A 72089-nucleotide genomic window follows, 5' to 3' on the forward strand; every position below is an offset into this window, starting at 1 on the left:
AGTTTGGCAATAATTTCCAAATATTTATAATAATTAATGATTGTAAAATTTCAAACTCTTTTTGTTTCGGGAAAGGGATAGGAACTTTCCCCTGGAATAGTAACTACATTTTCAATTATTTATTTCGAATGGTTTAATTGAGATAACATTTTATTCGCAGTTTATATAAAATATTTGATTAACTTCAAAATGTAATAAAATATCGAATATCCTCACATTATAATCTAACCTGTTTTGGTTTCCTTCATTTTTTTTTTCGTCAGATCATCACAAATATTTTTCTGTCCAGAAGTCGAGTGCTTTTTTTATGTTTCATTTCCAAAATATTTATTTATTTTTTGCTATTTTAAATAGGTATATTCATCAAAATTAAAATACCTAATACAAGTTGAAAAAAAACGTATTGGAAAAAGGATTGATTACCTATTCCGCAAAACTAGGATTCATTAAAAAGCTACAATTATTAATGGACTACAAAGCCGCAGGTTGCCTACTACTGACTGTGTGTGGATACTAGTTTTCATAACGTTATTACGTAACAATTATTGTATCTTCAATATACAGGCCGATTGTTGAAACCCTCACTTTTCACCGAAGTGACATTTTGATGGCAATGGACTTATTGCATACTCTTACACGAACTGGCCGAGTACCATAAATCCCAAAAATTATTTTATATCAAAATAATTCAAAACTAATTTTTAAGCCTTTTGTAACTTGACAAAAAATGTTCCAGCCAAATGCTGTAATCCCTAAATGTAAGCCACTGGTGTGTCAATAAAGGAAAATTCTCAATTTGTAGGAAAATAATATTTCAAACAAAAGTGTCAATGTTCACGGTGCTCCGAGCCAAGTAGCTTAACCTTCATTTTGTTTATGAAAAACATTAATAGTTTTTATATCTACTCATCCTATCATTACGAAAATTTTAACAGACTTTTCAAGTCCGTTTTCAATCAAATATCATTGATAATTTTGATTAATATTAAAATAAATCCAGTGCCTATAGTTTTTTTCACTTCCTGAATGATTTCACATTTGATGGTTACGGCAATTGGCTTGGACAGTGACAGTGTAATCAATATTATCTTGACTGCGATTTCATAGGGCTTTATGTAGTGTCATTTACAATAACAGCATCTCCAAAAGCTAATGTCTCCGCATGCCGCTGTTGGGAGTATTATATTATAATATTATATCAGTGGCGAGAGGTGGAGGTAGGCGGTTAAGATCCAACATAAATAGTGTACAATAAACTCTGTGAGTCATACATATTATTTTGTTTTCATTCATTTCATTCTTCGCTACTGGTCAGTACTCACCTGAACATATATGATTTTCAACACATTATCAATATATGCACGGATAAAGGGTTTACAGAATATCTAAATAAAAACTATTGTTATAATATGTTACACTTATTTCTTTATTAAAGCTTTTTTTATATAGGTACATAACATAATTTAGAATATGATAGATATTAAATTTGTAATAATGTATAAATGTCATATAAACCTACAGTCCATTATAGTTCAATGAAGTATGGCGCGTTAGGTGCAATCATGTATTTGTACGTAACATACAAGAATGAGAGTATGCGCCACATCTCACTAAGACGGCTTCATTAAGCAAGACATGTGCAACTTGTACATTAAAATTGCCATGACGGAAGAGCCGACATCCAGCTATAATATTCCCGCAAAAGCCTGGTGTCTGCCGTTTGAAGAAGTCATGAACCGTTCTTTGTTGTATAATCAAGGATGACGATAAACGTGTTGACTAAAATTAGGTTGACTACGTGGTGAGGCCTTTCAATAATACGGCTAACTTTTGAGTCTTGTAATCCGAACGAAGCTGAACAAAGTTGAGAAGAATTGAACGATCCAACTCAGCCTGGAAACAGTAAAAAAATAAATTAGCAAAATTTTTAAATAATAAAATGAATTAATACTGTCGACTGAGGGTATGGAAATTGACATAAAGCTGTAATATACGCCACACGCCCCATGATGGCAAATCGCAAGAAGTCAGAGGTCTTGTGTTTATTGTAAGGACAGTTTATAGATGAGGTTATCATGAAAAGACGTGTGCAAGTGCGTCAGTCTAGCAGGGAAGGGACGCACAGGGAATGGAGGTGTACCCGACTACACAACCCAGCACTTGTGCATAGACGCAACCTTTTCCTCCGATTTATTGATCTTTTTTAGCAACCTGGGTTTCATCTTTCGGCATCTTCAGATTCTACGTATGTATATCGATGACATATATACAACTAAATATAAAATAAAATTATGGCACTAAATATAAGTAAATGAATGATCGTAAAAATGACCTTTGTAAGTAGTCCCATCATATTTCATTTGCTATTTTGTGACATAAAATGGAATAAAAACTACAAAAGATTTTTTTTTTTTTTTTAAATATATTATGACATGCTTGAAAGATATTGTCAAACTACTTAATTAAATGATGATGGGCTGATGTGTCGCTAAGGGAGCAGATAGATTACCAGTTAACCAAGGAAAAGTCAGTTGGATAAAGCCAAGAATAGTGTCCATACGGCTATGTACCAACAATTTTTTCTGAACCTTCTCCAACATATTAAGGCTATAGATAAATCAAACAATTGACTTACTCCCAAGTCAGCTTCGAACTAATGAATTATAAAGAAGTTTTAATAATTAATTGAGTTAGCATTTACTTGGTAGAATTCCATTTTAAAAGAAATGAAAATATAATTTATATTAAATTCTACAGGTTTTTTAAAAAAGGTTTGTCGATAGCTATTTCGGTTGTAACACCATTATCAAGACTATTCAGATATGTTATGACTTTGTATACTTATTATTAATTGTAATATTATCAATACTTTGAAGACCCTCAGTGGGTTTTTAATGGATATCAAAATTTACAAAATTTATCGAAAGTACAATGTTGTATTGTTTGAATGAATAAGAAAATGTATTCTGTCTCTATGTATGCGTATAGTATTTAAGCAAAGGCAAACGGCCTATCTGAATAGTCTTGATAATGGTGTTACAACCGAAATAGCTATCGACAAACCTTTTTTAAAAAACCTGTAGAATTTAATATTAATTACATTTTCATTTCTTTTAAGTATTAATAATGTCATATCTGAAAAAAAAACCCGGGAAGTATGCAAGACAAAGCCTAACATCAGCAGCGGTTTGTTTTAAATGGTAACTACATATATGGATATTATACATTAGTTTATTCTCAAATATAATTCCAAGATCCCCTACAGATGATATCGATTACGAGAGAAGAAATATGGCCTATTGAAAAATAATACTTCTTGAACCGAGATATCACCATATTTGGTGCACAATAAACAACAAACCAAAGTCTCTCCCTCGCAGACTTGCTGTAAGTTTTCAGGCTTGACGAGCAACAAATTACATAAGGCGTGGAGCATGTTGAATAGTTCTCCAATCAGAGGTGGGATGTTTGGTCCGGACATTAGTTTGCGGTATTCGTTCACATCACAGATGGCACACATAGCACCTGTAACAAAATAGAAACCAATCGTTTAATTAATATTATTAGTGTAGCAAGGCCTGAACAAAAACGAACCATAAGTGCGAGTGAGAAAGCATTCGGCACGCTTATATCACCGCAATATGCGTTAAAGTAAAATAGAATTTCTACGGCTGAATTAAATATTTTTTGTACATATCGCTGTTAAATATTGATTCGGATTAGTCATTTAAAAACTGCGAGCATGTGTTGCTGAAATTTATTGTCTTTGTGTTAAATATATAGTGGTAATAATTTTTAGTTAATTTAGTAGAAACTATGGTTAACTATGTTGTGTTTAAATTTGGTAGCTGTACTGAGAAGCAACATGATGGTAAAACTTTTCATAGTTAAGTTAATAATAATGAAACTGAGGTTCTACTGTGCATTATACGCAAGAAACACAGCTTCATTTTGCTGAACAATTACCCACTCTCTTTATATTATTACTCTGAGGTATGTAGTCGTCATTGTCTTGAGACTTTAAAAGTAATACCATTTTTCTCAACTGGAAGAATCTCATTGAAATTCCATTTCAGTGGGAATGCCTTACGTGAAAATAGGTGTTCCATGCTTTGCATTTTTCCACACTTGCAAGTCATCATACAACCCCTATTTCACCATGTTTTCTCGAGTGCACCCTACTTGCTTTTCCCTCCACCACCCGCCACGTCTCCACACCCGTTATGCAGGCGTATACCGTGGCGTAACGAACGATAGGCGCTGTTCAAATTTGTGCCGAAAGTGTCCCAGGAGCAACTTCCCATGACCTTGGTTGGCGTGCACTAGAGTGTGCGTGGTCCCTACTTCCATATAATGTATTACGGTCAATTCTCGATGAGAAAAGACCTTCTCGCTCGCCGTATAATGCTGCAAACTTTTTAAAAGCTGAGAAATTTTCCCTCGTAGATACCAAGTCGCAATGGCCAACCGGTCCAATTGAGGGTTGGACCGACTTGAGAAGCTCTTCCCTTTCAACCGACATATGGGGACACTCCCAGAGGATGTGATCGGCATCCTGCAATTACACCTACTCTGCCCCCATAAGCAAAAAGCACAGCTAATGGTAAAAAATGAAAAATTAAAGTAAGTATGAGGTGACATACTAGATAAAATTCTGAACATAATTGCATAACAAAATAAACTGCAAATCATTTATTTTAATATATAAATCATCATAATGTGTTCATTACTTTTGCAAAAATGTTAGGCTTTTCGAAGCAACAAAACAGTAAATAATGATTCATAAGCAAAAACACAGCACATCTATCGATTTGCTGTGTTTTTTGCTTAAAAACGCTGACTTACTGTTTTTTTGTTAATGATTCTAGAATTTTTACACAAACGTAATACAGCATGTAACTGGTAATAATGAGATAACCTCAAATTAATCATTCACTAACTTCATATCGCCCTACATTTTTAACGATATTTTAAGACTCAAAGGTGATTAAGTTCGAAATTGGACTAAGAATCGGAAAAAAAGATTCTCAACCTTGTTTTGGAGAGTATGCAATTGGATAAACTTGATCAAAATGCTGCAAAATCCAATGAAATTATAATGGCAAGTAAAATGTTAATGACCAGTTAATTACTAGATTTAAATATCATGTTAATTATATCTAATGGTCAACTACTGAAAACGCGCCAGCCCGTTGTTAGCACTAAATGAGTTATTAATTGTAATCTTAATCTATCATAAAACACATGTCTAACTATCTAGTCTTATTAAATTAATGATATTTGTACTTATGTCACTGAACATTTGATATTTAAAAATAATGCAAATGGAAATTCCTCAATATTCCTTTTTTCCAATGCGAGCCGCATGGCTGCTTCTAAGCTAGCTTCTAAACTGGCTTCGATATTTGTTTTTTATGAAGTGCATTACACTGAATAATCTTTCACAGTATACAGTAGTAGGAAAAATTTACAATATTAACTCATTTAGTGCTGACACTGCGACTGGCGCGTTTGGCGCGACTGGCCATTAGACATAATTAACATGATATTTAAATGTGGTAATTAAATTAACAGGCCAGCAGTTTATGGATCATTTTAGAGCGTGGAAAGAAATAATTTAAGACAAATCATGTGTATTCAACCAATTTCATAATTTTATAAATACATTTTTGAAATATTATTCTGTAAAGCGCTGGTATAGACCCTACATGAAGGACATGATGATTGTCAAAGCCGTCAGAGGCAATACATTTAAAATACAAAACTTAGTTTAATATCGCTTCTGCGGAGCACGATATGAAGTTTTTGACTAAAACTTCTCTCCTTAATATACCAAAACCTCAAGTGTGCATTGCACCATGTGGAGTAAGAAAGGAAAAGAAGAAATGCACAATTTAAAAATAAGGAAGAGTAATGCCTACAAATGGGATGACGTTTTGGGAGTCTTCCCACCAAAACTGACGAATTTTTGTATATTTGAAAATATATATTGTCATTCCAATATTATTTAATAAATAAAATACCATTCCATTAAAAAATAAATATTTAATTTTTCAAAAATATCCATTACAATTTAAATTATAAGCAAAAAAACATATTTACTGTTTTTTTCCTTATGAAACTGACATTATTCCATTCAAAATCATAAATAAAAAGACAATAGTGAAGTTTTATAATCAATATTTTTGTAATTTTGCCATTTTTATGTTATCAAAATATAAATTTTTAAATAATCTATTATAAACCGAAACATTTATTAAAATTGATCAACTTTTAATGAAGCAGCAATTAAAAACATGATAACCACTCTTTTCTCAAAATTGACTTTTTCCCGTTAGCTGTGTTTTTGCTTATGGGGGCAGTACTGTGGTTCTCAGTCTTTTGAGGGCTTTCCATGTTCTATGTAAGGAAATGCTACACTAGCTTTACCAATTCTTCGAAACCCTCAGAGACCAGATTCGCTTCTCATATGGACAGTTGATGCTTTTCAGGTGAGACAGTGTGCTTATTTTGCACATATGATACCCATGCATAACGTGTTGCAGATTTTTTTCTTGCGCAGTCTTCTTCAGTAGTTCCAAGTTGCATAGTGCAAGGGCTGAAACCCTAAATGCGTGTGGTTGAGCTCTTCACGTATTGCCGCTTAGCTCACTAACGCTATTTGTCTACATAACACTGGCTAAATGAAGAGTGTCAAGTCCGTCTTGCACAGCGATTTGAAGATTCTGTAGCAAATACACAATAATTATTCTGTTCTGGTCAAACAAAAAATATCATAACATTCTTGAATACCTGCAGAATTGAACTGGAATGTCATCAAATGCTCATATATGACTCTGTGCAGGCGGACACCAAGCTCCTGCATGACTGCTTTTATATTCTCGCCATCCAAGCAATCTCGAAGACGAGTCAGGGTCGTATTCAGATAGTTGACCACCGCTAAGCATGCCTTGAAGTAAAGAAAAACATATTGAAAGAAATTAGTTTTGAATGACTATGCGTTCTACTATTACTATCCCTCACAAATATCAACCAGAGATATGCATGCTTTCTATATGTTTCACTGTTAGCTGAATGTATATCAGCCTACTTCAACTACAATAAATAGTTGTCTGTTGACGCAAATTACACTTACTGAAGATGCAAGAGTATCGACATCTCCCTCCGGTTTGAAGTCAGTCTTCTTCTGTTCAGTTTGAAGGTAAAGTTTCACCCATCCAACGACTGCAATCAGCGATCTCTCCAGGCCAGTGTCCAGTTTCGATTCCAATTGCTCCAACACAACATTTTTCTTTTGCATACAATCGGTTAATTTGGATGTTGAACTGAAAATTGAAATCATAAACTCACAATAAAGTACAGATTACAATGCAATGTTACCAATATTCAACATAATAATTGAAATACAATGACACTCTCGATGAAATTATTGGAACTTGGAATGCAGAACAAAAAGCATTCATTTGATACAATAATTATGAAAGCATCAAATAATGATAACTTGTCAGATCAAAATGTAAAAACATTTTTCTACAGAGCCGTTTTAAGTACTCTGTGTATGTAGACAGTGACAACATCGCGGCATTGCCAATTGCTTCTACACATCCGTACCAATATGGCAGAAGCATATAAGTCGTGTTTTGGCGATTTTGAGATTTGAATGCCAATATGTCAAAAAATGCCTACTTTATGTTATGGCAAAAGCATATATCTCTAAAACCTATAGATTTCTCGTAAAACGACTTGGAAAAACAATACATGTCATAAAATATCAAGCTCTAATAAGCCAAAAGCATATATCTCTGACATATACGCTTTTGCATAATATAAAATTTCAAAATCTAACAAGGCAAAAGCACATATGTCTGACAGTTATGCTTTTGGTATATTATAAAATTACGCATGCGCAGACTTATCTATGGTATTCTGCATTTTTGGCAGCTGTCTTTATTGAATTTATAAAATTAGCAATACAGAGGGACTGGAATATAAAGTATGCAAAAAAATGTTTCAACATGTCTTTGGAATCACTGCAAACAAAGTAAAGATACTGGATTTATTGGTAATGATAATCGTGGAAAACACGATCCCATAAACAAGAATACAAACGAAAGGGAAGACGTTACTGCACACATAAAAAGCTTTCCTAAACATGAAAGTTATTATTCACGTAGTCGCACATCCAAAGAATACCTGTCTGGGCAGCAAAACATATCAAAAATGTTTGAAATGTATTGTGATATGCAAGCGGAAAAAAATATGATTCCTGTCATATAGTATGACGTATGCTTCAATTTTTAAAAACACCGGATATACATTTAAAGTACCTACCTAGCAAAAACACATGAAAAACTTTTGATTCATACAATATTTAATTAAAATGTGCTACAGATTTACAAATAAAACAAAAATTGGAAACCGACAAGTTTGCAAGTGGCAGATGAAGGCTATGAATTAAAAAAAACGATAATACCAAAGCTCACCAATCTGAAGGTAAATTTGCTTTTTTAGCATTCAATCTGCAGCAGTGTTTGCCAACGCCTTCTCTTAACTCAAATATAGTGTACTATAAAAGGCAATTGTATACATATAATTTGACCGTAAAAAATTGCACATCAAACCAAACCTCATGTTATATGTGGCACGAGGGAATAGCTGCAAGGGGAGTCAACGAAATAGCGTTTTGTGTGATAAGTCTTCTGAATACCTTAAGTCCAACTGTTGAAAGTGTTATTGCATCCTCTGATTCTTGTCCGGGACAAAATAAAAATAACATAATAACTGCAGCTCTATCTTACTTTGTAAGTACATCACCAACTATTCAGGTCATGGATCATAAATATTTGCTCCCAGGCCATACGCGACTTGAATGTGACACTGACCATTGACGTATTGAAAAAGCCAAGAAAACTTACAATATAGAAATTAATATTCCCCATGATTGGTATAAGTTTGTTATAACAGTAAGGGGCAAGAACTCTTTTATTGGTAAAGAGATGTCTCAGGTGAGATTTACAATTATTCAAGACTTCTTTCTAATTAACTGGTGAAGGGAAAATTAATACGGTTGGAGAAAATGTCGTTTGGAACAAAATTAGATGGTACAGGTATGAGAAGGAGTTTGGTTTAATAAAATTTAAATATTCATTACATGAAGATGACCCATTTCTTCAACTTGATTTGCGCCGTACGACAAGAGGAAGAAGGAACATTGTTAACATTAAGCAATGCTATAACAGTCCTCTGCCAATAAATCAATTTAAGAAAGATGACCTTCCGGTTTATCATCCATTTTTTATAAATTTAAATACCTGTTAATTTTTTTATATAAATACTATAAGTAATACTCATAAACAACTGTTTACCAATATTATTATTATCACTGTTAGTTTAATTTTAACATGTTTTCATTTAATTTCCATGCTCTAGTTTTAATTTCATAAGTTTTTCTATAATAAAACATCTATTATTGTAAATGATATGTCAAAATGTTGAACATATTTTTATGCCAAAACCGCATATGTCATTAAATGCTCAATAACTCATGTAATAACTTAATTTTCCTTTTTTAATAAACATATTTTGAAAATATATTAGTTTTTACTAACTATTATTAATACTGTTAGTTTCATTTTATCATGTGTTCATTTAATTTCCAAGATCTTGTTTTAATTTCATAAGTTTTCTATAATAAAACATCTATTATTGTAAATGATATGTCAAAATGTTGAACATATTTTTATGCCAAAACCGCATATGTCATTAAATGCTCAATAACTCATGTAATAACTTAATTTTCCTTTTTTAATAAACATATTTTGAAAATATATTAGTTTTTACTAACTATTATTAATACTGTTAGTTTCATTTTATCATGTGTTCATTTAATTTCCAAGATCTTGTTTTAATTTCATAAGTTTTCTATAATAAAACATCTATTATTGTAAATGATATGTCGAAATGTTGAAAATATTTTTATGCCAAAACCTCATATGTCATTAAATGCTCAATAACTCATTGAATTACTTGATTTTCTTTTTTTATCAAATATATTTTTAAAATATACTAGTTTTTTTATATCAATAACATTAAACAATCCAATTTCCATCATATCCTGATTTGTGACACTTCTTTAAACCTTAAAAACCTTCTCCTGTAAAATGCGAAAAAATGACTTATATGCTTCTGCCATATAGGTACGGACATATTCCTTACGTTCCTATACTTAAGTTGTACGTCGAGTTTCATACAAATATTGAAATCAGTCTTTCTTGTAATGTCATTATCAATTTCACTTGTATTTCACATATTTATATTTTCCTGTCACATTGCGTAAGTACATCTTAAATTTGCTACGTTTGCTTCATGTAAGTTAAATACTTGGGTGCCACGGTTACCGACAATCGTAGTGAGTGCACCTGGCATGTCTATGGGGATGGCAAGGTCTACATTCGATCAAAAATGTGTAGCCCACAGATGGTAGCGTGGCAACGGCTGAACAACACGACCGCTCAACCAAAATAAAATGTAAACTAACACTGCAAAAGACACTAAGCGTGGCTTATCGATACTGAATGCAGGTTGCCCATTTCATCGCTGTAGAGATTCTGTTGAACATCAGGCGCCTCTTTCTGAAATATTCACCGATCAAATTTGTCGTTGTCGGTTCTTAAATAGAAATGTAAAATATAAAATATACCGGAGATCTACTTTCCAAGATAATTAAAGGTAATGTTACACCCCCGTATGGTCCCCATTTGGGGACGTCTTTGTGTATCTGGAGAGGCCCGAATCGGTATCGAATCCAACAAATAGTAACGGCTGATTGCGAAAATAATTAAATAATGTTTAATATCAGTCTAATAAATATCTGACCGGCAACATTGTCAAAAAAAAATACGAATGGCAACGCCGCATTTTTGCACGGCTTGCAAGTGTGACCGTTTGTTTTGGCGGCAGAAGCTTCTTTGACAGCACGCAGAAAACACTGTTCGCTCGCGCTACGCATATTTCGTCATCCGAAAAATAAATTATATAAAATGTAGTAATCTAGTATATATTAACACCAAATAAACTCGTCGCTTCCGAAACAATTCCGGTGTGTTATTGTTCACCTCCACATCCCGAACCCAGACGAAAAAAAAACCATAACGAAGCAAAAGTGACAGCGTGGTATTCACATTCAAAATGGAGGGGAGTGATAAGTGGCCCCAGTCAACGTGGGACTACGCTTCTTGATTTTGATCGTCTGGAATCAAGAAGCAGGTGAAATTTCTTTCACCCGGACACACACCCTGAGATCCAAACACCGGAATAGGAAACGGCGAGGAAGAAACATCCGGAGGCTTGCCTCTGGTGGCGCTCAACAAAAGTATAATAATAAGCAGTAGAAAGAGGATGCTGCCAAAGCCAAGCCAGTGAAGAAAAGAGCAGAAACACCCGGATTGCGAAGTCAGGGGTCCCGATGTACTCCCGACCAACTGCATCCGCCAGCGAACTTGGCCCACGGACGAGTGTATCGGGCAAGACCCTGGCTCCAACGAGGGAAAACGGCATCAAATGCCCTGCATTACCAGCCGCTTGAGCCCTCTTCGTCAACAGCAGCGTGTCTGTGAGCCTTCCAATCAGCCCTGGCCCAGAAGCACCATGATGAAGAGAGCTACAAAGTGGCCTTCTTCAGCTGAGCAAAGCAGCCTCCATCCGCGGAAAGCAGCCAAGCAGCATCCTCAGCCATTAGCGTCATAGATTAGTTAGTTTTAAGTGTTTTTTGTTTGGAAGCGATGTATAATATAGTTATTTCAGTGCTCGAAATGGAAAATTTTACAACCCGGAGCGGTTGTATGAGGCAGAATGGCGTTCCGGTCCATTTCGGGCCTTGATATATTTTTAACATTATTTTTATAAACTCTACCGCCATTTTAAGTGTTAAATTAAGTTTTCTGCATATTATATTAATATAATATCAGTGCAGTGCGTGTAATTCGATAGTCACGGCAGGGCAAGCGAGCAAAAAGGGGTCGAGTAGTATGCCGGAATGCATTTTCGTGAGGGATCGACTGATTTTCGGACGGTCGCTGTTGGGAAGGCTGGGTGCGACGTCCTCTCTCAGCATCCACCCGTACGGTAGACACGGGGAACCGCGAACCACTACGCCCACGATGCGGCGTAGTGCTGCATCCGAGTCTCTCCGGTTGCCGACGGTCCGAGGGTGTTGAGAGGGCTGGGCGCGACGCCCTCCTCTCTCAGCAGCTTTACGGTAGGCCCAGGAACCGCGAACCACTATGCTACAGTGCTGACATCCGAGTCTCCCCAGCCGCCGACGTACCGGGAGGGCTTCGATCCTTCAACGTCCCCACATCCCGAACCCAGACGAAAAAAAAACCATAACGAAGCAAAAGTGACAGCGTGGTATTCACATTCAAAATGGAGGGGAGTGATAGTAAACATATCACGATCTCGCTATTAATCTGCAAAGTGTAGTGAGCGGTCCCCAGTCGTGTTCGTTAAGAATGCCACGTAAGCCCCTTGCAATTTCCACATCTTTGCCATACCGTCTTCTATCGGTTTTCTGCTGAGGACCGAGGAAAATGGCACGACCTTGTGCTTGTTCCGTGCCCCAATGTTGGAGTGTGTTAAAGGGGAAGTAAAATATACTATTAGAATAACTAACATACCTGACACAGGGTAGAACGAACTCTTGAAAGTGTTTATTGAACATGTGAACTATGGTGTTGCATTGTTTCACTACATCAAAAAAGTGGATCTGAAAATAGATGCAATAATAATTAATAAATGTATTTAATATTTATTATAGATATGTGTTGTTGGTGAAATTAACATTGTGTCTATGACTTTTCTAGAGTTGGCAACATTCCTTTGCAGGATGTGATACTCATTTGTTTCTTTTTTCAAAGCTTACCTTCTTTTGTTTCTTTTTTGTCACTGACAAATTCAAGTGTCAGAAATGTATTCTCATCTAATGAAAACATATTGATCAGTAAACATAAATACATATTATTATGTCTATCGTCATAATCAATTTAATACTGTCATATAATACATAAGTGATCTTTGGACTAGTTCTAAGCTGGACTCGCCCACGACAGAAAGTGAAAAAAAAAAAAAAAAAATTCTGACATTATCTCTTATACAATCATTGAATTTTGTAGATATACGTGTATTGGATTTTTATTACATATACAATTTACCTTTGGAGGAGTCTTATTTTCAGCAATCGGTACACTCTGTAATCCAAGATCAATGGCATAATCGCAGTGTTCGACCAATAAATGCTGCACCATAGCTTCCGTCAATTGAGTCGCATTTCCTGCCAATTCGTTTGGCTGAGACAGCTGGATGATTGTTTAGAGGAAAAAAAATCAAATAAACATCACTGTAAATCGATCAGCATGATCACAATAGAAATCGGTTCGATATAAGTAAGTAAATAAGATTTCAAGTTACGTGGGGTTGCTGCCAAAAGTTGGTAAGTCGATAATTCAGGTATTTAGAATTGTGTGCCTATATATAAATATGTATGCTAGCAGAAAAAATCAAAGTTATCTGATGTAGCATTATGGCTGATTTTAGAGGGCATGTCAAACCTTTAATTGCAATTACTCCATAAAATGATTTCGATTTGGCAGTAAACCCCATGATACACATTCTAGGTTATTAGAAAATCGATATTTTTAAAATGACAAAAGTAGGTACCTATTAAAATACACTACAACTATGAATTATTCAAAAATCTATACGATCTTCGAAACAACTTATCAAACTACATTTTAATGATAAAAATAACCAAAAAATACACTGCATCAGTAAAAATCGGATTGTCAATGGACGCACGTATTATATTGTCCTTTTTTTAAAATTGTACAGTTATCTTTGAAATAAAGAAATATTTATTTTTGTTTTTGAATATTACTCAAATAGAATAATACGTACAAAATTTATATTGATTAGATTTTAAATTCAAATTCCATCAAGTTCTCTTAGTTGATAATTTCAACTATTGTAGATATTTGAATGAAGCTGAAAGTAATTTATACGGATCAATATTTCATTACCACTTTGCATCGTACAAATGATGTCTTCGCATCCTGCAACATCTGAGTGGCTAATTCTTCCGATAAGAATGTTTCGCCACCGTAATTCTCAATCTGAGCGATGTTGATATTCGCTCTGGTTCCAATGACGGCTTGCAAGTCGCGCCTCAACTCCTGAAATCTGAAATTATCCAAAATCATTCACCAAAAATGGACTGTAGTAATTTAATGCCAGGTAAATAAAGATACACTTTATGGGAGTGAAAAGTTCACATGGCATATGAAAACGCAGAGACTGGTTGGATCGGCCATGTGCGTAAAATTCTGGAGGATATACCTGAGAAAGAGAAGACCTGAACGTCCGAAATTAAAATGGCTGGACTGCGCCACAGGAAATTTAAGAATGCTCAGTCAAAGCCACTGGAGAATGTCAGCGCTGGATAGTCCAGAATGGAGGAAGTTTTTGAAGTAGGCCAAAATCCGCCAAAGGTTGTAGTGCCATAAATGATGATGAAATAAAGGAACAAAGTGTTCAATTCACTACCTAGAACACGACAGCGACAGGTGAGATAATATATTATGTTATATAAAAGAATTTATCAACTGTCTATGTATCATGAAGAAAAAATTGCACTGGCCCACAGTGGCGCACCCAGGATTTAATATTGGGGGGGCCCAAGGAGGAGAATGTAAATTAGTCCCATAGGCTCCTTTTCTTCGTCACAGCCTAATTTCTCGTTTATCGGTCTTTTGTCTATTGCACTCGGTGTACCTACACCATGGTCCCCACATCCTGAAACGGGTTTTCAGGCTAGGATATTTGGCGGGGCCCCTACCTACCGCTAAGATCAAAGGCAGTGTGAAACACTACATTAACGTTTTTCAAATTGTGTTTTAGTTCAAATTAAGGTACTTATACAGTGAATTATTGGCGAATTTTAATACATCTTCTTTAATAATGGAGCTGTCGAGTATGGACACATAATAATCAAAAAATATATTGCACAATTATATAATTGAAAATGTTCATGGTCATGAAGTATAATAGTGCTGCATGCGACTTTTTTTACTATTAAAGCTAATTTATGATGTGTGTTTATCTCACTTATCTGGTCAACCCGACACGCCGGGCCCCCCACAGACCGGGCCCCCAGGCTAGAACCCTGTCAGCCTTCCCCAGCCATGGCCTACACCACTCCAGAATTCGGGTGGACACGGAGAATTTTTTGACAGTTCCATAAGGGATTGGGTTTCTAAAAAAACCTGATATTAGTGTTTTTTTTTTCACACAGAAGATAATATATTCCATTGTAAATACAAACATCAAAATTGTATCACAAAATCAATAACAGTTTGTATAATAGTTCATAGAGCAATAATAGTTCTAGGGATATGTAATATGTATTATTTTTCAGATCCATCGACACCTGCCTGTGTCAATTTTTGTGTTCTAAAATCTTAGAAATTTTTCTAAAAAGGGTGCTGGAGAATTACAAATCATTTTTTTGCCGTGTTATTTGTTTAGGCCCAAGGTATAGTTTATTGGCTTTCAATTTCAATGTTTAAAATCATTCTGATAATTTTCATGTTTGGGGGGTGCCAGGGCCCCTTGGCCCCCCCCTGGGTGCGCCACTGCTGGCCCATTATATCAGTGATACTCAGCCTTTTTTAGTTGGAGGAGCCCTTCAAATATTTTGCAAAATCTCAGGGAACCTTCACATGACTTGATACATAATATGGCTTGACAAGAGGAGAGTTTTGACTCTCACTAGAGAGAATCTTATAACTTGTTTAATGTTTTTGGAGTCGCTCAATTAATTGAAATTATTTTTCTGCAAAAACCCATTTTGACGTTTCAGTATGATATATGCGATTTTTTAAATTATTGTTCATTGAAATATTCTAAATAATGATTCGGTGTAACAAATGCAGTTGTACCAATGATGTTGAACAAACCTTCGAGATAGAGCCTGCCCTAAATGTTCGAAATTGAAGCAAAAAAAGGACCTCTGGTCCACTGATTGAGTTAGCTACAATTTGCATTGCAGGTTCATTTCTAGAGAACTTCACACTACTGCTATGTCATTTTGCCAATTTTCAGGATGTAAGAAAAGATAATCCATCACAATGAGTAAATTAGAAGCCAATAATACTACACTTTGACAAAATTATTTAATTGAAAAACCATATGAAATTTGTGAATAACTGTTTACTGCACTTGAGTTAGTAAGCACAATGAACATAAAAAATGGCAACTGACTATGCAATGTAAATATTAGTAGGGTATACCAACATAACCTCATGCTTCATGTGCTAAATAATTTCAAATGTCATAACCGAAATAACGTATAAATTGTAACGTGTAAACGTACAAATGTCATAACGTCCAATTTTTTTGAGTTACATATACCGACTTTTCAAAAATTTCTTCGGAAGAGACAGTTGCTGCTGTGGTTGAACGAGTAAGCAAACTTTCAAAGGAAACGTTGGATCTTATGAAGCTGCGTAGGAGTACAAAAAGCGAGCAACAAGTAGAAAATGATCTCGAGTACTCCACGCTGTGCAAAACTCTACGTAAAAACATACGAGAAGATCTTCGTAAGTTCAATATGAACCTTGTTGAATCAATTGTTGCGTCAGGAAGGAGCTTACATAAGAACAAGCAGCATCTGTCAATAGGGAGACGGCAGATCACGACACTAAAAGCGCAAGATGGAAGTATCGTGCGTAACTGGGATCATCTACTGGACACTGTTGTAGAGTTTTACAGCGCTCTATACAAAGATGACACTGACATCAATTCAGATCTTCCGGTGAACGGAGAATATGGAGATCCTCTTCCCGAGGTTACTACCACAGAGGTGGAATATGCTATAATGTGCATGAAGAGTGGGAAAGCCCCGGGAGAAGATGGGCTGACTATCGATGTTCTCAAACGGGCCGGGAGGACGGTGAGCGAAGTGCTCGCACGTCTGTTCACGTCTTGTCTGCACGAAGAGAACATCCCAGAGTCATGGAAAAATGCCTCCATTATTATTCTCCATAAGAAAGGAGACACTGAAGATCTGAAAAACTATCGACCAATTAGTCTACTGCCAATTCTGTATAAGGTTTTCACGAAAATACTCTCAAACCGTCTCGAAACAGTTCTAGACGAGAACCAACCAAGAGAGCAAGCCGGATTCAGAAGAGGCTACAGTACTATGGATCATATACAGGTTGTCAGGGAAATCATAGAGCGCTACCAGGAATACAAACTGCCATTATATCTTGGTTTTATAGACTATGAAAAGGCGTTTGATTCCATCAAAAAATTCTCAATTATAGACGCCCTTAGCAACCAAGGAATTTCCAGACGCTACATAAACATATTGAACAGTATATAAAGTGATGCCACAGCATGCGTGAAACTCCACAAACGGTCGTGTAAATTCCCCATTAACAAAGGTGTCCGGCAAGGTGATACCATTTCACCTAAACTATTCACCGCTACTCTTGAGGACTTATTTAGGAGACTTGATTGGGAGGAAAAAGGTGTTCCAATTAATGGAGAGCACCTCAGTCACCTGCGCTTTGCAGATGATATTGTTGTACTCTCACAAGACCCGAAAGACCTCCAAGGTAGAATGCAAGAACTCGCGGATGTCAGTCAAACGGTCGGTCTAAAGATAAATGTCTCAAAGACAAAAGTGATGAGTAACTGTTTTTCGGACCCTGCGATTATCTGTATTTCTGGCACCCAACTCGAGCAAGTCAGCAGCTACGTCTATCTCGGACAGCAGGTGTCCATAGACGGAAGCATGCACGATGAAATTGCTCGAAGAACAAAGCTGGGATGGAGTGCTTTCGGACGTCTGAATAGTGTCTTCAAGAGTGACCTACCATTATGTCTTAAGCGTAGGGTGTTCAACCAATGTGTGCTACCCGTGCTCACATACGGCTGCGAGACGTGGACCCTCAACACGAGAGATGTCCAAAGGCTAAGAGTCACACAGCGAGGCATGGAGAGGTGCATGTTGGGCATCACGCGAAAGGACCGCAAGAGAAACGAATGGGTTAGGAAGCAGACAAGAGTACGCGATGTAATAGACGTTGCCAAACAGCTGAAATGGAGATGGGCGGGGCACATTGCTCGCCGAAAGGACGGCCGCTGGACAAATGCCGTCATCCAATGGTACCCAAGGGGTACGAAACGGCCACAGGGTCGCCCTAAAAGCCGCTGGGTTGATGAACTGGTAAAGTTCGGCGGAAATACGTGGCAGCGAACGACACAGGACCGAGAGAGTTGGAGAAAGCTTGGGGAGGCCTTCATCCAGCAGTGGATTGACCCCGGCTGATGATGATGACATATACCTACACTTACAATATAATCTGAATGTCTTAGTAAAAATTAATAATTTGACAATATTTTGTTTTTGATGCAGGGTGTTTCAGGGCTTGCCTGGGTGCACATTATTAATGATGTGAAATTCTTGCAGCTTTTGACAGATGCGGGTGATAAAATGTTAAAGTTGCTATAAGTGAATCCACAATACAAAACAACATGCAGATAATTTTTAACATTAGTTCTAGTAATCCATTTTTCATCTTCACTTTCATTTATTCCAGCTTCATCTTCCAGAGGTTTGCTTCAAAAACAATGTGATCGGTTTAGTTTATACTGACCCTCCAGTCTGAATCTGCTTCCTGGTGTGTTGCCGTCCAGCGTAATACTTTTGCAACGCCACGGAGAAAGCAGATCGCAGCCGTTGCAACTCTGAGGGGAAGTAAGCTTCCAGAGGACGACCCATGGCTCCGCCCAGTGCACCCACATGATCCATCAGCCCACCGGATGCCACATCGCCCAGGGAAGTCAGCTGTTCACACACTTTCTGTGTGCTTAATACAGAAAACCATGTTACCGTTACAATAGCTTATTTTTGTGATATGACATTATGGATTGATTTTTAAAAACTAACAAACTCTATCTACACATTGCAGTCTTAGTTCAATGAAAACAAATATGTTATCGACTGACAAAGTTTAGTGTGCTGAGATACCCGGGGTTCCAGCGGCTAGCTCAGGTGTCCATCGAACCCCGGATTCACAAAAAAAAAGAGAATATAAACGGTTAGAGTGTAAATAAAACTCGGTCTTTCGTGTTCGTGACGTGGTCTTATATTTTCTTATGATTTTTAGTTTCACAAATTTATATCTGGGTTTTTACGATTATAGTCGCAAGTCCTATCCTATTGGAAAAGGGACGCTTACTAACCTTTTTTTTTTCTTTTTCAAACTTCGCGTACCCACGCCATTCTACAAAAAGGACTCTCGTGATTGGCCAAATTTTATCGCATGATTTTGATTTGACGAATCACGAGGACCACCTCGGCGCAGGCGCGCAGATATTTCGACGTAGCCGGCAAGTGCGGCAAAATTTATTATTTTTGAATCCTTATATTTAGTCTTAAAATTATCTCTTTCATCCATCATCATTTTTACTTTTTAAATTAAATTAAATTTATCTTAATTACACCTCCGCCCAATATGCGATTTTCACACACCGGACGTAGGCCTTTACCTATGAATAAAAAATACTTACGTGGTTGAGCAAGGAATCAGATTAGATGTTTTATGAAGCCGTTTCTAGAGGTCAGGGTTACGTTTCGACTTATAGCTACTAAATGATTATTTTACACCGGGAGAAGCCCGCCTGTAACAGGGGTGTATCAGTGCACTATTACGATGGAAGAAATGTATATACCTACCTCGTGTACATATCATAGAGATTTCTCAAGTATTTGTCTATGTCACTCTTGTCCGCTAGTTTCGTCTGAATGTATTTTTGCAGCTTCAGGTGGAAGATGTTCAAAATGAACTTGCTCATGACTTGGTCGGGGTTCGGAAAAACAGCTTTAATTATCGCATAGTTGCCTTCACACATCGGCAGAATACCAGCAAACACGTCTCGGCCGCTAAAAGAGTTCTGGAAAAAAAACAACAGAATGTACTTGGTACTTAAAACAGTAAACTGGGAAGTTGTATGTTGAAATTTCTCTTGCTTAATTTGCAAATCTATTTTTAAAAAATTGAGAGAGCATTGTAGGGTTTGCAGTGTCAGACAGAATTTTCAATCTTGGCATTAGTATTTTTCGATTCAACCATAATATGTCGAGAGTCAACACTGTAGTGGCTAAACACAGCAGCTGCGGGCACTCGAATAAAGAGTTTGATAATTTATATCTAGTTATAATATATAGATCCAGATCTTTTCCACAGAAAAATTATGAAATTTCACGGTATAAAAAGAATATAGTATCACCATTTGGCTGGTTTCAATATAGGCATCAATGCACTGGGAGTATCCTTTGAAGTGTGTGAGAGTCGTCGCAATCTCCTTCATCCGGACGGTGTTCTCCGCAGTCTGCGCTCTGACAAACTCTTCAATCAGACTCCTCTCGATCTCGTCATACTTTGCTTCAATCTTCTTCTTGGCCGATTCAAACTTTTCAGTGGGAAGCTCCTGAGCGATCATGTATAGCTTCTGTATCATGTCGGCTGCTTCGTCAATCTGTAACATCGCTAAGTTTTATATTGAATTTCATCAAGCGTTATCATTGAAATACTAAAGGCAGCTGTGGAGCTACATGGTGCAAGAGCCCACGACCCATTTTATAGTTCAAATACATTACGACAGACTAAAGGTCGAAATGGACTACTGCATCAGATATTATCTCAAAATGAAAATGGACTGGTTATAGATCTACCATCGTAAGTTGGCAGCCGGTCGAATTTGAAACTAAAATTGTCTATCGAGGATAAATTTGTCACAAATGCCATTTAATTTTACAACATGTTTCTCGAATTATGGATTGCGCTTGCGTTTATTTAGCTCTCATGGCAGTCAAAATATCAAAAACACATTATATTTAGTGTTGATAAATAAAATATACCGACCTATTAAAAAAAGAGATCAACAAGTAAAAAAGGCTTTTTCCTTTTAAATAAGGAATGTACCTAATACATAATTTTATATTTGCTATAGTATTTTATAATCGAATGAGTGTTTGTTGCTAATTTAGGTAGGGACGCTGTTTTTCTTGCTCGCAAGATTTTTATTGTTTGTACATTTGAAAATATAAAGAGCATTTTAGATTATTAATAAACGAATGTGACCTTTTAATATTTGACATTATTCGATAGCTACTTAGCACCAATTATTTGGTAAGTATTTAAAGTAAGCTATATTTTAATATAATCAACAACGAATTATGTCTCCACAGACGAAGCGCACGCCGAAAATAACTTCGCAGTAAGTAGTGTTTACTGATTGGGCGTTATGACAAATTTATTCCAGACTGAGTCAAATGTTTACATTTTGAAACGTCAGCGTGCAGAATTCGGGATATATATTGTGTTATTGAAAATACAGAAGAAATAAGTATAGTGCATAATGGCAAGTAGTTCTAAAACAGTTCGTGGGAATGCCAGAGACATCATTTTAAAAGTATGGCAATTCTGCGATGATGAAAAAGGACAAAAAGAATTGATTATTTATATCGATAATGGAATACAACGGCCAGTCGCCATGACAGTTGAAGATTTATTTTCAGTGTTACCAAGTTGCATTTATATTAAAACGCAAGTAATTTCTTGTTTTTTTTAGTTTTGTTCAAAGTTATGATATAAATAAAAATCTATGTCGGATAGCAATATAAATGAATACTTACTTATTATTTGTGTATGTAAACGGATTTCTAAAGAAATTTAGTATATTAATTAAACTGACATTTACAAGTTTGAATTCCATAATATGACCTCGACTGGTTTTATTTTTACCGTAAATGGTCCTGAGAGTGACACAGAATCGGATGATAGTCTATCTGGAATTGAAGCATTATAGTAGTTATATAATTTCTACATTGTTTGTGTAATTTATAGTTATCGTGTTTCATTTAAAATTCCATTTATGTTGATACTATTTAACTGTCTTTAGAGTTTAATTTATTTTCGTTTTTTTATTATATTTTTTTCCATGACTAAAATATACACAATACTACTTTATATTTTCCAATTTCTGATTTTTCCAACTATGCATTTCTTCCTCGTGGTTATAAAAAAGTAACACGTTTTTATTTTGATTGTGTTAATTTTTTATTTTAATAATATTTGTACAGAAATCTACTACCAATAAAAAATTATAAATTACCATTTTTTTGTTAGTTATGGCAACATTCTCAATGTCATACTAGCGCCCTCGCTGAAATGCCAATTTATGATGGTAGATCTCTAGCAGAAAGACATTAATAGAATTTTGCAATATACACCCGTATAAATCATTTATCAACCACATAATGTATTTGTATGTGGCATAAGCGGACACATGCCAGCAGAATGACAGCAGAGTTTTGTACCCTCAGTTAAAAGCGGCGTGCACCTCTGTCATTCGAAATAAATTTGATAGGCAGTGTTTTCTTTATTATTGTATTTTTTTGGTGTTACTAGGTATAGGCTTCATTCAGCTATACATGTTTTTACCCGTTGAACCTCACAGGCGCGGCGCGTTAAGGGTCGTTAGATGCGGTGTTTATATGTATGCCAGACATAATGTTTTTTTAGTAAGGTCGTAAATGACAACGAGTGAAATGAGTCTTAATTCATACTAAAACCGTCATTCCTTCCATGAGCAGGCATGTGTTTTGCAATTTTTGATGTTTTTCTTTTGTTATAATATTACAGTAATAATTATATTTGATAATACTTTTAATATTAGATTGAAATAATATATCAGGTAGTGGAAAAGTTAGAATATTATTTTAATTTTGCCATCAAAATTTCCTGATTTTTATCAAACAGTGCCGGTATCTTGCGTAAACACTGTGTAAATTTCGTGGTACATAAGTAAAGTTTTACAAATTTTGTTAATTCTTTTAACATCTGCTAACAATCATTTTTATGATGCCTTACCATAAACACTACCCTTAAAACGAGTTACAAGAAACAAGATTACAAGTTACGACACTAATCACACAATTATATGATTACTAGACCAATTTTATGTGTATTTACTTTCTTACTTTAGTAGGATCATTGAAGACTTCGCTGTGCACGGGACCAGGAGAGAGGAAGTCGGCGAGGAGTGTGAGCAGGGCTAGGGCAGCGGCAGCCCGTGCCCTTGGCCGCTGCGCCGCTCCCAATTGTTCACCAATTTGCAGAGCTCTTCCTCCGGCCCAGTTTATGCGCTCGTCTAATTCTGAGAATATACCTACAGAATGCTGCAACCATTTATGGAACTCATAAAACATACTTGTTTAAACATACAATTACAATAATTGGCTCATTCGATATCATGTAATAACAAGGTTATATGAGTTTAACTATAGCAATAGAAAGCGATGCATGCTAAAAATCTGTTGAAATTGCTATCAAGTGGTGTAAGTGATAAGCTGCCTCTATATTAGTCCCAACTGTTAGGTTATAATGTTACATCTTAGTTAGGGTTAAGATAGAATTGATATACAATAAATATACATAATAAAATATACAATAAATGTGAAAGGTAATTTAGGTTCCCCAGAGTTATAAATTGTGTATCGCTATTGCTTACTCTATTTTTCCATTTTCCTGTCTCTTTCGGGGTATATTAAAAATTAAACTGTGGCCTTCAAACAATAATTAATAGATAAATCATCGAATTATGTAATTAATTTTACCTTGTGTTTATCTTGTAATTCAGAAAGTTTTATAGAATGCGTTTCCTCTTCTTCTTTTACCGATTGCTCCAGCCTCAAACATTTGCGCTCCTGCCGTTCTTGAAGAACCTACATATAAAAAAAAACTTTGATAAAAAGGTCTCGGAAGTTTTGAATGAACGCATGGCAATCATCGAAATAAATTCCAGAAGAATGTATACAATTCAATTTACAAATGTGTCTGCAATGCCTACGACCAAGATTACACAGCAGATTGTTGTTTTGTTCTTTACACCCATTTAAATATTGTCTTGGCAAAGAAATACATTTCAAGAACAGGGGATCATTCTTGTAAAAGTGAAAGAATACGTTGACATAATACGCTCCAAACCAATTTGTACTATTTTCTTTCATGGTGTTAACTGTCAATTCACGGTCCAATTTTACTGTACTAATTCCACTTTTATTATATTGCTGGACTGGTTTTCTCCGCTTCAGAGGGACATTTTCAACTTGTATTATACTTCCCAATTTACATTTTCCCTTTATTGTTTGTATATTGGACGGTTTGGTGGCATATTACATTCCGACTTCTAAACTGTGGCTAACATGTCATAATGCTTTAAATATTGGTAGGTACAGTGGACGAATTTAGCTTTGAACATGCGCAGATGCAATTTCTTCTAGTGAGCATGAGATACACAGGGCGAATTTGATTATTGTTACGGTTTCAATTGCTGACTTAACTTACATCAAGCTTGTTGCTCCGACTATAACTTATTTTCTGTCAAAACTTAAGGCTAAAGTGACAACTATGGCACCTTTATAGCAGCTGAATCGAAGAACTGAATAAGTTTAAGATCAAGAAAATCGTGGAATGGCCTATGGGAGGCCTTTATCCGGCATTGCCTCGATCACAGCTGGTGATGATGCATTTATGCTGATGGTGATGATGGATTTAGTAAGTAGTATTACAAAACGCGGTGCTCAAGGCATGAACAAAAACGATGCATAAGTGCGAGTGAGAAAGTATTCGGCACCCTTATAATCTCTGCGACACGCGCTAGAGTAAGATAAAAGGTTTACAGATGTGTGAGATGATTTGCTGTGGTGTCGCCGCCAAATCTTAGTTTGTTGCTTAACTAAGCGTCGATAACCTGCGAGCGCGTGTTGCTAAAATTGATATTTTTTGTGTGAAACATAAAGTCAGTGGTAAATATTTTTAGTTAATTATTATCAATGTATATATGTTAATTATCAATGCATGGCGTGTAGATGTATCTATAGTCTAAGGCGGTGCTTGTGACTGGTCGACCGCCGTCTTCAGCTGTCAGTCGCCATTGTTGAATTCTGCTATCTTTTTGTCATCGAATTATAGTACGCGGTCCAACACATTACAGTATTTCGGCAAAAATTATAGGACGTGTTGAAAATGTAAGTTTTTTGTTTGTCACATAAACATAACGGACAATTCGAGAAATTCTGATGCCCTGCTTTACTTAAAGACCTCTTATGACCGAAAAATGCTAACCGGAGAATTCAATTAATTCCACTTTTCAAAATTTTAGTATTTTTGACGTACTATACTTTTATAATAGTACTAGTAGTAGTGAGAACCAGTCACAAGACCCGACTGATGTAGTAAGTAGTATTACAAAACGCAACCGATAAGGCCAGGGCCACACCTAATTACAGGTTTATACTCAATATCATATTGTATTCTAACCTTTAAATCTTGGATTGCCTGAGTGAATGTTTCATGTATAAGATCGGGATTAAACGGTTTTCCAGGACCACCTTCCTGAAGAGTTCTCCAAGCAAGTCTCTCGACAAATTCCTCAGAATCGAAAGGCTCCTAAAATAACAATTTTCAAAGTTGATCATACTCGTTTGTGCGGTAAATGTGCCGCAGAGGTGGACATGAGATTTTACAACATTCTTTTTAGACCAAACCTAATCTAACCTACCCCAACCTGATATTACCTCATATAATCTTAGTTTGTGATAATGGTGTATCAAAATGTATGAAAATTTCAAATTTTCAATTAACGATTATTGGATCGAAACGAAAAGCTCGTGTCCACCTCTGCGGCACAATTACAGTTTGTGCCTTTCATTTATATAAAACGTAATAAATTGAAATAAAAAATTACAAACCTGCTCTAATTCTTTCAAATATTGGTTCATCATCTTGGAAACCCTGTAGTATACTGGTAATTTAAACGAATCCCTGTATTTTTCAAGACTCTCAAATTGTTTACATGGCCCTCACCTTAAAGGGTAGTAATTACTATAAAAATTTGAGAGCATTCGACTGATAACAACTGAATAAATTACTAAATACTAAAACGTATTAATTAATTATTTTGATAGTGACAGTCTGACTCTGGTCTCTGACTCCTCTGACTCTGACAGATTGGCGATGGCACAGTGTTGCCATTCTTATTTACTAAATGTCACAAAGTACTCTATAAAAATAAAACCGTAGAACGGATCGAGACTAGTCCACTCTCGGTGGATTTGAGGCCCACATTCGATCTATGAGGCCCACTATGGTTTGATTAATAAACTAGGGTCACACAACCTTTGCAGAATAAATCCATTTATTTTTTAGTTTAAATTACGAAAATAAATCACCTGTAATATAGATACCTATAAACATATTATTTTTGTGTATTCACTGGTCTATATATGAAACTTAGGGCCATTGGTGTTTACGATTTTTATAAAAAAAATGCTGTTGTTCGCTCTCTCTTCTCTCTCTCTCTCGCTCTTCATGGAGGTCAACTCCAATTTGATAATGTAGCTAGAGGTCCATTTACCTGGATCACCCAATTGAATGTTAAAACTCCACCTTTTTTTGGGTACGTTCATTTGGCCATCGCTACTGCACGTTTGTGCACGCGTTTTTTTCGTTTGTGCACGCACATTGAGGGTTATTCGAATTTCAATTTGGGTGACCCAGCTAAATGCTGGATACTTGTGTCAGTAAACTTGGATTTTTAAAAAAAAAATTTTTAAACACTTGTGCGTCGGTAGTAAACGAGTGCATGATTCTTTATTGCCTTTTCATCTATATTGAGCACGCTATTTGATTTTTAATTTTGTATGCAAAACCTGACTGCGTGGGTTTAATTTTTTTTTTGTGAAATCTTTTGTCAAATAACTAGTGCGCGATTTTGCATACTTTTTTAAATTTTTTTTCTCATATAGTGCGTGAGATATTTGATATGACATATTTGATGAAAGTTAACTAGAACCACCCAATAAACTTTTTTAACTTTTTATAAGGCCACCAATTCGTCTATTATTCGAATTTGACTTTGAAGTCCTTGAGATAGGGTTTGCTCTTTCTTCTTCGCGTGAGGATATATTCTACTAATTTATTTTCCCTTTTCTTGTCGTTGGTCGTTCCTGTTTTTATTTACTGGTCATACCCGCGCGTAAATTTTTTATGTATGTAATTTGGGATTCTTTTGTCTTCATTATGGATTTGCCTTTTGACAGTTTCAGATGTAGCCTATGATTTGACGTTTCTAATTATCAAAAAAATTATCTTGGACGAACGTTAAGTGATAGTTAAGTGAACGTTAAGTGATCAGTGATTATGGCGCAACATCTGAATTACCGTGAGGAGGATATTCTAAAAGCAATGGACAACAGACGGCGAAGCAGAACTGCTACAGGAGGAAAAGTTCAACGTAGGTACGAGCGTCGATTAAGATGCTAATGTTTGAGGTATCCTCGTTACGTACCTTATTTCAGCAGGGGGACCAGCAAGGAGTGCCACAACGCCCAAAAAACAATTCTTGCCCCTATGGTCGTAGAGTTAGATCTAAATGACAAGTTGCGTCGGTGCGACCACTCGTCATCAGCTAACCATCTGACGAAGAGGACCATCGCGGCCCTCCAGAATGCGATGTTTTCCCATCGGGACAGCTTCTGAAAGCGTATGCAAGGGTTAGTGGATTGGGCAACCAATCCTCAAAAAATCATAACAGCGATGAGCCTGTACCAAAAAATCGAAGGGGGTTTTGGGGACAACACATAATAAAATTTGCGAGAACATGACTCAGATCCTTACCGGAAGGATACCTTCACTCGGGAGGCACTATCAAGGATTCCTCCGAGCTTAAAGCCCGGAAGGCCCTCGAACTCAAATTATGGCCGGGGTACTCCCAAGGGGCGACGTCCTGTGGGAAGGGAGTTCTCCATCGGAGGTACGGGCTCCACCAGGGATCCGTACTCTAAGCGAAGGTGACCGCATCTGGACGACCAATAACATTGGGGACCGCCTAAGAGACTTTCGTGGAGTCTGGATGGCGTAGTGTACCCCCCCCCCCCCCAACATTGGTAAAAAATAATAGCCGTAGCCCGCATACCTTTTGTGCGGATACCACTATTGGTAAGTCCTTCTTTACTTTTACGGAAAGATTTTAAAACGCAACAATCAGCAGAGGTCACTCTCGAGATCGAGGACTTAAAGAACTCAGGGGTTCTAGAAGAAGCGGGTCAAACCCCCAGTTTTTCTCTCAACCCTGTTTCTGATCAAGAAAAAAGACGGGGCTCTATGCCCTGTTTTCAACCGAAAGCGTTTGAATGCGTTCCTACAGCCAAAGCCATTCAAACTAATACACCATTACGAGGTTGCAGCCGTCTTACAGACAGAAGACTGGCTAGTAATAATAGATCTAAGCCAGGCGTCCCTCCAGGTACCAATGGCTTCTCAACATCGTCGATTTGTTCGACTAGCCTATCAAGGGGAGCTCCTACAATTCACGTGACTCCCGTTCGTGCTGCCAACCGCTCCGATTATGTTGGCATCCCTGACCAATTGGGTCGCCGAACGCCTACGAAAGAATGGCTGAGAATATTCACTAACCTAGACGACTTCTTAGTAGCCAACCAATACGAGAAACAGTCTCGGTTCAGGTGGAATACAGGATAACCTTCCTACAGTCTTTAGGGTGGTTAATAAATATTAAAAGATCCTGTCTGAACCCAAGCCAACAATTAAGGGGCCCTGGACATCACGTAGGACACACACACCAAGCGGAGGTTCCTGTCGCCAGAGAATTTTGTAGCACTCCGTCACCATCTGCTAATGCAGGTACAAAAAGGCAGTTGGTCCCTCAGACAGGCACATATCCAATCCCTTCTGGGGCGACTCAACTTCACATCCTACCTCCACGAGGAAGGTTGCATTGCCGACGGCTACAACGCTCCAGTCATCAATATGGCCGAGGTCCCATCCTCGCCAATTGATGACAATCCCACCACAGGCCCAACGGGACATCACGTGGTGGCTCTAGGCGATAGGATCCTCAGAGTTGACATAACGCAGGTACAAAAAGGCAGTTGGTCCCTCAGACAGGCACATATCCAATCCCTTCTGGGGCGACTCAACTTCACATCCTACCTCCACGAGGAAGGTTGTATTGCCGACGGCTACAATGCTCCAGTCATCAATATGGCCGAGGTCCCATCCTCGCTAATTGATGACAATCCCACCACAGGCCCAACAGGACATCATGTGGTGGCCCTAAGCGAAAGGATCCTCAGATTTGACACAACGCGGGTACAAAAAGGCAGTTGGTCCCTCAGGCAGACACATGTTCAATCCCTTCTGGGGCGACTTAACTTCGCATCCTACCTCCACGAGGAAGGTTGCATTACCGACGGCTACAAAGCTCCAGTCATTAATATTGTCGAGGTCCCATTCTCGCCAATAGACGACAATCCCACCACAGGCCTAACAGGACATCATGTGGTGGCTCCAGGTGATAGGCTCCTCAGAGTTGACACACATCAATCACTTCCTGATGACAGACGCAGCTGACACAGGCTAGGGAGCCCAACTGAATGAACACCACCTATCAGGTACGTGGGAACAAGACCAGTTACCATGGCATGGCATTCCAACAGGAAGGAAATGTTTGCAATTCAATCTCAGGTACAATCAATCATAGGATCAGATCTGCTTCTGCAGACAGACAACAAAACAGTGGTGCCATACATCAACAACGAGGGCGGCACAAAATCTGTCACCCTCCTAAACCTATGCCGACAGACACTAGTATTTACCAGTCTAGCCAACATCATGTTTACTACATTATACACAACTGCGTGGCAGATCATCTCTCCCGCAGACAACTCATTCCCGAATGGCACCTCATCAACACCGCAACCACCCCCCTGTTTCTGTTCCCGAGGTGGATTTATTCGCAAGCGAAACAGCACATGTCATTGCAACGTATGTGTCACGAGACGTTACAGACAGTGGCGCGCTGTTTCACGACGCCTTCAGCCGAGTGTATGACTTCAGATTGGCGTGAATATTTCCCCCACCAAACTTAATTTCACGAGTCCTAGCGCACCTGAACTCAGAAAAAGGGAAGTACTTACTAGTGGCACCGAGCTGGAAATAATGCTTTTGGGGAGTGGACTTACGAAAAAGGGCGATAGTACCTCCTTATACAATGCCGCACCTACATACGACACTAGTAGGTATGGAGACCAACCGTCCACCTGTCCACCAGGACCTGTTCCTTCAACTATGGCTAATTTCGGGTGGGGTGGAAATAACATCAAATTGAATGGTGGAAGAAAGGGCACTCCTTACTTTCAGATGGCGGCCTTCGACTCTAAAAACTTACAAACCAGCTTGGAACAAATGGAAGACAATGACATGAGTAACAAGAACCTAATGGATCATAATAGCCCTCAACGAATGGAATTGGCCAGATACCTAGGCAACATGCACAACAAAGAGGGTTTGTCGTACAACACCATCCTGGTGCATAAGTCAGCCATAACCACTTTTTGCAAACCGATTATCATTGTAGATATCAGCATCAACGTGGTAGTACAACACAATATGTTACAGGCAATTTCGGTACATAAAACGAAACCCGTCAAACCACCGGTTTGGGATCCAGGACGAGTGGTAGATCATCTTAGGAAAACAACACCGGTGGAGTACAACCTATTCGAAACCTCTCGCAGGACAGCTACCTACTCGGCTGCTTCTCGCATCGGGACGAAGGGTTCATGGCCTCACACTACTAATAGCAGACAATGGATTGGTGGAAAAACGTGACTACATAATTGTATGGCCAATGTTTGGCGCAAATACAAATACCGCCAAGCATCGTCAATCGGAATGGAAGCTAAGCGCTTCCACGTGTCAAAACATCGACCCAGTATTATTCTGGTTACGGAAACTCGTCTGCATGTCAAACCCTAGGAGAGGGGAAGGTAGGGATATTTCGGAATTATTTATATCTTCAAGAGGATCACCAAAACCAGCCACCAGGACAGTTATAGGGAATTGGATAAGGTCAGTACTGTTGGAAGCAGGGGTACAAGAACCACCAGGCAGTGTCCGCTCAGTGGTGACTTCCTTAAGCTGTACATATACCCAATGATAATCTTAAAGAGAGGTATCTGGCGTAGTGAGTCAACATTTCACGACAACTACCAGAGAACGATGGATACACCACCATCAGAAGGGGAAAAGAACCCATTAACTTCTCTATTCAACCATATACATGGAAAGTCACGATGGTCTTTTACCTCGTCAATGAATCATTGTCACATACAGGAATTTGGCATACCCAACACCAGGTGATAACAAACAGATATCTCAAGGACTTCAAAGTCAAATTCGAATAATGAAAGGAGTTTTACCTACCAATAAAACTCTTATTATTCATGTTGACTTTGAAGTCCAGGTAACTTCTACCTGGTTCCTTGAGTCATATCATAATGAAGACAAAAGAATCCCAAATTACATACATAAAAAATTTACGCGCGGGTATGACCAGTAAATAAAAACAGGAACGACCAACGACAAGAAAAGGGAAAATAAATTAGTAGAATATATCCTCACGCGAAGAAGAAAGAGCAAACCCTATCTCAAGGACTTCAAAGTCAACATGAATAATAAGAGTTTTATTGGTAGGTAAAACTCCTTTCATTATTGGCTTAAGTTTGTGAATATGCTTTTTTTGTTTTCGAGATTATATCATGGGAGATATTAAATTATTTTTAATTTAGTGACTTGATACTTGAACCATTCAATTTGTTTTATTTTTTTTATTAAGCGCATACGATTATGTATATTTATTTAAACTTTTAACACCAATTATTTTTAATTTTTATCTCTTATATTAAGCTAGAAATTTGATTTTGAGTGGCCGTCAAGTTTTAACACCTTATATTTTATTTGCACATTTTTTAAATGCATATATTTTTAGTAATTTTATTGCATGTTTTTTCATGTATTTTTTATTGTTAATAGAGAGAGAGACTAAGGAGAGATGATTGTTTCCATACAAGATACATACAATAATAGGGTTACATCATGGCCCCCACATCCTGAAGCGGGCCCCCAGACTAGGATTTTTGGCGGACTCCCTACCTATCGTTAAAGATAAAGGCAGTATGATGCTCTACAGTTGCGTTTTCCAAATGGTGTATGCGGTAAAATAAATGTGTTTATTTCAAAGAGATTGAAAAACTGCAATCTCTTTGGTTTATTTAGTATTTGTTGTTTATTTTCATACATCCATTTGACTTTTTTTACTATTAGAGATAATTTGTGATGTGTGTTTATATCACTTATCTGATCGACTCACCACGCCGGGCCCTTCCTGAGCCCGGGCCCCCAGGCTAGAGTCCTGTCAGCCCCCATTTTGTGGGGGCCATGGGTTCCATGACAAAACAGAAAATGACAAAATAGTACAGTGACAAAACAGAACAACGATAAATATAACTATGACCTTTCAGGAAAAATATAAATTTAATTTTGAAATTGTCCTATTTCTATTATGTTGATAGATTTGTAATAGCATAGATTTTCAATACGCCATAATAAATCAAATTATATACCTAATTTCTGCATTCCTAATCGCTAGAAAGCCTCAAATAAACGGGACTTAATTCGGTGTTGCCGGCAAGCTTAGGATATCATGAGACTCATCTTCATCAATATAATTAATATGTTCAAAATGATTGGGTTATTAGGTACAACGAAATAATGACCAAACCTAACCTAACCTAACCTGACCTAACCTAACCTAACCCAAAATCAAGGACAACAAAATTTGCCAATGTGATCTTGTGTCAATACAAAACATAGATCGTCACATGTTAGACTGCCAGATGTTTGCGAGAAAAAGACGAGTAATGGACCCGAAGTATCGCAAAAATAATGTCATTTTAATCGAATACCACCAAACGATGACCAACGAAGGGACAAGGGATGACTTCGTGCAATTCATGCAAGAAATCATAAAATAAGTCAAGATTAAGAATGAAAGCATGGAGCAGGATTAAAATAATTAGATACCTATAAACAATAATACAAAACTTACTTTGTAAATTTAATGTCTTTCTCTACATATTCTATATATTTCTTATATTTACATTCATTCTATATTCCTATATTTAAACTTATATTAATCCTCCGTATTTATTAATATTCAAATTTAATCTGGTTATTTCTAACATATTCCTATATATATACTTATATTTCTTCTGTATTTAATAATAATATTCAAATTCAACTTGGTAATTTCTAACATTGTAAAAAATATGTAACTGCAAATTGATCATGAAACTGTAGGCAACTACTCGCCTTGTACATGACAAGCAAGACCTAATACAAAACAAGAAGGTAATCCAACACAAATGTAAAATATAATACTATACGATGTAAACTACAAAGCAACTTGAATAAACGCATTAAAAAAAATACCTAACCTAACCTAAATAGGTAGATTCCACAAAAATTACCTATTGTTTCATTTTTTCCCTAGCTGTTCTGTTTTGTCACTGTTCTGTTTTGTTATGTGCTTTTTTTTTCATTTTCTGTTTTGTCATGTCTGTTTTGTCCGGTTACCGTATTTTTATAGATGTGTCGTCAAAATATCCTTTGCAAAGCTCTTCACAACAGTCAAAGCTGTCTCAAAAAAAAATTCTCACCACTCCAATGTCACATAGTACCTATAATATTTATATTATTTATTTGAAAAATTGACGGCTTTCACTGTATCGTTAGATCTCCTCCGTGCATAAATGTTTAGTTTGTACATTAATTTATGACGAGCAAGCTGATATTCAACACCAGTTAAACTTTAAAAATCTCAATTTTACTACGTTCAATATCAAGACAACCAATACCTATACAAAAATATGAGTACTTATTATTCATTTTATCGTTTCAAATGACAGCGTAAATAAAATTAATTTAATATTGTTTTTCGGCTGGCAATATTATAGTCTATGAATGCCTGTTGTACCCTCCCACGGCGCAACTTATGTCCCTCGGAACCAGTGTTGCCAACCGTACTATAATTATAGTATTTGTACTATAATTTTGGTCCGCGTACTATGTACGATATAAAATAGGTATAGTACGCCCAAAATACTATAATTTTGAAAATCGTACTATAATTTTACATAAAAGTACTATAATTTTGCACTTGCCATTTCGCAATCGAGTGGTCTTCGGAAATTTGTAAATTTGCGGCCCGCGGCGAAATATTTTTCCTAAAAAAAACAAGCCGACCATGAAAAATTGGGAACCTGCGGCCCCCGACGAAATATTTTTCCTAAAAAAAAACAAGCCGACCATGAAAAATTGGGAACCTGCGGCCCGCGACGAAATATTTCACCTAATAAAAACGAGTCGACTGTAAAAAATTGGGAAAATTTTCATTTTCAACAGATGACAACGCGTACTATATTTTATCCCCAAATACTATAATTTTGGAGGCTTTGTACTATAATTTCACTTTCAAAATATGGCAACACTGCTCGGAACTGAAACTAAAATTCCAGCCAGTATCTATCAGTATTTCAATGGCGGCTCGCTGACGGCGAGACCGGAATCTCTCAGCTTCAAAACGGTCGCGAAGAGATGCGACATGCTAGTCGCGCGGTCTCTGAAGTTTCCAGTCACCGTAAAACAGTGGTGCCAACATCATTAGATTTCGGTGAAAAATCATATTTTCTTACCAAAATTGGTAGCACTTCGTACAGCCGCTAGCGTCATATCGTAAAAACCGAAACAACCAGAGACGTCAAAACTCAAAAGTACAAGATGAGCGAAGCGAGCATGTTTGTATTTTCTTTTTGAATAGCAGGAGTGATGATCCTAACAAGCTCGAGGTAGCTTTCCTTGGACATTCTATAGAAAGCCAGAAATTTGGAATCAGTTTCTTGCAGTTCCTTTGCAGCAACAAATAGTCTGCAGTTTATGTTCCTTTCTATATAAGGATGAATCCAATATTTTCTTTTATTTTGACTCCTGTATCTGTTGTATTGATACAAAACCAAAGTCTCCTCGTCGCTTGACCCGCTCGAAGACATTGTTTGTTAAATATTAACTTAAATTAAAATAACCTAATAAGCGCGCGTGTTTTGTACAACACAGCTGATAGTCCAGTTTGACAGTTTGAGGTTATGTGATTATTATTTCAACTGAGTTTCAGTAGCGCCGTGTGCGAAGCATCACATTGGCCAGTTTATGAGATCCTTCACAAACCAGTTCTGTCAGATTGCCCTCCCTAGAATTTTCCCAGCACCTAGGCACATAGGTAACCGTACAGAAAGATTGAAGACAACTGTATAGCTACGTCCCCATTTAGTCACTTCAACGCCGACTTCCTCTTCAACTTTTAAATTCTGGTTTTACACTGAGACGTTTTGTGCATGCACAGAGGAGATGAATCCGTTTTACTGTCTACATTCGTTCATCACAGCTTACACTTCGTTGAGTCATAGATTATACATCGAAATAGATTCGCAGGTGATGAATAAAATTATTTACGGTAATACAGCGCCACCACGGAGCGTACGGGAAACGAGTGTAAAAAGTTAAAAGAAAACAGTAAAATTTGGCATAACAAATACTTAATTATATTAGTTATTTTTTTAAACTTATTATCACAATCATATTTGTAAAAAATAAGCATAATTGAGTGTGTCCTAACGACAAAACCAGTCATGGAACTAGTTTAGTGCCATCTATCGGTGCACTTTGTATTACATTAATGATATTTATTCTTGTATGGATATTCACCCTCGCAAATAAAATATTCTATGCCCGAACGTCATACGAATAATTCTGATTGTCAACATAAATATTACAATTATACTAGGTATATTGTAATTACATCAATTTAAGTTGAAGAGATTTAAATTTAATGATATAATATATTTTTTGAGTACTGTTCGGAATAATGAGGGCAACAGAATCGAATGAAAACGTCCTTTTTCAGAACTTTACACGGATGTCAAAGGCAAAATGGATGTCAGCCACTTGCTCAAACTATTAGGTCTTACCCTGACTCACACACAAATTTAAAAACAATATGTGTACTTGCCAGACCCAGGATTTGAACCTGGGACCCACGCCATAATAGTCCAACGCTTAAGCCGCGCGGCCACCGTGGGCGTTATACATAATACGACACATCAATACTACAATGTCATTGAATACCTACTATAACTAGATACATAATATATTCGATACAACACAACAGTGACTCGTATGAGAACCACGAGTGTTCATTTTTGCTATAGCCCCAGCTCCACTCCTTGTTGTTTCCTTAGTCTTGTGGAGCTCCTTTGAAAAATACGAACTCAAGCTCTCAATTTTATTTTAACCCCTATTATCGACATGCCATTTGACTCATATGCAAACCACGAGGGTTCATGCTTGTTGTCAGCCCCAGCGCCACTCTTTGTTTCCTTTGTTTTATGGTACTCCTTGGAAAAGTAGAACCGTAAACATTTTATTTTTACCCCTAAAACTGATATTCCAAATTTTCCTGCCAATAATATGTAGGCATCATTGCGCTTCAGTTTGTTCGTATAGTCTTTATGGTTATATCCCATAATGCGCAATGTGCCCTTACTCTCAATAAAATCCATTGTAATCATTTCAGTCGATATTTTGCAAAAAATCGTAATATTCCAATACTAAAATGCATCCAATATGATCAAATAGACTCAAATAAATACATTTATTGACAACGCAACTGACAGCCAAATACACGAATGACCCGAATCTTACCGAAAAAATACGAAGCTGCTGGGGTGTTGAACAGAAATCCAAGCCGGTCGGATCGCAGTGCGTTAGTACTTTCATCACAAAATGGCGGCCATTTTCAAACCGATTTCAAGGTCGACGACGCATGCCCTGAGTTCAATTCGTGAGACGTATGGAAAAGTCCCGAGTGTAGACCCGGCTTATGATACTAAGGTCCATTTACCTGGATCACCCAATGTTAAAACTCCAACTTTTTTTGTGTGCATTTGTTTGTGCACGATTTTTTTTCGTTTGTTCACCTATAATAACCGAAAAATTCCAATTTCAAATTGGGTGTTCCAGCTAAACGTTGGGTCACCCAATGTTGAAATTTCAACTTTTTTTGTGTGCATTCGTTTGTGCATCGTTAGTGCACGTTTGTGCACGCGTTTCTTTCGTTTGTGCACGCACATTAAGGGGGTTATTCGCATTTCAATTTGGGTGAACCCGCTAAATACTGGATACTTGTGTCACTAAGCTTGGATTTTTTTCAAAATTTAAATTGTAAACACTAGTGCGTTGGTAGTGAACGTTAGTGCACGATTTTTTCCTGTCTTTTCATCTGTATTAAGCGCGCTATTTAATTTTTAAGTTTGTATGCAAAACCTGACTGCGTGAGTTTAAAAATATTTTTTTTAGTAAAATCTCTTCTCGCATAGCTAGTGCGCAATTCTGCATACTATTTTTATTTTTATCTTATATAGTGCGTGAGTTATTCGATATGAAATATTTGATGAACGTTAAGTAGAACCACCCAACAAACTTTTTTAATTTTTTATTAGGTCATCAATTTGTCTATTATTAGCTTACGTTTGTGCACGTGCTTTTTTTGTTTTCAAGATTATATCATGAGAGATATTAGTTCTTTAAATTCAGTGTCTTGATACTTGAACAATTAAATTTGCTTTGTGCATACGATAAAAAGTGCATACGATTATGTATATTTATTTAAATTTTTAAAACGATTTTTCAAATTTTTATCTTTTATAGTAAAAAAAATATTTTTAATTTTTTAATATTTATTGAACAGAAAAATGCACAAATATTTTTTCTCATGACTGGTTCTATCTCGGGTCTCAAGAGGATAATAAGCTAGAACATTAATTTTGAGTGGCCGTCAAGTTTTAACACCAAACATTTTTTTCCACATTTTTTAAATGCAGACCTTTGAGTAATTTAATTATATGATTTTTGATATATTTTTTATTGTTTTTCCATGTAAATTACGTGAAAAATTCGCATTTTTCCATTTTCACTAAGTACCCCGTGAAAATATCCCGAACAAAAACAACCGCATCCGCATGGATGGTCTGGTCAAAAGAGTTTCTCAAAACAGCCAATACTGCCCCTATCTACCTGTTTTCCATTTATACTAATCCATGATAATCAACATCTTCGTGCTTCAATAATTTGGTAAGCACCTGTATATATTTTTATTTGTGCGTCGTCAAAATATACTTTGCAAAGCCATTCGCACAGTCATAGCTGTCACCAAAAACTGTTTTCACCACTCCAATGTCACAATATAATAACATTATACTATTTATTGTTATTTATCTTACAAATTATTAACGGCTTTCACTGTATCTTTAGACCTCGTGCGTTCATAAATGTTTCGTTATGCATTAATTTATGAGCAAGCTTTATACCAACGCTAGTTACTTTAAAAATCCCAATTTTAAGTACGTTTAATAATAAGACAACCAATAAACAAAATTATAAGTAGTTATTATCCACCTTATCGTTTCGAATGACAGCGTATGAATCATGTTTAATAAATAATTATTTAAATATTAGTATTTTGTCATAATTAGATTGTCTATGAATATAGGTATATTAAGTTTGTTGTCGTTGCCTAAAATACGTCAAAATCATCTGTCACATGAGGTGCGCCTTTCATTTTCATGTTTAGGGTACTGGAAATACTATTTAATACAAGTTTATTCGTCTATTTACCACATCCCTGCTTAAGAAATTACCTATTGTTCTACCTAGAATTTTCCCAGCACCTAGTAACTACATTGAAGTATTCTATGGTAACAATGTCACGATAACGACGATATTTTTTTCATTTCCTAATACCTATCATTTTCTACACACCCAGTGCCGTGGTCAATATTGATGGATGAGCCATAATGCACCAGCACCTATGCCACATACGCTCCACGAAAATAACTAGGATGCCATCTGAACTGAGAGAATCATACTCTGTTTAACACTGTCATGAGACTTGTAGCTCTATAGCAAGTCTATAGCACACCGGTGCGCCGCTAGACGTTGGTAGGTGTGTTGCGGTGCATTGCTTGTAAAAAAACAAATAATTTTGTATATTATACGATAATTACTTAATTACCAAATTTGCGTACATATATTTATATGTACGGTAATATATTTTAGCACCTGCATGAACTTAATAAAACAATGCAGTCAGAATGAAAATAATATATTGACGTGCTCTGATAAACTAGAAGGAGTTAAGACAAGGATCTCTACAAATGTATCAAAGGACCTACCAGACCACCATTAAAAACAAGCAATTAATTTTGGATCCGTCTCGAAAACAATTAACTTTGCTGCAAAAGAAATTTCATCATTACATTCATACAATCAATACGACTGGATTCGAAACCCTTTCGCAACCAATGCCGAAAATTCTATAGAAGCGCTTTCTCTATAAATTTGAGAGGAATTAGTTGAATTGAGAAACGATGGGACTCTAAAAACTGAATTTTGCCGATGTTCCATTGGCTATTTTCTGGATTTCGGTTAAAAAAGAATATTCTTGGATTTCCGACAAGGCTATTGCAGTTCAGCTACCATATCTACGATATATGTGTGCAAAAGTTTTTCAACTCAAGTTATAATTAAAAATTTCGAGAATGTAGAATAACCAAGAACTTCGGGTTGCTCTTTCAAATATCAAGTCAAAAATATATAAAACTTTTACCTTCATTGAAAGAAGCTCAGGTATCACATTAATTTGTTATTAATACAAATACATGCAAATGTACATTTAGTTCTTCCTCGTCTGTCATGTATATTTAATTATGTATCAACTAAAAAAACATAAACTAATGTTATTTTGGTGCATGGCCCCCACAGGGTGGGGACTGATAGGCCTCTAGCCTGGGGGACCAGGCTCAGGGGTGGGACTGCGTGGCAGGTCAACCAGATAAGTGAGATAAACACAAATTACAAATTTTCTCACATATTAAGAATAATTGACTGCAGCGCTATTTTACTACGCTGGTATTAATAATTTAAAACATTCGATTGTAGGTTACAATAATTATTTATTATTATTGTGTCAATATTCGACAAACAAATATTCCTAACCATAACTCAAGTGGATGTATTAATAAATACAAACATTCAATACCATTAATTTTACCTCAAACACCATTTTCAAAACTCTATTTTAGAGTATCACACTGTCTTTAACCTTAGCGATAGGTAGGGGGGGCAAATAAGAGGTACTAAGAGGAGGTGTAACGTGTAATTTCTTTGCTTATGGTGTAGAGTAGAGAGCCGTTACAAGGCCCCACTCGTCTGGCTCGTAGCAAAGCTATATGGCTTCCTGGAGTCGATTCGCATACGACATAGCTCGGGCCATGTAATCATCCACATTATGGTGAGCGTGGAATTTGTTCAAACAATTCTCATACTGCAAACAAAAAAGCATTGATAAGATTAAGCAAACGTGTACAGAAATAACACAGAAATAAACAGAATATTACTTAAAATATTTGCTGTATAAACGTATACTACGTAGTCAACAATTATTTATTGTTTTTACATTTCATTGCTTGTTTGAGCATTAGATGGGTGAGCAGCACATTGCATATAAAGCCTTGGGGCATAGATAGCAGTGGTGAAGGGTAGAGGTAGGCTGTTAAGAACTGCCATAAATAGTGCACATTAAACTTTGTCAGTCATGGATATTTTTTTCATTGAAATAAGACAACAACTTACAGATGGTGTTGGGTTAGTTTTTAAAATTCAATTAAACCCTGCGAAAACAAGTCTTTTACAGATTAACATCCACATAGACTTTTTTGGAATACACTTTTTTTATCCCAAATTGCTCCATGAGATTTAGTCGATCACCCTTGTCATATAGATACACATATTTCGGACCATGAATTGGATCTACAATATGGCTGCTGCTCTCTATAAAGACGTGCTTGGTGAATTGTGAATCTGAATCTCTAAACTGTTTTAAAAGTTTCACAATGCACATAATAAACACCTCTTCTCTGAAGTGTATATTGATCTATCTAGTATCAACGATGAAACAAAGACACATGACAATATGACTAAGATGGTTATACATAATTATTATATCTTTAAAAATGAAAGTTTATGTCTTGTACCTATATTAATAAAAAATGGGATGATATAACTGCTAATCAGACTGCTCTAATTGAATCCAAGCTTCGATGTCATCTGGGAATTGATCGGTGACTTTCTTGAGATGTGCACGAGCTACATCTCGTTAAGATTGAAAGGTAGATGTAGCGTATAAGGATCCAAGAATTTTTATTATCTCGTAGTTGTTTGGTTGAGCCTTTATGACATTTTTGAAACATTGGGAGGCCCAGTGAAGGAATAATTGTTGAATACAATAAAACAACTTAATATATTTATACATTGGCTTTGCATGAATTATTTAAATTCGCCCACCATACAGTATTGACAATAATAATTACAACATTATAGACTAGAACATAAATTTCAGTCCTCATACTTGATAAAAAAACTCAGCAATAAAGTTGGATGGCAAAATTAAAAAGTGGTCACGATCCTCAGCCATGAGTGAACGACCAAGAAGAAGGATGTATGTGGCAGTAAAGAGCTATGGATCGAGAAAAATAGAGGAAGCTAAGGGAGACCTTCATCCAACTGTAGATCGACCCCGGCTGATGATGATGAATTGATAAAAAGCTTATTGTGTGAACAAAACAACTATTGTAAAGCAATTTTCTTAAGTGGTGAATACCGGGTCATATTCTATTATATACAAATTTTGATTCACAGATAGCATAAGGATCTCTTCGAATTTTCGTATTGACATACTAGTACTTTTTAATAGTTTAAATTAAATTATAGTTTCTTCAAGATGTTACACAAGATTTAACAATGAAACATTCATCAATCTTCCATACATAACTCGAAACAGCTTCAGAAACAAATCTAATTGATAAAAACGTTAGAACATGACATGGGAATCAACCCTAGATCTATCGCATGCCAGCTGAGTCGGCTTGAGAAGATCCAAGATTTTTCGAATGGGTATTTTACTGAGGCTGTTCCAAGTTAAATATTTTCAATGAAGACTGTTACATTCTTAAATCACGTGTATTATTTAGGAATATCAACTGTTAAGCTGTGGACCCAATAGGTTGAGCAAACCATCATCTATTTCTTGTAAAAAATATCTGTTATGAGAGCTCTTCGTGAGGCAGCCGAGATCCACATCGGATTGTAGGGCCAGTAAAAAATATATTTTTAACTGTACGCCTATACAAATATGATATAAAATATACATACATTCTCTGAATCCCCTCGATAAAATAATATACATCTGCTCGAAGCCAAAGTGGGGCAGGACAAATGCAGAAAGCGCAAACTGCGTAGCCTGGTCGTGGTGTCTCGTGCAAGTTAGTAACAGCTCTCCGCACACAACCCCTGATTCTCTGTGTTGTGGAACGCACGCAGAGTCAGGTACTGGACTTGGATTGTAATCCTGAAAACAAATAACAAAACAACTGAACGAACTGAACTGAGAAAAATTTTCACTCTCACTTGTCCTCATAAATTTCATACTCATTTGATATATGAAATTTACATTATGTATGTAATTTTATCAATCAGACATTATTATAGGTTCATATAATTTCTTCATGTTTTCTTTACAAAGATTAAATGGCCCACATGCTCAGCGTAGGTTAAAATGGAGCTTTTATGGTATATTCAGAGCATAACCCTGGACATTAATAAGACGTTTTAGATAATCAATTTATATAATTTTGAAGCCTTATTATCCTCTATATTTATTTTAAACATTTGATGACTGCATAAAGTATTTTTATTACATAAAATAGTATTCTTTTAAACTTCTCGCTCTAATGTTTTAGAATATAGTCATATTTCGGTACATCCATGTGCAGTGGTGTTAATATTTTTTAGATTCATTAATTTTTAAACGCATTTACAAAACCATTAGTAAAATCAATGTTAACATTATATTATAGTGATATATTTAATAATCTTTGTGATTTATATCTTGATTAATAATCTGCATTTTATTATTAAAAAATTGACACGATTAACACATTTAAAGATAATTCTAAAGATACTCATTATAAGCTATGTCTTTGACCATTCAAATGTGATAAACATCCTACGAATAATGTTTGCTTCACAATAATTATTGACCTAAGAATAAGGTACTTAGTATTTTTTTGAAATACCTACGCCATTTCTATTGGCATTTCCCAGTTTAAGCTACAACATACGGCCGTAGCCATAAATTGACAAATGATAAATGAAGTAGGGAGTAAGATCATGGTAACGCGCGTGTTTGAACATGTACCGATTTAAAAAAATATATTTTTTTCCGTTAGGTTAGATTATGGTTACAATGTAAGTATCCCAAACCTTGCTTTATCCTGATTATTTAGCTTTATAAAGCAATGGCCCATGCCGAAACGGAGAACAGCCAGGCGGTTGGGGTTGGTTTTCAGAGTTTCCCTGTAGAAGCCGAGAGCGCTGCGGTAGTCTTTTTTATTAAAAGCGATGTACACTTTCCATTCAACAAAAAATTGAATTACGCATCCGCCGTCCACCTCTTTATTACCCTCCAACAAGCACAAGTATGCTCGGACCAAAAGATGATTCTGCAAAAAAAAATGCAGATGTAGGTACAGCATTTTCGCCAGTAAATAAATTTGGCTGTTGTATAATGAAAAATCAGTTGTTTTCATTTTGTTTTTCCAAGTCATGTTGTGAATGGATTGAACTTGTAAATTGTAAAGTTCACTTCGTATTATTAAATATAAATAAATTTGAACAAAATTTGACTAGGTTGAATAAAATAGGTAATGAAAGTGGGTCTTACATGATCGTACTTTTGTCGGCAGTGGTGTATACGTTTGTGGCTTTGGTGAACAGAGCCCGTTTCATGTTTTAATTCTTTTCATGGTTAGCTTCCTGCACGCAGTATGCGGCGAGCATGTCCAGGCACCGCATCTGATCTTCCTCTGAGTTAGAATAATCGATGTTGGCCGCGGTTAGTGCGGCCCGCATCCAAGATTTTGATGAAGTCACCAGTTCTTTTTGTTTACGTACGGCACCTGTATATAATAAAAACATTTATATGAGAATACGCAATTTGAAAAAATAAAAGGAACCTCGCAAACGATGCTAATATAAATCAAGATCCGACAGGTCCCATCCATTCATTCGAATATCATTCTCTCGGGACATAAAAATGTGGATAAATGTGGTTGAAAAATTAACCCTGCCTACATTGCAATAAGGGTTATTGTTGTACAACATTTCTTTCCAAAACGCTAATATATATTATATTGTAGCAAGTAGTTAAATATTAACTTTACCCACATTGCAAAAAAAGGATTATTCAAGATTTTTGAAAGATGTCTTTGACCTATTCTGCAAAACTTGCCCACTTTAATATTGTGATTTTGTATGAAACGGTGTATTATCATGGTACCTACTTATACCAATGTATACAAACGAGTAAGTTTTAATACCCGCTCGGTTATTGTAACTTGGTTTCTATGGGGCACTATTTCTTTCAAAAAGTTTGAAACGTCATATGATGAGCAAGGTCTTTTTTCATTGAGGCATGACCATAATAGATTAAATTGGACTAGAAATCATGCATTCTTGCACGCCAATCGAGGTATCGGGAAGATTCTACAGGTGTCACTCTTAGCACAGCTATGAAAAACGCCCAACGTTCGGTACACCATGGTATACGCTCGACTATGTGTGTCGAGACGTGGTGGTTGGCGATCGAGAAAAGCAAACACCAGAGAGTAATCATTACCCATAAAAATTGATTAAGAAAGCATTTATTTAGTTATTTAGTATAATATTAATATACCTACTCAAAAGGGTTCGCCATCCCGATTATAATTGATAGTTTTTTTTTCTACAATAGACTGTTTTCCCTAGGAAATTGATGGTGACATTCTAACTTCATTACATTCCATGCGTAAAATCTTATAAGTATTTACTACTTACGCCAACATTGGACCCAGATGATAAATGGGATCTCTCTAGGCGAAGAATGAGTATTTTTTTCATCTCATGCGGTAGGTAATAAATGTTCGGGATACAACTTGATCACCTAAAAATGATTTAGATTAGGCAAACGACATTGGTTACGTTAATCACATGTCATAAAATGAAGCAGGGCTCGAAATGGATCGAAACGCACCAGAGCGCCGTTCCGGTTCGTAACATCCCCAAAAGTATCGCTCCGTCTCGTGGAAATATTAATTTGACCGTCTGAGCGACATATCTAACACACTTATTTTTTTTAAATACATATACAATTAGATAATATTGTTAGGTAATATTTTCGTAAAATTATCAAGCGCTCCGGTTCGTAAAATTTTACATTTCGGGCGCTGAAATGAAGTAAAATCACATCACAAAACTTTTGCTAGTTCAATGTAATAATTATAACGAAACTAAACAGTCAAAACGCTACATTGTTATGAAATAAGTGACGTTGAAGGGTTATCTTTACGCTATTATCAAAAATCAAAACATTTCGAAGTCGCATGACCAAGCACAAGCAGTAGGTATGAGAAACTAAAGAATGACGTCATTGCATTTTAAGCATACTAGACTACTAAACAGTGATGCCAACCGTACTATAATTATAGTACAATACTATAATTTTAATTCTGCGAAAAATGTAAAATAGTATAATTTTACGCCAAATATACCAAAATACTATAATTTTAAAGGATTCAAAACGAAAAATGTTCCTGTACTATATATTTTTAAAAAATACTATAACTTTTACGCCTTTGTACTATAATCAGCATAGAAAAAGATGGCAACACTGCTACTAGAGTAAAAAATAATGGCGAGTTCAGTACTTACCCGTGTTATGGGAATTCACCGTCTTCGAGCTGCACTGAGAAAACGAAACTTGGGATGCCCCGTAAGGAATTATTGCTTTGCCGTAATCTATTTTCACATTGCTGCAGAATTCATAATATATTATATTTTCTCACAAGGAATAATCGTCAACTTAACCCTTTGTCTATTGTACGGTATAACGATACGCTACGGCGTACGCCAATCGATGTATGAAGCTTCTCTAAGCAACATAGAAAAATAAGGAATCATTTCAGCGTATGGACAGCTATAAAATTTGTGTCAAAAATACGACTTGGAGTTAAAGGCTTAAAATAGTATACGATTACTTCGTTATAGTTTTTACGATCTGCTATCACATAAACAGCAAAAAATAATGATTCATATTATAACACAGCATAATAATATTATTAATTATTAATGATTTTCTATATTTTTTACCTAACAACGATATTATGTAGCTTACTGATTGTTTATCTTTTTACACAAACTGCAACATCGCATGCAACTCTAGTGACGTTGATATGCCTAAAAAATGTGTGCATTTTTTTTAACAGTCGTGAGATAATAATGATATTATCATGGGGAAAATGACTGTTTTGTACAGAATACTACAAGAAGAAGCACCGCTAGATTAAAAACTCAGGTTAAATGGACGAGGCTCAAAAACAGCAGTTAATAAAATTGACAAAGCTCCAATTTCTGCAAATATTTAACAACTTATCTATTTCATCACACTATTTCTCATTGTAGAAGAAAACAAGCCCTACTATTCGATATTTGCCCGGTGACATTACAAGTACGTTTATGCATCAAGACTTCATATCAAAAGATACGCATCTCAACTGGTCACAATATGACGTTTATAGAAATCTAATCAAAGAAATTTAATGAAGATAGGTACCGACCTAAATTTTTTACTAAATTGGGACATGAGGAATATGAGTAGGTAGTGTCACGACCTCGGACTTCGGGTCTTATACCTAGAGTACCTTTTAGGGGTGTAGAGTGGCCTGAATACGCCCTTGGCCTCGTAGTCAAATAAACTGCACCGAGCCGCACCCTTGACCACCCAGAGGGACGTTTCTTTCCAGAAATAAATCCCACGGCCCGTGTCTTAGAGACTGAGGACACGGTTCGTGGAAGATCAGGTTCGAGTAAAGTACGCGAGATGATGAGTGATATTAGGCTTTTGCCATTTAACTAGACAGTATTACTACGCGAGTTGTTAAAATATCATGTATAAAACTATGTAGTAAAATGTCTAGTTGAAAACGTATGAACATTGTAATACCATGTGTAAAGAATGAATGAGAAAGATAACAGGTTGCACCAGAGGAACGAAAGAGTTGATAGAAAATAATTATAAATATGTAAACACGGCTATTCAAATGTACGCTCTGAAACGTCGATAAATTGGTTAGTATTCACTTTTTGGATACTAATCATGGGGCCCATTCAATAAGGAATTCCGTCAACTACGGTTTGACACCCAGATAAGGCCATTCGGAGAAGGTTCATGAAAATCTGTACTTTAAAATGAAGATTAATTGATTTGAAATTCACTTTTCTCCGAATATTTCAAGTCGTACATTTGCATTAGCACCGCTACCAGCTAATTACCATTGTAAAATAATCAGAAATTAACATAGAACAAAACTATTAATTAATTAAAATTACGCGCTAAAATTGGCGGTAATTGAAATGTAACGGAAAAATTCAAAATGTCCAAGACCTCCAACTACCGCGGCCTCTTTCAGAGGATATAAAAACTTGATTTCTTCCCGCAAAAAAGGGGTTGCAACAAGGGATCCGACCTGGACCCCGCGCCAAGTATATATGTAAATTCCGTTACGCAAAGCTACGGCGCGAGTCAGTAAAGAAAAAAGCCGATCATCGCAAAATCCACGTCTGGTGGTAATAAGAAAGAGATTGCATACAAAGATCCGTTCGGGCGGAATCATAAAACGTTGCCAGACAAGCTGTCGAGTCATTCGCGTGAAATTGTAGTAATGGGCGGTCATTTTGTGAGAATTATACGGCGAATAACCAACCGCCGTCTGTAACAGACGATCTAAAGTCTAAGGTTTACTATAAGTTAGAATTAATAAATGCCTGTAATATAACTTTAAACTGAATGTGATCGTTACGTGAATAAAGTGGGACAATACTACTTCTCCAGAGTTTTCTTATTTTTTTTACACCTTGCCGAACACTGACAAAATAATAAATAAATTATGATACCAGGGTTCGAATTGGACATCGTCTGAGCTAGACCGGAACCCTGGATTTATCAGTAGGTACCTATCTAGTGTCAACAATAATATTCACTTCATTTTCAAGAACACGAGAAAAATGATTCTTTGGATGTAATTCTAGATTGCGACATTTGCGTTTCATACAAAACACATATGTAGGTAGGAGTAAAGAAGAGTTGATTAAATGGTTGATTAGCACGTTTTATGCCTTTTTCGCTCTCAAACGTGACTTCAAAAATATTATCAACTGATCGGTGCGAAACAAAAATTTGACGTTATCTGCTTTCTTATATTATATTTTATGATAAACTCAAACAACATTCAAGCCGAAGAGACCAATCTTAAATGGTTCCATGAATAAACAGGACTTAAGAAAAAAAAAACGGCGACAAAACAGAGCAGCGATAAACAGAACTATGACATTTCAGGAGAAATATAACTTTTAATAGGTATTTAAAATTGTCGTAGGTACCTATCTCTATAAGGTGAATAGATTTTTAATAACACAGGTTTTCAATACGCCGTAATAAATCAAATTAAATATGAGTACTTATATTATAATATAGGTAGGTAACTATTCTATCCATACATATACTGCATTCCTAATCGCTGAAAAGCCTCAATTAAACAGGACTCAACTCGGTGTTGTCGGCAAGTTAGGTAGGTACCCAGCCAAAGCTGACTGGATGAACGAAATAATGAGTTTAATAATTCTGTGAAGATAAAAAAAACAGGAAGATCGCCTCTCTTCTAATAATTATAGCAAGGAATCAATCATTTTGAGGCTGCTGTTGAGAGGATGTCCCATGACTACAAATTTATTGTTATAAAGGTTTTTACAACCCCATTTTTTCATTGTACCTAGTCACCCAAGCATTTCGAACCTATAAGATACCTAGACGAAATAATATAGCTTGCCAGCGATTATTATTAACCAATGCCCATAGAGGTCACATTGAAGTTAAAAAAATGTATGATAGGTAGGTACCTACCTACCATTAGTAATCGAGTGACAATAGTCGTGCATGATTATCATTTTTGAGGTTTTTACACCGAATATGTATAATATGTACATATTTCTTTTATAAGTATTTAATTAATACATAGATAGGGTGACTTTTATATATGAAAATTGGCCATAGTATAGTAGTTGGCCGTTTCAACTTTTAGTTGATAAAATAAGGTGTCAGTAATTATTTTATTACGTCGTCTGTTGATATGTATAGCTTGGTCTTCATTTTCACACAGAACAACTTGAACCAAAATTATTCCCTGTGATTTTTTTAGAAAAGTTATTGGTGAAGAAAAATACAAAAACTTCAAAATGATAAACACTAGAAAGGCTGTGAAGATACCGCCAAAATTTATAACTTGTTTCAATATTGTGGAGTTATTTTAAAACATCAGAAAATGAAAAGACCAGAGCAGCATTAAATTTCACTGCCACAAGGTAACAGCTTCTACTGTGCAAATACACAATAATAAACAGTTACAGTTACAAAAACAGTAAAGAACACTAAATGATATACAACCACAGTCTAATCACGAACCGACAATCATACATAATATTATTATCTCGGCAAGATGACATTGAACCATCAACATCTGCTTATTTGATCCACTGTGTCGCAGTTGAAAAACTATGTACCTATTCCGGTTTTTTTTTTTTTTTTTTTCTAGATGCCTTCATGGATACCTCGCATTTACTATCGAGGTTTCTTAAGGACTTTGGCACGCAAACTACTCTACTTGATGCTAGTTAAATGAAAATTGTGCCGGCTGAGAGAATATGCCTTATTGAAAACTGTTCTTCTACCCGCATCGGGTATTGCTAATTTAAATTCGGCCAGGGCCTATGAAACCGCCTTGCAAAAACCCTGGAAAATTCTTAGTAGCGCAAGGCGGAGGTGATTCTGATGAATATTTTGTCGTATTCATTGGGAACTGAGGACTGCGATTTGTAGTCGAGTTTTTTTTTTTTTTTTTTTTTTTTTCCCGTGGTAAAAGAAATGTCGCATAGGACTGATATTTTGAGCATATACTTATCCTATCTTATATGATTGCAGTCACTGGATCTGAAAGGCATGAATTGTCTTTACATGTCACCATTTATTATTTTTATTCTTTTTATTACATCAATACAGAAATTAAAAAGTGCATCTCTTCCGGCCTCGTTTGCCATGGTCCCCGGAAGGTCTCGAATGTCCGCATCTGCCATCTGTAATAAAAAGTTCAGGTTGTGCCGCTCCTTGCTAAAGATTTGACAATCTAGGAGTAAATGTAGGACGTCCTGGTCGCTTCCGTCGTCGCATGGACACTTTCCATCAGATGTTATTTTAAACCGGTGCAGGTATGCTCGCATGACTCCGTGACCTGTAAGAATCTGAGTCATCTCAAAACACAGCCCCTTATGCACCCTGACGTCTCGTGCTGCTAAAATTGAAGGTAAAAACTATCGGGTCAACTCCCCTGTCGATGAGTTTATGTATCGTGAGTTCCATTCGTTTTTCACCATATCTGAAATTGTAATTTTCGCGTAGCTCAGAGGAAATTTGTCATAAGCTATCGCGGTCTTGGGTTCAGAGGCACCATGCCGAGCCAATTTGTCAGCTCTTTCATTTCCTTCTATCCCGGTGTGTCCTCTTATCCACTTGAAGTGCACCTCGGGGTGGCGCCGTCTCAGTATTGCGGACTCGCTGTGAATAGAAAAGACAATCGGATTAGTAGACAAGGGATCTCCAATTGCTTGGATTGAGCTTTTGGAGTCCGAATAAATACAAATACTATGGTTTTCGGTGATCTTACGTTGGATTGGATCTGAGCCTGCCCACTCCAGAGCGCAATGGATGGCATAGAGTTCGGCCTGCATTACCGTACAATAGCTGGCAAGGCGGTACTTACGAGCCGCTATCTCACCGCCATTAATGTATGCCACAAACCCTGCACCAGTACCGCCATCAATTTTGCTCCCATCCGTGAAAATCGGCATGTTATTGCATTCGTTGCTTTCCAACGTTGCAGGATAAGAAACCACTTCAGAAAATAGTCTAGCCGGGTGTGGCAGCCTTCTATAGTCCACCGGTTTTTCGTAAAGCCTGTCATCAGGCAGAAAACCTGGGAGGCCCTCCTCGCCCTTTTTAGCTCTGTAAATGAGAGCGATTTGTTTTAAACGTAAATCTAGAGGCATAAGTCCTGCTAGAGCTTGCGTTGAACTGAGCGAAGCCGTTCGGTAAGCTAAAAAACCTAAACGAAAATTGAAGAAAAAAATTAAAAACTTCTTTTTGTAATAGTGAAACGCAACAGTTGTTATTAAAATAGGTACGAGTACCTAATTCGGAAAATATTATTCTTTGCAGATGATACATAATAGGAATTATCGATATTAATGATATTTTAATAATTATAATATAGTACTTATAGCAATTATTATATTTAACACAAAAAATATTGCTCCAGTATTAGGTTAAAACTAATGACTTATATTCGAGCACTGCAATATAATGGATCTAATAAATGGAAATATTAATTTCAAACTGCGTTTTAGTGAAGAATAGCAAGAGCTCCCTGTACGAATAAATTAAAGTACTATTATGCAACCAAAATTCTTTGCAGCCTCCCCTCAACTATATCAAGAAAGGAATGAAATAAAATAAAATAAGTAAGAATACATTCAGTTCTTGAAAACAAGTATGGTGGCTGATTATCCCTAATTTTATAATAATCTGTCATTTGAAAGCTAACTCGAAAATTAAAATGAATTAAATATTATTTCGTTCATTTATGTGATGCTTATGCTATGATACATGAATTATCCAACATAATGTAGACAAGCAATAGATACTGTAAAACTTGGTACTGTTTATTTTAATTCAAACATTGTAACTCCCAGCTCAAATCTCAAAAAAACAAAAGCAAATCATGTAACTCCTCTATATTCTATGTTAATAAATATTTTGTAAAAATGACGAGATTTACTCATTTATAACATTTAAATACCTACTAAAAGTGTTTTTCAAATTTCCTAAACCAGTCCGTTTTATTTTAAAACAGTTTTTTCTTCCTTCTGTGAAGTTGGTCAATACGGAGTTAAATTTTCCGCGCATTTAGTTGACGAAATGTCATTCCAATTTATTATCTTTTGAAGAAAACATCGTTGCATAAAAATACATTGCATTTTTCAAAAATATGCATACCAACCTAATTATTGTATTATAACTTATTTGTTTTTTTATTACGGATCATAAGTTAAAAACAGTAGGTACCTAAGTATAATTATTATTCACTGCGTTTTTGCTTATGAAATTAAAATTGATCCATTCTAAATCATAAATAAAAAGACAAATTTTAAGTTTAATAATGATTTTTTTTTAATTTTGACACTTTTGTGTATACAAAATATTAATTTTTAAGTAATCTATTATAAACCGAAATATTTAGAGAGCATACACCGTTTTGGCAATTATGCGAGACTCTGTTGACTGGATCTTCCAAACGGATGCGGTTGTTTTTGTTCGGGATATTTTGACGGGGTACTTAATGAAAATGGAAAAATGGGAATTTTTCGCGTAATTTACATGAAAAAACAATACAAAATACATGAAAAATCATGTAATTAAATTACTCAAAGGTATGCATTTAAAAAATGTGGAAAAAAATGTTTGATGTTAAAACTTGACGGCCATTCAAAATCAAATTTATAGCTTAATGTAAGACATAAAAATCATGTTAAAAGTTTAAAAAAATATATGTAATTGTATGCACCTAACAAAATAATTTTAAGGTAAATTTAATGGTTCAAGTATCAAGTCGCTAAATTTAAAAAAATAATATCTCTCAATATATAATCTCGAAATCAAAAAAAGCACGTGCATAAACGTAAGCCAAAAATAGACAAATTGATGACCTAATAAAAAGTTAAAAAAGTGTGTTGGGTGGTTCGACTTAACGTTCATCAAATATTTCATATCAAATATCTCACGCACTATATGAGAAAAAAATAAAAAAAGTATGCAGAATTGCGCACTAGCTATGCGACAAGAAATATCACTAAAAAAATATTTTTAAACCCACGCAGTCAGGTTTTGCATACAAAATTAAAAATTAAATAGCGCGCTGAATACACATGTAAAGGCAAAAAAGAATCGTGCACTAACGTTCACTACCAACGCACTAGTGTTTACAATTTAAATTTTGAAAAAAATCCAAGTTTAGTGACACAAGTATCCAGCATTTAGCTGGGTCACCCAAATTGAAATGCGAATAACCCCCTTAATGTGCGTGCACAAACGAAAGATACGCGTGCATAAACGTGCACTAACGATGCGCAAACGAATGCACACAAAAAAAGTTGAAATTTAAACATTGGGTGACCCAACGTTTAGCTGGAACACCCAATTTGAAATTGGAATTTTTCGGTTATTATAGGTGCACAAACAAAAAAAAATCGTGCACAAACGTGCACTAACGATGCACAAACAAACGCACCCAAAAAGTTGGAGTTTTAACATTGGGTGATCCAGGTAAATGGACCTATGATACTAATGGCTTCAAATTATTGGGTTAGTATATATATGCATTAACAGCAAGTATTTTATTAAAAAAGTGGGAACTATTTAATATGAACAGCAAGTAAAAAATGATTATTGGTAAGTATTAAAATATAACAATGGAAGTATTTAAATTATTATAGGGAATTATGTAAATAATTTTCTGGAATTATTTAAATAATTAATGGTAAGTATTAATATCAATTTGTCAGAATAAAATCTATTTTGGACAGATTTTTTCTTTTACTGAAATAACTTATTTAGTAGCTTCCTTATTATGATAAATTTAGCAGGATAGTATTGTTCTTTCTATCTGGCTCTCCAGAACAGATTGTACTATTAGAATAGTATTTCTCTATTATTTCATGCCTTACGCCCATTCAGTGTAGCAGAATTTGTGTATCTATAAAATGGCTCAATGATGCAATGTCAGTCTCCTGAGCAAACTTCTAGTGCTTTTAAGATACTATTTAATTTTAACTATTAGCTGTAACTTAACTGCACATTCCGAACCATCAGTTGTAGGTAGCTGTTCTTGATCAAATCGCACTTCAAAGATATATGTAACCTTTCTTTGTGAGATTCAAACCCTTAATCTCTACTTCATTTCGGAGTTAAATACAATTTATTGTAGTGCAACTTTCAACTTTGCAATAATAACAAGACATACTTCAGACTTGTATAGTGCTTATTACATATTATTTTCAATATCAGAATTAAATAATAAGACAGAATTCAGTTGTTTACAATAAATACATTTCTTATGTTCATAAATTCACAATAATAATCAATGGTACCTAACAAACATATGACAGAATAAGACGTTTCCTTCAATTACATACAACCTATTACTAAAAACGACCACTATCGAAGGTCCATTTACCTGGATCACCCAATGTTAAAACTCCAACTTTTTTTGGGTGCATTTGTTTGTGCACGATTTTTTTTCGTTTGTGCACATATAATAACAGAAAAATTTCAATTTCAAATTGGGTGTTCCAGCTAAACGTTTGGTCTCTAGTGACTTGATACTTGAACCAATAAATTAGCCTTAAATTTTTTTTGTTAAATGCATCTGATTAGGTATATTTATGTAAACTTTGAACACGATTTTTAAAATTTTATCTCTTATATTAAGCTAGTAATTTGATTTTGAGCGGCCGTCAAGTTTTAAAACCAAACATTTTTTTTCCACATTTTTTAATTACACACCTTTGAGTAATTTAATTACATGATTTTTCATGAAGTTTTTATTGTTTTTTCATTTAAATTACGCGAAAAATTCGCATTTTTCCATTTTCACTAAGTACCCCGTGAAAATATCCCGAACAAAAACGACCGCATCCGTTTGGAACATCCAGTCAAAAGAGTCTATACAAAATAGCCAAAACGGTGTAATGCTCACTAAATATGTCGGTTTATAATAGACTACCTTAAAATTGATATTTTGATTACACAAAAGTGTCAAAATTACAAAAACATTCAACATTCTTAACATTTATCTTTTTATTTATGATTTTGAATAGATCAATGTCAGTTGCATACGGGAAAAGCAGTAATTAATAATTATTCTTAGGTACCTACTGTTTTTTAACAATATGATCCGTAATAAAAATAAATAAGTTATTAGAATATAATTAGGTATGCATATTTTTGAAAAATGCAATATATTTTTATGCAACGATATTTTCTTCAAAAGATAATATTGGAATGGCATTTATATTTATTTTGTATATAGGAGTTACCTTGCAGGCACTTAACTCTTCCTAATAATATTTGCATAGGTATTATGATTTTTTTCTTTTTCTCTGTTTCTCCAGATGGTGCAACGTATGCTTGTCATTATGGTAGGTATTATGTTAGGAGAGAAGTGTTAGACAAAAACTTCATATTATGCTCTTCAGAATCGATATCATATGAAGTTTTGTAGGTACTTTAAAAAGTTATTGCCTCTGACGGCTTGGACAATTGTTTCACGCAAATGGTTTTCTTCTGAATGTGTGAGTTTATGAGTTCTTAAACAACGTACCGACCTACATATCTGTTTACATTTATATTTAAATTCATCACGTTTATGAGTTTTTAAATGACATATTTGTTTACATTTAAAATGAAATAGATCACACGCAAATGGTTTTTCTCCTGTTTCGTTTTATGAACTTTAAGATAATGTTGTGCCGAGGCTCCGTATAGGTAGTCAATTTATTTAAAAGGTGCTTCACCATTAAGTATCTTTACATGTGTTTGAAGATTACTCCGTCGCGAGCATCCAAATGAACATACATTGCATTTATAAGATTTTTCACGAGTATGTTCTATATATGTATATATTCATTTCATGTGTTTTAAGACAACTAAGTCGCACGCATTTATATGAATATACATCGCATTTTAAAGGTTTTTCACCAGAATTGGTCATTTGTTTGTTTTTAAGATGACTAAGTTGCGAGCATCTATATGAGCATACATTGCATTTATAAGGTTTTTCACCAGTCACCAAAAATGCCGGCGTAGCTTAAGAGTTGGCCTATTGCGTCGAGGGTCTCAGGTTCTAATCCTCGGTCTGGCAAGTACGCATATTATTCGCGAGAATCTATATGAACATACATTGCATTTATTAGATTTTATTCAGAATGCGTCATTGTGTCTTTTTAAAATTTAATTCGCGAGCATCGCGAGCATCATCGAACGAGAGGAGAAGACAACTAATTTGCGAGCATCTATATGAACATTCATCGCATTTATAAGGTTTTTTTTATCAGTATTGCCATTCCATAATATGTTTTAAGCTTACTAGGTATTTTTAAATTACATATTTGATTATATTGGAAATCACATTCATCACACGCAAATGGGTTTTCTCCTGAATGTGTAAGTTCATATTATGAACTTACACATTAGAACTTTAAGTTCTTTCATTGAATAAATTTATGTAATTTGATAGTGTTTCTGATATTTCTTCGATATACCTTCTGTTGAAAATAATGTAATTACATTATTCTAGATACTGTAAACATCTCTACAGTCTTTTGATGTTGGGAAATTGAAAAATCAAGAGTTACGTATTTTTATCAACATAATGAATAGCTAAAAATACAATGTTCTAAAAATCGGATGATCTTGATTTTTTTTTCTAGCAAACGTATATAAGTATAGACATCTTATCCGTGGTAAGCTCAAAATACCTAAACTATCGACTTACCAACTTAAATACCTACTTACATTATTTGAAAACACCTCAGACATTGGTACTTGAAAAAATATGACGCTAGACAGGATTCGAACTTGTATACACTGGATTCCGGCTGAAGTGCTTTACCAATTTAGTCACCTATCTAATAACGGCGTAATTAACTATCCAAAATTCACCTATATCGGTCATTGGCCTTCGCAGCTTGGCCGGAATACAGCTTCAAGTCCTGTCCAGTGCCATATTAATCCAACAGATGTGTTTCGGAGGTGTTTTAAAATTATGTATGTATCTTCAATAAAGAATGTCGTCTTCACAAATATTGTGAAATAGTATATTGTATTTAAGATCTCTTTAGAGCACGTTGGATTCCTTGCACACTAATCTTTGCCAAAAAGTGTAAATAGTAATATTATGCTCTCTCGTAATATTATAAAATCATTTTATAACTGATGCAGATAGATTTAAAATTATCAAAGGAAAAGAAGGGAAAAATGAAATTCAACATTCATCGTGAAAACATAAATTTATTGAAATACTTAAAAGTAGGTACCTATATCTATTAACAATGATTATTAATCCCAGTGGTACGTATCGCTAGCCTACTATTGGTTTGTGACACAGACCAATTCAAATAACTTCAATAATTAGCGGGAAACGAGCAATACATGTACACATGCTTACTACTGCGATTGCGTTTGGTTTAGAATCAAACTTTCTGTTGGGATGTTATTATATTCAGCTATATATCTTATTAATAGTGATTTTACATGGCACTTATACACCGTATTGCTTTATTTCACGTTTTTGTTATGTTCCATATCCACAAAATGCACAATGTTTTTCGATTTTGTGGATATGGAACAAATTATGGATATGGAACAAACCAAGATAATATTTTTTCCTATTTTTGTATTACAACGTGCGTAATATTTCATTGTTACTGTGTTTTCATCAATAATAATAAATACATTATAGGTCATTATATTTATTATTTAATGCGATAAGAAAAATTGTTACAATAAAACATTAAAATAATCTTAGTAGGTAAGTAATTATTGAAAAAGGACATAATAGAAATTTCTAATAATAATACAATATCATCGAAAAAAATAAGAAATATAAAGGGAAATAAGGCAATTGAACGAATTATACAAAGGTTTTTAGAAAAAAATTCTCATTAATTATTGCTAACAGTGCAAATAATGCTTTGAAAAAATCCTTATCATTTTGTGACTTAATGTTAACGATTTTCTTGTTTCCTGTAGGAACATACTTTTTTAAAATAGGAATTTGAGGTAAAATATTGCAATTACTATTTTGTATACGAAGTGGAACCCATTTTTTTCTAGAGCTACTGGAAGGGGTAATTATATTACGACGAATCAAATTAATTTCAATGAAGTGATCATTGAAATCCTTTCGCCATTTCACATTGGACAGAAGAGATCGTTTTTCGTATTGTAAATGATTTAATTTTGTGATTTGAATATTGGTAAAATCATAAGAGCCTGCAATGACTTGGTAGTCGAAAAAATCAGCCTCCAACATCAGCTGTAAAACTTAAAAAAACATTTTTTTCCTATGAAATTTTCAATATATCTAAGTACCTACCGAATCAATGAAAATGGAGAATAAGCCTCCCAATTTCTTAGGAAACGTTCAATTACGCTATGAGCAGTATCTAACTTTTGTAATGTTCCATGCCCAGGTTCAGAAAACTTTTGTTCAATTACGTTTTTACGGAATTTTTATTTTGAGGTACCTACCTACACATTTATCCGATCACAAAATTATATACTTAATTTATGGTTGGAATGTCACGAATGATCTGTGTCAGTATTTTGATCAATGCACTTGCCAAAACATTTCCAGACCTGCCATTTAGGAATTCGTGCCAAATACAATAATTGTATACAGTTTTATTTATATTGCAATAAGCTGTAAAATTAATGACATTCAAAAAAAATTGATACGTTTGCCTTTGGAAGAGAAAAAAACATTTTCTAAATCAAATGAATACGTGTATTAATTAAGGCGCTAAGTACCAAAAACATAAAAACTGACATTTTTATAGAAAAATGTTCTACATACCAACGCCAATAACTTCAACTATAGTCTAAGTGCCTCAAGCAAGTCAAAAAAATACAGCAAAATAATTAAACCTGTCGACGTTGTAAGTCCGTTGGCGTGTTTTATTTATAATGGTATAAGTAGCACTGCAGTGGTCAACGGCATTCAATATAACATAGCTGACGATGGTGTGTTGACACTCTTGCGAGTTCTTAATACCTAAAATTATAGAAGCTGCCGTGATTGATTCACACTGTAAAACGATATTTTTCAAAAGGTCTGCTTCATGAAATTCTACTGCAATGACTCGATATTTTGTAACTACAGGCAATACTACTTTTTGGTACTTAGAGCCATATTTAATACACGTATTCAAATGTTATCAGAAATTCTAGGGGAGATGGAGAAAAATCCATTATTTACTTTAAAACTTATATTTATAATAATACAATACAAATCACAAACAAATTAAAGCCAGTCAAACGTTATGCATGACCTAACTAAATGTAACTATGACTAAATAAACCGACGAATTTGCGTATTGTTTTGTTCTTTGTCCACAATCTTCCAGGTAAAATGCGCAATGCCATTGGTCGAAAAGGATATGGAACAAACCAATACAACTTATAATATAGCGTAGCGAATTATTAGTATTGGTTTGTTCTATATCCGGATATGGAACAAACCAATCCAATCTTTTGTGTTATTTTTATGGATTTGGAACAAAAATATACTTACAACTAGTTTATTTCAATATTTTTTGGTCTTTTTTCACTGGATATGTAACATAACAATACTCAATGATCGTTTAACGTAAAAAAGTTTTTTTTGATAAAAGTGGTCTGTGTCACAAACCAATACTAAGCTAGCGGTATGTAACCGGATAGTCGTCTTGAAAAATCATGAAATTTATGATATAAAATTAAATCAATTTTCTGTTTGCACATAGGTGAAGGGTAAGCGAAATGAATAAAAACTTAAAGTGGTTATATTTATATTATCTGCTAAACTTAAATTAAAAGTTATCTCACATGTTAATTTCATATTAATTACATTCACAATTCACACTAGTTAATATAGTTTTGGAAAAAAATAATTACATATTATATACTTACTATAATATTTTCCTAGTCAAATGTTTGTGATAATGATCTATCTTTTGAATTTCAATGTTTTCTTTCCGAGGTCAGTGTTTCTACAATGATTTTTTTCTAATTATGCCATCTAATCCCCGTGTCCACACTGGCAACATCATTAAATTTCATGATAATTATCAAAATTTGTTTGACCAAAAGTTATTTTAATCGAAATTTAATGAGGTTGCCAGCAACTTGTTGCCAATGTAGACAGTCTCTAATAGCGTACAAAGTTCTCAACTAGATGGCATCATTAACTCTTTTTGCGGACAATGGTCTTTCTGTCTGCATACCCTTCAGGTAGTATTGAAAAAGTAATATAAACTTTATGTAGTTACCAAAACAAGTCAATTTTAAAACTCATAACTTTCCAATATATTTATCTCCCATCTCCGATTAAAGTGGTATCAAACAACTAGGATAAAGAAAAGCTCGGAGCTAAGGTTTCCGAAGATGACAAGAGTACGATGGAGGAAGCGATAGACGCTTTTAGCGCGGTTAGGTTAGGTTAGTGACGACACCCCGGTCCTGGTAAAGTGCAAGGGCGTTAAAATTCTCAACTGGCCCTGTCCCTAAACCAGGTTGATAACCCCTGCTTTAGGCTAGCTCAGCGAGGGGTCGGAGAGGGTGGTCAAAGTAAGAGTTATTAATGACATCTATGAACACGCCATAGTAACACTACGTTGTAATTATCTGAAGACGCCACCCGATGTAAGGATGACGTCAGAATTCGGTAGGTATATTATTATTTTAATTTAAAATAGATTCACGGTCACTACGTGAAACGTCAGAATCAACTGAGGATTTGAATTCAATGTCACTGTACACATGTACTATATTGTGGTACTGATTAATTAGGATTGAGGAACTGTGTAGAATTAAAGATCCCTTTAATTACGATTTAATTATTTATTTGAATTTTATATAATAAAATATTTTTTTTAATTAATTTTATTCAGTAAACTTATCCACAAATATTTTATTTATAATTAATTCGAAAGTATTTATTTACTTAAAAACTTATTTTACTCCACTCAATATTATTCCTTATATTTACTTATATTTATTTTTATATTTATTTATTCTATTTATACGGCTACGTGATTATTACATTAATGAGGCACTTCCTATAAAAGGTTGGGAGTCTCTGTCCCTTTTCTAAATGTACCTTTAGGTACTTAGTAACTTTGTACTTGTTGACGACTCATCTACTGGATGGGTAATATCAGTGACGTCATATATCTATGACGTACTTCGCGGTGACGTATTTCGTGGTCGGGATGTGAAGTCAGATAAGTCACAAATTGTCATTTTGAGATATAACAAAAACAAAGTTCAAAAAATTCCTCATATTCCCCTAATTATAGTTACTAGCTGAGCCAGCTGGCTCTCGCCAGTCTGTCTCGCTAGGTCTTGCAGACTGCTTGGCATCCTAATGACATTAAGTTTGATTTTAATACAATTATTGTGAAGTGTGCATAGACGACGCTATAGTTTTCCCTTGTCACTGCTAATACAAATTTGTATCGGTTATGTAGTCTGGCCTTCAGAATGTTGCCTGATACCACCTCAGGCTCCTAGGCCTAGCAAAACAGCTGATAATCACCGATTGCTACCACTGACATTTTGATACAATATGTGTGTAGGTATATGAATGTTTCGTTAAATCACGTGCATTTAAATATGATAAATTATACATCTCAACCGTTCGAATATAAAGCATTATGTGATTATCATGAAAATAGCGATCCAATATAACGTGAATAATAATCTCCCGCGGAGCCCATTTAGAATAGAAGAATGTACATAAGCAATTTAAACATGATTTTGTTTCAATGTCGGTGCGGGACATTGATATCGAAACAAATGTTGAAAAATAATGAAGGAATGTATGCATCTGAAAGGAATAAAACAATTCTGATTAGAATAGGAATTTATAAGACCCAAAGGTGTGGAATCAGCTTAGAGAGGCCTTCATCCAGCAGTGGATTAATCCAGATGATGATGCTGATAATAATGAAGATATTATGAATGGGTAAATATATCAGCAATTTTGATAAAAATAGCAATTCATATTATGACCGACAGAAATACAAACAACTTAGAGAGACCTTCATCCACCAGTGGATTGATTCAGGCTCATAATGATAATGGCAATATAAATAGATATAATATAATATCACCGATTTCGATAAATACAGCAATTCAAATGACAGAAAGGAATAGAATCAGGCTAAGGAGGCCTTTATCCAGCAGTGGATGGGCTCAGGTCAATGATGATAAGGACGATAGAAATAGGTATAATATCACGAATTCGTTAAACCGATAGTAGTAGAATCAGGTTGCGGAACCCGTCAACCAGCAGTGGATTGATCCTGGTTGATGATGATGACGATATGAATATGTAGATAAATATAATATCACCGATTTTAATAAATACAGCAATTAAAATGTAAGAAAGAAGTAGAATAAGGGTAGGGAGACCTTTATCCAGCAGTGGATTGGTTCAGGTCGATGATGATAACGCACCGTGAGTGTAAAACCAACGTATGTGCAAATTACATAGTTTGGAGATATAAGGGTTTGAAGTTTTCATTTGGTCAGGATAAATAGAGTTTCTAAAATAAAACCATAATATTTGGTGTATGTATACATTATGACATGTTATTTTATTAATTTCATTTTTTTTCATATAAATCCATCAAGATTACAAGTTTTAGCAGTTGCTATGGTTTTACACTTTCATGATGCATAGAAAATGTTGATATTTCGCAGTTACCTGAATTGCAGTAAGATTTTTATTGGGAACTTTGGTAATACCATTATAATATAATATATTATATTATTATTAAATAAATCAAGAATGATATTTACCTATAATATTTTGATATTTTAAGCTTACTAACTATAATTTATTAAAATAGATGCATACAATTTTAAACCAAAATAAAAATAGCAAATTACAATAATTATAATGTTTTTATAATTAATTTTATCGACGTCAATTATTATCTGAATCTGTATTTAAATGTGTAGATGAAGGTTTTTTTTTATAAAAATTGTGGTGTATTTCTGGTATCACTTTTGATGAACATAGGGAAATCAAGTCATTTAATTTTGCTTCGGAGATCCGAGGTGGTTTTATAAATGCTTTGTGTAGTTGAGGTTGTACTGATTGACGTCCGCCCTGACGTTTTCTAATATTTATTATATCAAACACTTCTGTTTCATACTTGCAATAAGGGTTATTACAGGCAATAAGGATTGTTTTTCCTCACTTCAATAACGCGAATGTCTACCCAACTAACCTTTTTACTATTTTCGTTGAGTTGAAAATTATTGCCCATTTCATTTGCTAACTTGTGAAAATCAAAAATCTCGTCAGTGCCAATTTCCAGTGATTCACTGGAATCCACTGTATTGGTATATAAATTGGACCTGACTTCAAGACTATTTTTTTGTTTCTCTATGCAAGAGTGTTATAGAGTCACCCTCGTTCTAGGTGTGTCCTACGACCAAAAAGTTGTGTGATTTTTGGGATATTAAAATTCTGGACGGCGTATAAATACATTGCTGTAATAAATTTATTTTTATTCTGTCCGGCACAATTATCCGAATAAAAAATGACTTCCTTCCCAATTGATTGGTCTTCCAAAAATTTTACAACACAACAACCAATTGCATTGGCCCCTTTGTTTGTAGTCCCTTCATGCTAAACAAAACAGTAACCATTTTTATTATTAATGTGTGTAAGATGGTAAAATTATAGGTTGAAAGCTTTCTTTTATAATATAGCACTGATATCTGGGCATTTGGTGTAGATAATATGGCCTGCAGATTATAGCAACATACTATTTTATTCGTCTTTCGCCTTCTGTGTTCTCAATAATTGTTTATTTTTTTTGATGAATGTCATATATTATTTAACTTGAATTATATTTTTCTCTTCGCTACTGCAATTTTTATATTTTTTACAAAAGTCACATAGGTCCTTGTTTGGTTGAAAAAAGTCTATATTATAATGGGTATTGTTCCTCTTGCAAACCAGCAGCATCCTTATCTATATCCAACATGGGTTCTTCAGCATCAGAAAATGTACTTGTCACATTTTTGAAAATCTGTAACATTGCAAAAACAAAAATATCATAGATCTGATTGATATACTGTTGTGTTAATTGAAAGAGTTTATTATTATAGGTGCATAAAATAAATACATAGGTACATAAGATAAGTCGATAATAATAAGTTTCATAACAATAATAATATTAAGGTTAGTTTTGTATATCATTTTAGTATAATATTTTATCACAAAGTCTTACCTTTTTAGAAGTTTTTCAGCTTTTAAAGCTAACTCCACCATCATTCGAATCCTTAAACTCATATTTGATAAAAAAAAAATACACTGCACTACATTACTTGAATCAAAGGAAACAATAATGTGTTGTAGAATACGTCTGGATGCGTTATCAAAGTCTTAACACTGAATCATTTCAATAATTGCCTGCTATCACAATAATAAAAACAATGCCACATTGCATACACCAAAAGAATGCGTCTGATGGTCGGGTTTCACAATTAGTCATGGATAATCATTTGCAGATACTATGGTTTTACATTAACAATGGAAGTAAATCTTTGTATTGTAAAACCCAAATATCTGTCTTTTTTAATGAAAATTTTTAAGTTTGCAGTAACTTCAATTTTACATTATCAAGTTTATGACTTTTATAGTTGTTTTGCACTTAAATCTCGAAATTGAAAAATTTGCACTTGCTATGGTTTTACACTCACGGTGCGATAAGTACGATAGAAATAGGTATTATATCACAAATTCTTTAAACCGATAGTAGTAGAATCAGGTTGCGGAACCCTTCATCCCGCAGTGGATTGATCCTGGTTGTTGTTGATGATGATGATGATAGCGATATGAATAAGCAGATAAACATAATATCACCGATTTTGATAAATACAGCAATTCATATGACAGAAAGGAGTATAATCAGGCTATGGAAGGCCTTTATCCAGCAGTGGATTGATCCTGGTTGATGATGATGATGATGATGACGATATGAGTATGTAGATATGATAAATGTGTATGGTGTTACGTGATCGTAAAACGTATAGTTCTCTACGGATGCGAAACCTGGAGCATTACGGAGAAACAAGAAAAGGCTATCCAAGTATTTGAAAACAAAATTCACGAAGAATACTTGGACCAATTAAAGAGGACCAAGGGTGGCGCATTCGTAAGAATGCCGAACTTTACGAGTCTTTCAAGCCGAAGATCAGAAATACTCTGAGGGCAAGAAGGCTGAGATGGACCACGTTGTAAGGTGCGACGAAAGCAGAGCTCTCTACAGGGTCTACAAGGGAGTCCTAGTGGGTATCCGGCCTCTAGGCCGACCTCGGAAGAGATGGTCGGACGCCGTCAGCAGGGATGCAGCGAAGCTGGGTGTGACCGACTGGAAAAGAGAAGCTATGCACAGAGACGCCTGGAGGAACTGTGAATTGCAGATAAAGTGTTTTCTCTCTTCTGTGATGCGCAGTAATTTTTCCAAGACTCGATTTGGTTTTGGCAATTGCATCTTTATAAGTTTGTTTAGCTTCAAGATATTCAGGAAGCGTTTTGGACTCTCTTCGGAGTCTAACTGAATTCTGAAGTCTGTGCATTTGATTGCGTCTTTCTTGAGCTTATCGAGTTCAGCGTTCCACCAAGGACAGGGCTGTCTTTTGAAAGGTTTCCTGATTGGTATACTTGCTTTGCACGATTCTCCCAAGATGTCCATCAATGTGTTTATTTTGTTTTCCAACACAAGCGAGTTGCTACTTCAGAAAAATAGTTTTCAGAAGCGTTAATATCCGTGGTTAGGTTAGGTTAGGTTAGGTTAGGTTAGGTTAGGTTAGGTTAGGTTAGGTTAGGTTAGGTTAGGTTAGGTTAGGTTAGGTTAGGTTAGGTGAGGTTAGGTTAGGTTAGGTTAGGTTAGGTTTTTTTTTTTTTTTTTTTGTATGGGAGTTGCATTTATTATTGACCTTGCTTATTATGTACAAGGTTTGTAGATCTTCAATTGGAGTTTTCTTTATTTATTAGTCTTTTTTTTACTATATAGTGTTGGGATCAGGAGGGATATACTACTGTGGGTCTTAACAGGAACTTCTCCGCATTTGCTCTTGTGAAGAGGAAACCACAGAAAACTCTTCAGGAGAAGACGGACTGTTGACAGAAATCACCAGGCCTTCCGTTTCACTTGAAGAGTGTTCGGCATTTTGTGTCCTGGCTTTGTTTATTTTGCCAATATCCTGCACTATGTTGATCATGTATGATACTACCTTTCGTGATAGTTCCTTGTGAACTATCACGGATCCGATGTCGCATAGGTCCTCATCTAGACTCCTGCATCGCGCCTCCAGCTGCTGTCTTTGGAAGCTGAAAATGGGGCAATGCATAAAAAGATGAGGGACATCTTGAGGGGTCATATCATCACACGGGCAGCTGTCGATCTCGGAGAGCTTAAATCGATGCAGGTAGCTCATGAACCCACCGTGACCCGTGAGGAATTGTGTGAGTTCAAAACCAACTTCCTGCATTCTCCTGAAATCAAAGGCATGGACAATTGTTGGGAAAAACATTTTAGTAATATTTCCTGTCGTTTCTTTCAAATATCGATCATTCCAGAGTTGAAGAGTCCTGCTTTTTATTTTCCTTTTGGCAAAACTGAGCGGAAACTTGGCAAAATCTGGGGCCGTCTTTTTAAGAGTAGCCTCTCGAGCCTTTTCGTCCACTTTTTCATTTCCTAGGATTCCGCAGTGACTCCTTATCCAGCCGATGTGCACGTTCTGTTTTCTGCATCGTAGTTCCTGGATATCAGTTTTAATGTCCATGACAATAGGATTGACCGAATTTCGGTCCGTTATTGCATGGACGCCTGATTTGCAGTCTGTCAAGATCGTTATTTGTTTCCATCTGTTTGGTGATTTCTTCAGAACGTAGCTCAAAGCTTCTCGGATCGCCAGGAGTTCCGCCTGAAACACTGAGCAGACGTCGTCGAGTTTGATCTTTCTCGACGGCAACTCTCTCACGCCATCGTAAGGTACAAATGCTGCACCCACTTTGCCGTTCAAGAGACTGCCATCAGTGAAGATTCTCAGCTCATTCTGCGTTGCCTCAGGCAGAGTCTGATCATAGTATCCATGGTCAATGCGGTTGCGTTCCGAGGGATGAGGGAGTGAGAAAAAGTCTCCGGTTCCCTGGTAGACTCTGTCTTGCGGCAAGTCCTGCAGGGTGAGAGTCTTCTTTACCTCATATGCTTCTGCAAGCTGCTTGATCCTCAGGTCAAGAGGCATGAAGCCGCTCAAGACCTGAGCAGAAACTAGAGAGATCGTTCTGTATCCTTTGCAAGATCTAATGGCAATTTGTCTTTGAATGGAGTTCAGTTTCTTACGGTTGACTTTATTCTTTACCGCGTCCGCCCACACGCTGGAAGCGTACGTTATCAGAGGCTCGACAGCACCTAAATATATTTGCTGCATAACCCCCGGCGACGCACCCCATGTGGGTTTGGCGGCTCTGATCAATTTGTTCGTGATGCTTGCGGCCTTTTTACAAATGTTGTCGACGTGTTTGGACCAGTTAAGGTGGCGATCTATGGTGAGACCGAGAACCTTAAAGTGATCCACGTATTTAAGTTGAACTCCGTTCATGTAAATGTTTGGCTGTCGGTCCTTTTTTCTGGTAATATACATCGCGTTGGTTTTGTCTTCTGCAAAGTGTAGTTTGGCTTTAGAGCCCCATGATGTGATGAATTTCAACGCCTTGTCAGTCATATTTTCAAGCTCTGTCGTATTGTTGGCTGTAGCAATCAATAGCAGGTCATCCGCAAATGCTCTCAGTTCAGCTCCAGGGCCCAAGTCCTCCTGAAGTACATCATCTAAGATGTAATTCCAAAAGCTCGGTCCGCAAGATGATCCCTGAACGCATCCTTTGGTCGTAACCTTCTGGAACGTGGCATCAAAATGTGACAGTATGATTTTCCTTTGTTGATGATAGCTCTTCACTAGCGTAAACAAGTTCCGAGGGCACTTCTTGCTTCTCAGCTGGCACATTAGAAATGGCCACCAAGCATTGTCAAAGGCTCCTCTGATGTCGAGCGAGATTGCTATGATCATCTTCTTGTCTTGCAGCGCAGTCCTGATTTCGTTGACTGAAGCGTTCAGAGCGTCTTCTGTTGATTTCTGGGGCGTAAAACCATATTGCTTTTGACTCAACTTACCTTTTCGATGAAAATGCCAGTTTATCCGATTTATCATCAGCTTTTCCAGTACTTTTCCAAATACTGAAATGAGGCCGATCGGACTGTAGGACTTGATGTCTTGAAGGTCGTCTTTTCCCGGCTTGGGAATGACAACAACCCTCGCTATTTTCCATTGAGCTGGAAAGTGGCTCACTCTGAGACATGCGTTATACATACCCAATACTAATGACCTATTCACGTTGAAGAAATGAAGGCAAATGTCGGCGGAGAAGTGATCTTCTCCGGGTGCCTTATGTGGACTTATGTTTGAAACTATATCCTCGATCTCTTCTTCAGTGAATATCGGGTCGTTTGGGGTGTAGGGTAGAATTTCCGCCATACGTCTGATGTTAATCTGTTCGTTGGTTTCATTTTGTATGGTGTCGTCCGGGAAAAACTTATCCAATAGGCGCTGAGCGGATTCTTCAGCCGAAGCTAAATACTCGTCGCCATCTTTGAGCGTCGCTGGTGGAGTGGTCTTTCGTCGGTTTACCAGAACTCTGTGAATTGCTGACCAAGCGGTTTCTTTCGTCTGTGATGCGCAGTAATTTTTCCAAGACTCGATTTTGGTTTTCGCAATTGCATCTTTATAAGTTTGTTTCGCTTCAAGATATTCCGGAAGCGTTTTGGTCTCTCTTCGGAGTCTTCCTGAATTCTGAAGTCTGTGCTTACATTTGATTGCGTCTTTCTTGAGCTTATCGAGTTCATCGTTCCACCAAGGACAGGGCTGTCTTTTGAAAGGTTTCCTGATTGGTATACTTGATTTGCACGATTCTCCCAAGATGTCCATCAATGTGTTTATTTTCTTTTCCAACACAAGCGAGTTGCTCACTTCAGAAAAATAGTTTTCAGAAGCGTGTATATCCGTCAGTTTGTTTTTAATATCTTTCGAAAATTTTTCCCAGTTCGCTTTTTTTGTATTATAAAGGGCAGTTTTCGGATCTGTGGGATTCCAAATCTTTGTGGAAATTTCGAAAGAAATAAGATTATGGTCGCTGAGTTGGTTATCATTTGATTCTACTCTCCACCTGTGAACAGTGTCCAGAAAACTTGAAGGGCAGAATGTCATGTCTATAACGCTTGTGATGTGACGGTTGTCACGATAGGTTTCGAAGGTGGGTCGATTTCCTTCATTGAGAATGTTCAGATTGAGTTCTGAAAGAAAATCTGCGACTTCTTCGCCCCTTCTATCGGTCTTCGCGCTCCCCCACCACACATTTTTTGCGTTAAGGTCACTCCCTATGAGGATTGGAACATCTCCAAGCAGTGTGAGTTTTCCCAATGTTGGGGCAATGTCGGCGTTTGGCTCCACGTACATAGATCCAATAACAAGAGGTCCAGCTTCTGTGGTAATTCTTACAAGTGTGGTATTTGAGTCACTGAATTTGCTCAGTATTATGCCATTTATCGTGGAGTTGCAGATAATTATTGCCGCTTTGCAGACCCGCTCCTTGGAAGTCACTGATTGATAAACAGTGACCCCCGGAGCATTGATTCTGCCGGTATTGCCAGTGTAAGGTTCCTGTAGCAGCAATATATCCGCGCCCCTCTTATTGGCCAGTGCTTCTTCTTGTGCCGCTTTGCAGCGGCCCAAATTCCACTGAATTACTTTTGTGGTGCCTGTGGTATTTAATTGGGTCCCGGTGGTATTTGGAACGATAGAGTTAGCCATAGTTGACTCTTTCCATGGTTCGCATCATCATTTTAATCCGATAAGGACAATTCTTATCGTTGGCTCTGTGTTTTGACACCTCGGTCTTACCATTGGCCATTTTAATACAATTCCAGCAGTGGTGTTCCTCTTTTTGCTCCTTCTTCGTGCAAGACATGGATTTGTGCTCGCCAGCGCAGTGTAAACAACGATCCTTGCTCTCCATGCACCTGGCTAATGAATGTCCAAATCCCATGCACTTGTAACATTGCATGATGGGGCAGCTATCCTCTACCTGCACTCGCTGGTATCCGATGCTTATCCTTCCCTGGCTGATCATGGCTTCTCGGACGTCGCTGTTGACGGTTAATACGGCATTTCTTAGGCGGTCGCTGTTTCTGTTCCGGAAAGTTCTTTGTAGCTTAACGGCTTCTTTGTCCTGGCCGACGGCTTCAAAAATAGAGTCATTCTGCTGGAGAATATATTCCACAATCTCATCATCTTTGGTTTCTTTTTCGATTCCTTTGAGAACAACAGTTGGCGCTAGCCGTTTGCCTTCCTTAGCGACCAAGTTTCCTTTGGTCAGCCTTGGAAGAGCGGCTCTGATTCTGTCGGCGTCGTTGGAGGTCGGGCATTTGATGATTACTTTGTTGTCCTTGGCGGCTATGAGTCCGCTGACTCCAAATTTCAGTTCAGAGGGCCTCAAATCTTGCCTTAAGGCTGCTTTAATGTCGGAGGTAGTTTTGGTTTTGTCAGCTGCACTGACGATTACAGCATGGGAAGAACCCGACGCTGCCACCGAAGCATAGCTGAATGAGGTAGGTCCGGCTGTTGAGGGAGGGTTGATCATAGCGCTCTTTTGGATTAGCGCTATTTTCTCCTTCAGGAACGTGGTTTCCTGTGACTGGCATTTTTTTGTCAACTCTGCGGCCAGGTCGATGATGTCCGTGAATATGGACATCAATCCTTCTCTGGTCTCTTTCGTGATATTCCCCTTTAAGGGGTCTACCATGCGCAGGCCTTTAGTTGATAAATTTATTACCTGTAAAGAAAGAGAGTCTACAGTGTTAGTTTTTAAGGACGCGGATTCAGGCTGGGAAACATGCTGTGTCGGGGTAACGTCCTGGATCGGTTGTGTCGTCTGGGTGTGAGCGGTCTTCTTAGCAGCCATCTCAGGAGATAACGAAGTGAGATCCTTCTCCACCGTCTTCCTTGTCTGCCTGGTAGTGATCTTTGTTGTGGACTTGGCTGGTATCGTTGTTCCAGTTGAGGTGGGAATGGTGACGGGCTTGGATGGTGGCTTGGGTTGTACCTCGGAAGTTCCGGTCTTCTTCTCTGTTCCCGCGATCGCTGCGCGCAAAGTTCTCCCAGTCTCTGTCAGGTTCGGGCTAGATCGTGATCTCTCTGGGGGCCTGGCATCGCCGCCAGACGGCGTCGACGGCGGCGACCTCTGCACATTGGGCATGTCTAAGGAAGGGGAATTGATGGAAGTTCAACTCCCCTTCGTGAAAGTGAACGTCGTCAACGAACTTCGGTCAACCGAGTGCGTGAGACTGTTGAACTGAATCTGTCTGACTCCGGATGATCCGCACCAGTCTTAAACTGTAGCGGACAACCAGACTCAGAAGAAAGGTCGTGCGCAGCGGAGAATCACCGAACAAGGGACTGGTTACCCTTCGGACGGAACCCAGCTGCTAGCGCTGTCACACCCTTTTGCAGCCCACTATGCCGTGTAAGCGACCAGTTGACTGCAATCGGGGAAATACCTCTCCACTATTCAGTCGCGCGGGTGATATTGAGTGACACCCGAGTCGCTGCCCTGGGTAAGGAATACTCAGAGAGCGGAAGGGATGGAATATGAATCGTCTCCAAATCAAAGGGCCGACGATGAAGGACGACGGACACTCAATAACAATGTTGCTCTACGGTCTACGCAGTCGTAGCCGGGGACATCAACGCTCGGTCAAGCGTCAATATCGAAAGAG

At 36.2% G+C, this 72089-nt stretch overlaps 1 protein-coding gene across 1 annotated transcript; it reads right to left on the minus strand.

Annotated features, from left to right (window-relative positions):
* Positions 1–1404: 1404 nt before the first annotated feature.
* Sec10 (Exocyst complex component Sec10) lies at positions 1405–26140 on the minus strand. Its single transcript, XM_085948005.1, has 14 exons — positions 25880–26140; positions 25449–25577; positions 23744–23851; positions 23108–23305; positions 20353–20601; positions 19799–20016; positions 18717–18929; positions 14073–14232; positions 13209–13352; positions 12675–12763; positions 7136–7325; positions 6793–6949; positions 3362–3525; positions 1405–1893 (listed from the first exon to the last, which is right to left on the minus strand). Exons 1-14 carry the CDS (start codon positions 25910–25912, stop codon positions 1795–1797), a joined length of 2151 nt encoding a protein of 716 aa, XP_085804131.1. The 5' UTR covers positions 25913–26140; the 3' UTR covers positions 1405–1794.
* Positions 26141–72089: the final 45949 nt, after the last annotated feature.

Source organism: Rhyacophila brunnea, unplaced genomic scaffold (assembly GCF_057557595.1).
Source record: "Rhyacophila brunnea isolate RB1 unplaced genomic scaffold, BYU_Rbru_1.0 scaffold_20, whole genome shotgun sequence".
NCBI classification, from domain to species: domain Eukaryota; kingdom Metazoa; phylum Arthropoda; class Insecta; order Trichoptera; family Rhyacophilidae; genus Rhyacophila; species Rhyacophila brunnea.

Excerpts from the sequence above, each read along its gene's own strand:
- Sec10 (XM_085948005.1), bottom strand. The coding sequence starts at position 25,912 with ATGATGAACCAATATTTGAAAGAATTAGAGCAG. Across the intron at positions 23,306-23,743 it reads AATTACAAGATAAACACAAG|CATTCTGTAGGTATATTCTC; the intron begins GTAAAATTAATT and ends AAATGGTTGCAG. Across the intron at positions 18,930-19,798 it reads CTCTATGATATGTACACGAG|CACACAGAAAGTGTGTGAAC; the intron begins GTAGGTATATAC and ends TTCTGTATTAAG.